The following is a 72,089-nucleotide window of genomic DNA, read 5'->3' on the forward strand; positions in this document are numbered from 1 at the left end:
TTAGGATCACTGATATACTTCATCAACCTGAGCATCATTTGGGTGCATGACTGTAATTAATGAAGTTGATACTCCATGAATGTTGTAGACCTACTTGTTGTATACTTTCTCCTTTAATCCTTTCAACCTGCTTTGATGTCCTTGAAGATAGATCCTTACATGTCTCTTTTGTTTCCCTTCATCTAACTTCAGCACCTTAGCTCTGATACCACGTTGAAGAATCTAGGGCAAGTGGAATTAATGTGATTCTTGTAGACATGATAAAAATTTGTGAAGTACTTTTGCAATTTATCTTAGCTTGATATTCTTCTTATTATTAGTGTGTTTGTTTGCTTCATTAAATTGCTACCAGAACAAAGAGACAAGAACACAACCTCTCCCTCTTGGAGAGGAAACCCCACACAAAATTCTTCTTATAGATATTCTAATTGACAACTACCAAGACCAATACCATGACCCTTGACCTATCAAGCCATTCCAAGACCAAGACACCGATCCTCTTCTTACTAATAAGGTCATCATCATAATTACTACTTTACCAAGATCATTATTGTTGCACCTTGACTGCTCATTTAGATCACCATTGTCCCTTTACTGAGATCATCTTTGTACCTTCATCACGGTCACCATCATAACAATGAGTTCCATATGTATGTATTCATGAGAGATGCACCGAGAAATTTTACATGATCAAGACTTTGTAACTGTCTTTAACATATCCATGGCAGAGACTAAGGTCATGACTGTGTACAGATTATATGTTAATGCATGTCACTATGGGATTATACCAAAACATTTCACTGCAAGATTGAGGCTACTATTGTAGCATCATCAAAGTCCTCTTCATCACAATTAAGCCGAGAATGTAGCAGTATCAAGATAGTATTTTTAGAGTGTAAATATATCAAGACAGTGACTACGGCTAGGGTGTCGAGGCAATGGTATTCATACAAAAAATACACAAGATGCATTATGGACAAACTTTGACATTGCCTTCATGTGGCATACGAAATCCTTCCTGTAACTGCCATCTAAAACTTCAGAGGGATGTGAGTTCTGCTCCTATTCTTTTGCGAAGACCCTAGCCACATATATATAGTTGTCAACCTATGCATTTGATCCGACATGACAGTGTGAACCGTTGTGTCTTGTTATTGAGCTAACATAATTGTACTTGCTAATTCCTTTGTAGGCCACATGACTATTCTTGTTAATTCATTTTGCTTGTTGTCATCTTCAAGGGGATGGTGCTTGTCTTGGAGGGCTTTTATCTAGACACTAGGTTGACTCTTTTACATTACATATAAGCTCAAGAAGAGCATGACATTGACTCTTTGACTTTCCTAGACCTAATAAATGAGAAAGAAACTCATTCTTATAATTCACAAAAAATAATATTTCCTTTCTTGACAAGTACCAAGATCAAAATTACATTTGTAAATTTCAAACCTAGTTACACTTTATTTAACACATAAGTCCATGTAATGATTTCTTCCTCGTCATGTTTTGACCTCATAATACTCCTTTGTTGGTGTTAATCATCATATCCAAGTGTCAGATAAAATTATAGGATAAATACTTCTTGTAATATTCCATCATTCAATCATAATAGATATTTATTCTTCATCGTTCTCCCATAATATAAGGAATTTTAAATAAATAAATACATTAAATTCATTTTATTGATTTTTTTTTAGAAGGATCAGATAACCCATTAAACATGGTTGAAAAATGGACATTATGCATAGAATTTTATTTTTATCCCAATTGAGGACATGCGATGATTACTTATGTGTTATACAATAGTGCGACAAAGAAAGTCCTCCAAAGGAAAAGGAATGTACCTAGGAGGAGAACAAAAGATGAAGCATATTATATTGAATTGATATAAGGCTTAGGAACAACTAGGGAGTATGGATCCAATGGAATTGTAGTCTTCATCAATTGTGAACTTGTGTATAACCAGATGAAAGGCGTGTACCAAGTCAAAAAGGAGAACTTAAAACAACTACATGGAGAAGAAAAAAATATTGCTAGTCAATTTCAATCATTTAGCATAATATATTGTGAAAATGTTAATATGTTGTCTCCTGATCTATTGTATGGGGCAATGCCAATTCAATGTTTTTGTGTGAAAGATGAACTGGTGTCAAGAAGCTCTCTAACAAAATATATTGATGGACATTTTAAGATATCTTTGATATGTGTGTGTTTTTTAGTTATAAATGTGGTGCTTTTAATGACCATGTGTTTCTTTCAATACGATACCAAGTGTGCCCCCACTATGTAAGAACAACTTGGTGAAACATCGGAGCCATTTGGTTCTTTGTCCAAGTAGTTTTCTTAATTATCTGGTTCTCCCATTGAGTTGTATTTGTCCCTGCCTTTGTTTATGAGTTGAAGTCGGCGATAAGGCTTTGGTTGAGAGCGTTTGAGGCAACAGACTGCCATGCTTGCTTTCCTAGAGCACAAAGAATTTTTTTTCCTCTGTTCAGGTGCATACTTATATTTAATCTCAATGGCTGGTTATTTGAATGATTTTTTTCTTCAAACACCCAAGGATAGGAAAATTGCTAAGCAAAAGAGATGGTCTTTTCTGAATAAGTATATGAACAAAGCTTCTGAAGAAAAATTATATGATGAAAAAGTTTTAGTTCGAGAATTTGAGCCACAACCAAATTGGACATTGCCAGAGATAGAAGTAGACAAGTTATATAAGATACTTGCTTTTCAGTTCATAGCCACTCAGTTATTCCACTTTACTTATGTAAATATTCCTATTTCTACTGATCAGAAAGTCTACCAGGTTCCTTTAATTAAAGGAGAAGATATTGAATGGGGTTTGGAACATGGGTTCAAATATATTCATATAAGCATGATTCAGTTCGGGATTAATCTTCTTGTCAGACCAGGATTAAACGATTCTTGCCTAACTTGTGTCCTGGATACCAGAATAAATGATTTTAATGATGCATTGTTGGGAGGTTTTCAGAGTCCTCTTAATAATGGTCCTGTTTGGTCTTCTGTAATTCCCAGATATCAAGTTTCTTTGAATGACCCATATATAAATTAGTTTCTGAATGCCTATATTCAGTTCAATGGTTTCAATGTAACCCCACAAACTTTAATCGCTCAGCTTCATTCTTCTATTTGTCTTCGATTTGTATCCAGCACAATGCCTCCACTCAATCCAAAATTGTGTTCAAGAGCTTTGAAAGAGGGAGTAATAGTTGGTCCCAGTAATATTGTGCCCTTACAGATAGGATTTGCAGAATGCACTCTACCTAATGAATGGAATAGTACTTACATTCCATTATCACAAAAATATCCTCAACTGCAAACATCAAAAGAACCTAGAAAATTGTCTATTGTCAAACATTCGGATGGTTCTTCTGGTCTCAAATTCACAAGCCCCCATCTTGTCAGATATATGACTATCTTAGATAGATCTTCATTTTTAGGAAGCAAACGCAGTACAAAAGCAGTAATACCTCCTCCAGTTATACCCTTATCAGTTCCAGTTCCACCATCATATTCTGTTCCCAAAAGAAACCTATGTCCCATAAATCTGATGACTGCTAATTCTGTGTATCGGGTAAATCTTCAAGTTTCCAACTAGAAGATCAAAAGCTTTAGTCTTCCCATAGCTCAATATGATCTGATAGCAAAGATTAATGAAAGATATTTAGAGTTTGCAAACTCTAGAAAAACTTTCAAGAATGGTACTCTAAAGTTAGATTTCCAATGGATACAGATGAAAAACATGTCAGATACGGATTAGAGTGAAACAGAGAAAATGCATAATTATACAAACTATCAGATTGTTTGTATGTTGCAAAACATAGATGACATAGGCAAAGATGTGCTAGAAATTAAGGAACATATAAAGAAAATGCACAGTGGTTATAATGAATGTTTGGGAATACAGAATGAGCATACACAGAAATTGAATGATATCAATTCCAACATGGGATTATTTCGAGGTCCCTTGGACATTTAAGAGATGCATTACCTCAGCCTACTTCTCCACCTCATTATAGAGAAGTAGATCTTTCAAGTTCAAAATTGAAGTTTTCTTCCAGTTCAGATGAACTAAAAGATGGTCTTAGAAGTATTTTGTTCAAAAGCATTGGTAACATAGATAATGCTAAGATTGAGAAAGTACAAAAAGGAATAATGTTAGCCAAAGAAAAAATATAATTGATGAAAGATATGCTAACCACTTTTCCTACTGTTGAAAGCCTGAGATTGTTAAAGGGTTATGTCAGTCTTAAAACCCTTGTAGAAAATGACCAACCATATGCTCCACAAATTTTGGCCATGTCCGGTGTTACCTCTCATACTAGCAGAACTCCTAGAGAACCCACTCAAGGAGATACTAGTTCTAAAAGAGATAGGGGTGATACATTTACATTCACACATAAAGGAATGAAAGGTGACAACGATACTTTTTCACATGAAGCATCTATAGATAGTCCTTTCTCTAGATATATAGACAATTTGGAAAGTGTCCCTGCCAAATTTGAAAACCCATGAGCTAAAGGATTTGGCAATACACTTTTGGTAAATATTGATTGCATGGAAAGTGACGAAGTTATAACAATTCTGCATAATGTCCATGCCTGGGCACTGCAGCGAAAAGCTGAAACTAAAGCATCATGGTCTGATATAGTCACACAAATTGTTTGGTCTTTTACTAGTATTTTAAAAAAATGGTGGGATAAGTTGTCTGAAGAAGAAATGAACAATATCATTGAACATCCAATAGATCCCCTGAAAGCTATATGTGATGCCTTAACACATGAATTTGTGGGGGTAGTACCAGCAAATTCAGTACACCATGGTCAACTCTTTTTATCTCAAAGATTGTGTAACATAGATTATCTGCATGATTATTATTATGTTATGAAAAAACTTCTATATCAAGAAGCAGATCCTCACAATGTTGCTTACTTGAGGTATTACATAGCTTCAATGCCAAGAAAAATTCCAGATTTGATTAGTCAGTTATTGAGACCAACAAAGTAAAATTGAGAATTCCTCATTTGCTGCAGTACATCGGATGATAGTTTCTATTTTGCAATTTCTTTTCCAATTCGATGAAAACTAGCTAGATGAAGAGTGTAGAGCTTTTTCTTCTTCCAAGTGATAAGTAAAAACTTGCAATCTCTCTCAATGATCTCTTGATATTCATAAAATTCACATAAGAAATGAGTTTACAAGAAAACTTGCAAATCAAATCAATCACTCTTAAGATGCAAATTTAAAAGCACCAAAAGAACATTCAAAAGCATGAAATTGTGGCTTTGAAAGAAAAAAATGTGAACCATGGCTTATCAAACGAGACAAAAAATAAGGTCGCACACAACACAAAAATAATTTCAATTTGTAACTTAATGTAGGTAGCCAACAAACTACACCTACAATGATTTACAAGGGAAAACAATCCCAAATCCCAAACAAGGGATCATGAAATAAAATGCCACACAACTTCATTTCTTTACAATATTCCAAATCAGAAGAACACAAATATTACCCAGGAATATTAGATCAAGTTCACAATGTCATCTTAATGATCAAGATATTTATCACCAAACTAGGAAACCAAAGGAAAACATCTCACACAAACTAGCACAAGGTACAAGATGCAAATAGATTTATTGAAAGAAAGAAAGTTTAGATCATATCTAGTTCATATCTAATCCTCCAAGAACAAAATAAGATATATCCAAGCCTCAGATAACAAAAAACATGCAAATCTGAGCAAAACGCCAAGATATGAAGGCATATGCTCCCACAAAAGGGGCATGTTGTATACTAGTTGCATCTAGGAACACAAGCAGGGAGCAACCACATGCTTTAGGCACCTTGTAATCCATTAGTTGGGAGTGATAAAGTTGTAAAGTCAAGATTTTAAGATAAAGAGACTCAGATTTGAGCCTTAGGCTATGGATCTGGGCTAAAACAGACCCGAAGGAGCTCGCAATTTGCAAACAACTACTAATAAACCAATAAAAACAAGAGATATAAATAGAGGGAATTAGGGGAATTTTGAGGTCTAAAATGGGCCTCATGAGGAAAATAATAAGATATTACTGAAAATAATAAAATAAGAGTTATGAATTTTTAAAGAAAAATAAAGAAAACTACTTTTTTATTGTATTTTTGACATATCATCAAATATGTTTACTCAAATGTCAAGTTTAGACACTCGTTGGATGCATAATTAAATTCTACATCCAACGAGTAACCACTCTACATACTTGTGAGTAAAAACACATTGAAAAAAATTAAAATGCATGAAAAAACATATGTCTTTTCGTGTATTTTCTTTTTTGTTTGATATGGATACACTCAAAAGTATGCATAGTGGGAACTTGTTAGACATGGAATTTAATTATGCATCTAACAAGTGTCCACAGTCAGAATTTGAGTAAACCTATAAGGATATAAGTTGAAAATATAAATAAAAAGAGAATAGTTTTCTTCTTTTCCCTCCAAAATATTCACCCTTGGAGATGACATCATAATATTCAATCCTATTGGTTCTTTTAAAATCAATTTTGTTAGCACATTTTTTGTTTTCATGAGGCTCATTTTTTACCTCAAAATTCCCCTAATGATAATTTGAAAACTAGGGATTTCTCCCCATTGGAGTCATCAATCATGGTTGTTTGATTTATGCTTGGAACAAAGGAACCATTGGTCCACAGATCCCACCTTAGGATTTGCTATAAAGTAGGAAAGACAAATGGAATCAATCCTATATATAATAAAAAACAATCCTTTACACAAAATGGAAATGCATGAAGTAGTGACATACCTTACATCCTACGCATGTTGATAAAGATCATAGATTTGTTACAACATTTGGAAGATTTTCTCCTAACGTGAGTCCCTGGTATAACTTTTTGATCCCAACATCTACACATATCGAGAACTAATCAAAGATAATTCTTTTCCCTTTTCCAAAAAGGAAAATTAGATTAAAAACTAGATCTAATGATATCAAAAGATGACATGATCTCACAAACATGAAAATGTAAAGAGGGAAATTGACTTTACATTCATATAAAAGAACATTACGATCAATATGTATACCTTCCAGTGTTGAAAGGTATACATAAAATGGGCCCATTCGTGAAGTGACTGGGGGCCTAGTCTACTAGTATTTCTACATCATTGTGTTCTCTCACTATGTTCTCCTCTTCCTTCATACCTAAGAGAGTATCATTATAAAGGCCTTTCCTATATCTAGGAGGATATATCTAAACACTTAGGACCACTAAAAATTAGGGAAAATCCAATTATTGACCGCAAGCCATCATATGCCAATCCATGTCGAGTTGATCCTCTTGGGAAGAAAATTATCTAGAAACTCTAGGCTCAGACACTCCTAGAGTTAAGGCAAGTTGTATACTATATAGGCTACATATTGGCAAGGGAAAAATGATATAAATGTAGACAATTAACATGGGAGTGATGTATTGCCTATTTTGGCACATTCAACGATGATAAAGGTTGCAGTCAAGCCAAAAATTGAACAAAGTTGAGTTGAGACTCCTACTAAAACGAAGTGAGGAAAAATTTTATGACACTGCATTGATGTTTTGTCATATTTTCTATATATATATATATATATTTCAACTCCAAATTGAAATCAGGAAAAAATTAAATATCTCTTATATTGAAAATTACACCTCTCAACATAATAATTAAAATTAATTATTGATTTGTTAGGTTGGAAATCACACAAATTAACCATTACATAAATTGGCATATAAAAGGAAACATGTAAACTTTAACTATTTTATATTAACAATTAAACCAATTGATCTGCAAAATCATGTTTGAATTGCCCCTACATAGTTAATGATATGCAAAATCACGTTTGAATTGCCCCTACATAGCTCGCGATTTATTACTACTTTAATTTAAATAATCATACAAATATCAATTTTCAAATATATCACAAGTATCTCAAATATCAATTTTCAGATATATTAAACATCATGTTTAAATGGTCATTATAATAAAAAATAATAAACATAAAATTAACTATCAATTTTATTAAACATCATAAAATATCATTACACATCATTACACAAGAAAGTCTAACATACGATGAACTCCTCCCTCCATATACGATTTTTTTAGACGTATGTTTATTTAACTATATTATTTTTTAAATATGTTAAAATAGAACATTATGCAATGTTAAATAATAATATTATTAAAATTATATATATATATATATATATATATATATAATGGGTTATTGTTATTATAATAAAACAAACCACTAAAATCTATAACTCCAAACACATTCTAAAATGAAAACATAAAAACAATTGAATGATGAAATATGATAATAGCAACGACCAACTTGTATCACGGAAATCTCTTGCACATATGTTTCTAATACGGAAACATTTTTTCACACAATTCAATACTTTATTTCCCTTCGAAAATTGATAGAGAAAACCGATCAAATATTTACATTTTCAAACAAGTTCATATCAATCCTAACATAACGTTCAAGGATTTTCTCGCAACTACACACATATTAAATTTATAATTATTTCATTTTGTCTTATTTATCGATGATGCAGAGCTCCAAGCAAATTGATGAAGTTAGGTTGGTTCTACCATTGCCAATGGATAAGCTTCATTTAGAATCTGCAATCCCACATACCTGCATGCACCACAATGCAATAATGGTTTCCATTAAAAATATGAATAAATAGGCAACCAATTGAAACATTAAAATTATTATAATTACCTTCCAAGCATTAGAGTGGTGGCCTGTGGGTTTGTTCCAGGACCATCTTCGAATGTTGAGCCATCCACAAACTTGAGACGATCAACCCCAATCACCTGATATTGCCGGTTAACCACAAACCCAACATGAGATCCTCCATGGAAATGCCACATTGTGTTCAACGTCTGATTCACGAACTGAGTCACGGCTGCATCGTCATCGGTGTTGTTTGGCAACGACGGCCCAATGAAGCGAAATTGAGGCGAGCTGGTCGAACCATTAGCTGCTGGATATGTAAAGTTCTGCAGAGACGCGGTCTTGAGGATTTTGGCTATCACCCTCATGCCATCCACGGATCTCTGCACGTCCTCTGGGTGCGAATAATAGTTGAATCGAACAGACGGATTGTCTCGAGGATCCTTGGTGCGTAGCCGAAGCTCTCCCCTCGATAATGGAAACACCAGTTTCTCAAATATGTTGCCACTATATTGCACGCTGCCATTAGCCGGCTGGACGAAACTGCTGGAAAAGATGTAATTTTGAGAGCCCTTTAGAATACCCACTGCCTGTATGCTGGAGAGATTGAGGGGTATAGGGAATCGCACGGTTACGTTTGCACGGGTTTGTCTTGAATCCCTTGACCTACTGCAGGTAAATTTAGAACTAAAGGAATATTAAATTCTTTAAGCTGGGCCGATTCTGCTCAAGAGGAGCAGCTGGGAGCTGCCTATGGCTCCTGCCGAGAGGATTACCTCACTACAACGTGATGATTGTTTGACAAAAACTTGATGATACTGACCCTTTTCGTCAGTGAATTCTACTCAAGGGCTTTCGGCTTTCCCGCATGTTTTCATAATCAAAATAGTCAATCTACACTTAAAATCCATGATATAAATCTAGTTGTCTAGTAAATAATGACTGGGTAATTAAATAACATATTGACCAAAAAAGTTGCGAAATTCTACAGTGTATGTTTGGCAGCTTACAACGCGTATGTTGGGCGGCTTCCAACTTGTATGTTTTGCATTTCCACGTTGGGAGCCAAGGTGAAAGAAAGTTTCGACTGCGCGACGACGCTCAGTAGGCCTTCTATGCGATCGACGAACACGACTTGAACTGAAGCTTCATCTTTCGTGAATGTAAATGTACCTCCCGATTCTTCGAGATGGCGTCTGGTTTCAATTTCAAATTTCAAATAGTTTAGAATATATGAATGGCGGGGTTCAAGCTCGTGTTTGGTGCGTTTCCAAATTCAAATGAGCGTACACCCTGGTAGTGGCGTGTCTTGGTGGGAGTCAAGGTGGAGGCAGCTGACCGACCCGAAATCCCTCGGGAGGAGCTGCCAGAAATCGCAATAATCATATGCCATGGTATGTATGATAATCTCTGCAATGTCACATCGCCGTGTATTAAATGCTGAATATTGCTTACCCATGATCATGCCCATGCGTGATGATCCACGGATGCAAAGGTGTAGGTAAGGTTGACCATGCAGAAAACAAAGAAAACAAAGGTACTTTTAAGGGTATTAAATATCCTATAAGCTGGTAAATATGATTTTTTTGTTGTATATGCGGACTGTTGAATAAATAATTAGCTAAAAATTAATAGTAAGCATATACAACACAGCTCATTTAATGAGTATTGGAAAATTAGTAAGCTAGTTATTTTTGGAGTTGTTTAATGAGGCAAAGGAATTGTTTGGACGGTCAAAAGTGTTTGGAATTAGGGTAAAAAAATTTCAAAACATTGCTTGAATCATGTTTTTGATGGTGGAAATGGATTCAGCACCATCAAAAACATTTATGACACCTAAAATTTTGAAGTTTAACAACTATAACTTGGATTTACAAAAATTGTTGCCAGATTTTCTCTAAATATACCCAAAATTTCCATAACTTTCCAGGCAATTCCTCTGACTAATTAAACCCTCATATAGCATTCAATGTTGGGTAGAAAAGGTCGACATTGCGGTAGCACGGATTTATAGAACACATACCGCACGGATTTATAGAACACATACTCTTAGCCCCAGCTTGATCCTAAGTAAAAGCCAATAGGCTAGTCCACTAGCGACAATTCGAACATCCAAGTTTCATCATATGGCTACCTGCTATTACCGTAAAAGCAACATCGTCACAACGACGTTTTCTGAACACTAACCGCAACTTCCTACCTTTTTCAAACAATGATTTCTTGCTCGAAGTGCAATTTTTGGGGAACCTAGGAAACCTCGGGGTCGTGGATCGGAATTGATGAATGCCACTTTAAGACGGAATGATTCAGTTTGCGTTTATTGAAGCCGTGACGGGATTGTGGGCGTGGATCCCATCATAGAAAATTTCGCTAGGGGAAATAATGCCAACTGTCAGTTTGAGGATAGGAAGAGTATCGAAAATAATACTGGCAGGTTTGTGGTTGCTATTGAGAACGATAGACGAACATAGCACGCGATTAGCTGTATCACCGCCATAATTATGTAATTGTCTCAACCCGCTCGTCAGATTCCCTTCTAGAACATGACAGACTAGCGTTTTCTTCCCTATAATTTTCCATTCTTCCATGAAATGCTTGTGGGAATTATTGAATATTCACCAGCTTTCGAAATTCAATTTCATAATTATTGGAGACGTCATCAAAACTCACTTATTCACGGAATGTTCGGTACCGTTCCTGCTGGCTTTCCTTCTTAGCGTTCAACTTAACAACAATATGAAGCTGAGACTGCTTCCTATCCCTTTTGTGCTCTGCTCCGCTTAGTTGTCCATTTCCTTATAAATTTCATTGAAGACCCATATGATCTCATCTATATTAACTTTAACCTGATCACAAATCAATATTACTGTTTCTATATCCAAAGTTATCAAGCCTTGCAAGTTAATGGTGTTCATAGGAAGTCAAGAAGACAAAGCTTATCGCTATACCAACCATCTCAGAAATCAGGGACTTAACCAATAGCACAGCTCTAGGCATTATGTCTCGGGGTCCATGGAAGATTGTGTAGTTGTAGTAGCGGCCATTTTTCTACTATCTTCTATAAATTAGATATGATGAAACAAACCAGCGAGCTGTAAGATAGGACTTGAATCATCACAAGAACCTTTCATATTGAACATGCACCCCTTGAGCATATACTAGACCTTTTAGAAGTATGCAATATATGTATAGGTCTTTTTGTAGAAAATACATGGATGTTCATACATGATTGATATATATCTCTTCTCCACTGACTCTAGGAATCGAATTTTACATCAATATGAACTTTACATCCAATGGCCCATACATGACTGAAGTTGACAATACTTGCACCATGGGTCGCTTCTTGATCAATGCATCAAAGAGTGGACAATGATGATGCATATCTATGATCAATACATGAAATCTATCAACAAATAGAAGTTACTATAACACATGACCATAATCAACATATGTGGGGTTCTCCTTTATGCATGATCCATTGAAGACATTCATCATATGATATAACATTGATTACTTTTTGTAAACAAGTGACTCATCGACAACATATGTGAATTCAAAGAACACATAAGTAGAATAGGATTGATCAACAACATATTGAATATCAACCAAAATCAATCATGACATAGTGACAACAACACATATATGTTCCAATAGCAATAAATGCATCAAAGAACCAATGTAAGAAGATTAATCACAACAAAAATAATCATGAGTTATCATAGATCATATCATCAATATACAATAAACCATAATGCCAACAATGAGTTGTTGGAATGATAAGAGATTCTCCTCCTAAACATGTGCCAACTCTTTGTCATGAATCATGATCACAAATGCATCATTAGTAGCATAAATTACCATAAAAAGTATAGCACATGAAGTCATCATCAAAGTGAAGTAACACCTAGAGATCATGCACTACTAATCCAATGGACCTGATTGTCATTAAGTTATTATTTTCTCCATATGAACTTATGTAGTCCTTTCATAAATAAGCATCAAATATAATATACTACAATGGAGACTATCTTCCCTTACATTGAATCTGAGAGGAGGAACTTGACTTCTTATTCCTGCTTGGATTTTTCTATAGAAATTATAATTTTTCCACATTTCTAAATCGTTTTGCTATACATTTGCTAGTGTCTTCTTCTATAATTTTGCATCCAAATGATGTAAATGCAATTACTTGACTTTTATCAGCTATTATTCTTGCACTTAGAATGTGCTTCTTTATCCCTTCAACCAATAATACATTAGCTGCTTCTCTATTCTTAACATCAAAATCAACATTATCCTTTCCTAGCATCTTTGCATGTGAACTATTTCAAAGAATAACCTTACCATTCTTGTTTTTTAGAGAGATAAATTTGCTCTTATTTCCATATATGTGATGAGATAATCTATTTTCTATGTACCATTGATCTAATTTTTCAAATGCACACTAGAAAGAACACACCTTACTTGTTCATCTTCCTTTAGTTTTCATTATGGTGCATGTGTTGTCGTTGATGGAAACTCACTAGTAACAAAATTCACAAGTCATTTCAGAGGTGACAGTATGAAAGCAACATAATACCAGAATGAATAGAGATGTGACAGAATGTATGAAAGTTCAGAAGATTTAGTTCAAAGAAGCAATAAAGTTGGAAGTTCAAAAACTATATGCATGTTCTGTTTAGTCAAGTCGCATATGCACACGAGATCAGTGAAGAAAAGTAGCGTATCACTTTTGTACCATGGTATTCTAAATATCAGGGGTCCTTACCATGGTATTGGCCCATAGTAATGGGCACGACAACGGATATTGATCCTGTCAAAGATTACCACCAACACTAATGTTGTTTTGACTCATGGTATTAGATGAGGGCTAAACTATATAAAGAAGTGAAGATCAAAGGGCTAAGTGTGCAAGTGAAAGAGTTTTTGATGAATACTTCAATCTAAAGTATATTTTCATTGTAAGGGCCATAATTGTCACATTGATATGAAATAATTATGCACCGATGAATAAAATGATGGATGAGGATCATGAGACCTGAAATGACTATTCATTGTCAAAATTTGAAGATCTATATGTCAGTTGGTTTCAAGAAAAGTGTGTATACATGCGGGTTCACTTCTGCAAAGTCACGTATATAAGGTAAGGAGTTTCTGTTCATAAATGACTAATCAATCTGATGAGTTCTTCTGTTTCTCTGCTATCTGTCAATGATGTCCTCATGTTGATCTAGGTTGAGTGATAATGTCTGAAGTAGATCTGTTTGAATGATGAAGTTGAATTTGGATATTAATTGATTAATGAATGTTAAGATTACTTGTTGATTGTGATTGAAGATCAGAGACTATTCTGTGATTGGTTCAGAGTGTTGCAGTAGTTCTGTGTGTGATTCGGTGTTCATTTCAGAAATTTCAGTGGTCAAATTTTCAGTTTTCAGTATACTAAGATCTATACGCGGGTTTCTCTCCAGAAAATCACATATACAGGCAGGTTTCCTTAAGTGAAGTAGCCTATACATTTAGAAAATGAATGATTAGGGTTGCAGTTGATTCTATATGTTGATGCGGCATTCTGAGTTTAGTTCTATGTACTGGTTACAATGATTTGACTGTTCTAGTTGATTGGTTAAGTTTTGATTATGTATCAGTTGTTTGGGTTTCAATGATTCTCTGATTCTGTGTGTTAGAGATTGATGGTTGTTTTACAGTGATGATTGAGCATGAGTGTTGCTATTGGATCCAATCTGAAAATTTGATGAAACTTGGAGGGTTGGAGCCTTCAGTCAAGAAGTCAAAGCTTCATGCCAGTAGTAGTTGGTGATCAAATCAGGAATTGCCGCTAACTTCCAGTAAGAGCTGGAGAATGAGTGAAGGTTGTAGATTTCAACAGGTGGGGTTCTTGTGTATTGGTATGAGTCTACACTAGTACAAGAATGTAAGTCATTTTTTATATTAATAAATTTTAAAGATTGAGACGACAATAGCGGTGGTTTTCTCCCACATTGGATTTCCACCTTAAATCCTGGTGTTCATGTTTGTTTGCTTATGTGTGATACTTTATTCTATTCTTACTGCACATGTTTACCTCTTATCCAATGCCTGATAAATCTCTTATATTCTAGTTCAAAGTCTAACACATAAAGAATTGGTTGTCTTACAAAGTTTTCTGGGAATACGCTAGTTTCTTTTACAAAAGTCATGTATATATGCTAGTTGGGTTCAATCAAGTTGCGTATACATTTTTTAAAAGAAAATTTGTTATTGTGATTTTTTAAAATATTGATTCACCTCCCTCCCCCCTCTCAGTATTTTTCCCAACATCTTTTTCTTAATATAAGGAGACTTGCTCATGGTTCCATCTTTTTTAGGTCTTTTGATAACAATATTATTGTGTGGTTGCATGCTTTGAAGGGAACTTATTTGTTGTCTGTATGAATTCATTGTCTTGTTCCTGCATTCTTTTACTACATGTCCAAACTTATTACATGTATAAAACCTTACATGAGGGTGATAACATGGAGGTGGGTTACACTTTTTGGAGAAACGAGGACGCATTTTGGTGAACAAAAGATGCTCGATCGAACAATTTTAAGCACACGATAGAGCAATATTTAAGCGCTTAATGGATTTGTTGAAGCATTTAGAAATAACTTGATTGAGGGTTTAATCAAACCCATGATTGAGCTCCTGTGTAACCCTAAGTTAGGAGCTTAATTGAGCCTTAAAGCTGGAAAGTTTAAAATTTATGTAACTATCAATAATGACATGTAAACTTTAAAATTGTAAGTATTTGATATTTTAAAAAAAAAAATTACTAGTTACATTTCAATAGGTAATTAACAATGGTGTGGATTAATTTCTCATTACATTTATAGCGTTTTGGTGTGTATAGATTTGAAAAAGGATTATATCCTTCTTGCAATTGAAATTGTAATATTATTATATTTATAATTAACTTCAAAACTAGTTTTTTAATATGATTTAAATTTAAGTATGGGGGTTTACGCAGTGCATTATATTAGATATCATTTTTGGGATTCATTTCACTAGTTTCAATCCCACTTCTTCACCCCTGTGAGCATCACCCGATGCAATGAGTGCTAAGTGAACTATTCAAAAATCATGAGAAATTAGTCAGTTGCGACTACCTCTCATGGAAATGGTCATATGTGAATGACTTACTTAACGCAATTGAATCTCAAAAATGATATCTAATGATTTAAATTTTTAATATTATATTTTAAGTAATAAATTTACTAAACATAATAAAATTTATCAATTTTACTTTAATAAATATTATAATTATGGTTAGTTTTGATATTGTCTCTCTTTACACTAACATCCCCATTAAGGAGGCTATTGATGTTATCAATAACATAACAGATCTTGATACTGCAATGCTTGTAGAAATTTGGCTTATGCCAACCTTCTTTAGTTTCAAAGGAAAATTCTATGAGCAAACGTGTGGGGTGGAAATGGGTTCCCCCCTCTCTCTAGTGATTCCTAACCTCTTTATGGAATATTTCAAAGCAAGAGCTTTAGCTTCGGCTAGATTTAAGCCAAAAAATTGGAAAAGATTCGTTGATGATACCTTCAACCTATGGCCCCATGGGCAGGAAAAATTGGCATCCTTTTTCGAGCATCTCAATAATCAATCTGATTCCATTAAACTTCCCATGTAATGTGAGGTTAATGGAAGCTTTCACTTCCTTGATGTGCTTATCTCAATGAAAGATAATGATTTTTCTCGCACTAGGTTTTTCGTAAGGAAACCCACACAAAACAATATATTCATTCTAAATCTTGTCACTTTCCAGCCCAAAAATTAGGCGTTCTCAACAATTTAGCTACTAGAGATTTAAGGGTTTCTAATGAAGAACATTTGGAGGTTGAGAAAACCCATCTCTTTAATGTCTTCAAGAAGAATGGTTATAATAAGTTATAGGGTTTTGGGGCCTTTTCAAAATCTAGTCAGAGTCCTAGATCTAAGAAGGAGGTTGAGGTGGCCTCTAGTATCCAGCTTCCTTTTATCCAGGGGACGACTGACAAGATTGCTAGGATCTTGAAGAAGCATAAGATTGGATCCACCTTTAGACCTTTGAAAACCATTTCTGGCTCTTTAAGATCCGTCAAGGACCCGATTGATCCCAAAAGCATGAAGGGTGTTTATTTAATTCCATTTTCTTGTGGAACCCCCTACATTGGAGAGATTGGTAGTTCCATTTATCAAAGGATTGAGGATCAGCAGCAGATCTTAGGCACTGTAGGACTCACTCCTCTGCTCTAGCAGAACATGTTGAATTAAAAAAACACCATATTTTCTTAGAGGATTCTAAGGTCCTCGCGAGGGTTGATCATTTCCATCTCCGAAAATTAAGAGAAGCCATTGAGATTAAGAAGAGAAGTAAGACTCTTAATAGGGATGATGGATGAAAGTTAAGCAGCTCATGTGTACCTTCTCTTTGTTCTTAAACCCCCCTGGGTTTCTCTCTCCTCCTTTGGTATTTCTCCTTTCTCGATTGGCATGTGTCTGATTCTATGTTTTCTTTTATTGTAATTGTTTTGGATTTTATTTTGAATTTTGATTTTATGAATAATAATATTATTATATTATTAGATAGATATAATTTTATTAGTTTATTATTATTATTATTATCAAAATTTCGCTTCCTATTACATAGATATTTCTTTTAGTAAATCATTATTTATAATTAATATAATTTGAATTAATATGATATTTGAATCCTAGGAATTATATATATATATATATATATATATATAATAACTTCTGGAGTTTGAAAATTAAATATAAAATTCAAAAATAACTAACAATTAAATTGTTTTTATCTCTTAATGGACCTTTGCATTTATTTTTCTTTTTGAACGTTGGAAATTTACCATTGCATCTCTGGTATAAATTAATGGTCTGTTGATCTTGCTCATCATCCTTGTCTTGATGATGAACCTAGATAAAGGTTCGAAATGTGTTGACCCTAAAATGGTTATGTAATTTCTCTGGAAAATCTTAGCTTATATCATGAATCACAGAAGCATCCAATCTGAGATAATAAATTGATTAAACATAATAAAATTTCAATTTGATTTTAATACATATTATAGTTTTTTACATGGATAAGTGTAACTGAAAAATGTGAATTTGATGATTCTAGAAATGTATATTTTATAAAATTCACTGAAGAGTTAATTAACATGATACATGATTCCCTCGGTTGGAATCATATCTATTAAAATCAAACTTATATATATATGTGTGTGTGGGGGGGGTGGGGGTAGCATCCACTTGCTCAGGAAAGGAAACGAGTGTAATAATAATTAATAATTAACATAGTTGTAATAGTTGTAAGTCATAATTAATATAGTTGTAATTGATGCAATGGTATTTTTGGTTATAAATATACCTCAACATGTAAAATGTGATTGCACTCAATTATGTCCTTAGTCTACACAAATGCGAAGTATATATAGAAATTTTACTCGTGACTTAGGTTTGCAATATATATTTTTAAAATAATAAAAACATAAGGAAGTCATAAATTTTAAAACATTATTATAATAATTTGAATTTGAGTAATTTAGATTTAAATGTATGTGTGAAATCATTTTTAAAATAATAATATTATAAATTTTTTAAATAATGAATCCATATAGGTAGGGAGAATTTTAATAAGAGAGGAATAACCTGTTTATAGAGTTTATTTAACCCAACATTTCGGACTTCCAAGTGAGTCCATCCTCAGGGGATACACCAATTGTTTAAGAGGAGATTAATGATGTATCATAGAGCTAAAATTATGTATGTATATAGTTTCTGGAAATGATCAATATGAAATGATTTAGTCGGCCATGGTTATTTGATAATTGGGTAGAGTTATATTTTATATTTAATTGTTTATTAATTTATTAATTGAAAATGGTTTAGATTATTAGTTGATTTAATTAAAGATGGAGATTCCATTATTAGAAATATTTTATTTGGATTTATTATTTCAGTCCAATGTGATGAATTGATTTTAATATGAAATTAGGGTATGATTAGTTATTGGGGTTGTCTTGAAATATGAATTTTTATTAATGTTTCATTTATTCATTTGACTTATTTAATATCATGGGGGAAATCACTGATAAAGAAAAGGTGGACCTTCTGAAGCTTTGCTTAAAATCCTCATACTTTAGTTTTAAAGGAAATATATATGAGCAAACCCATGGACTAGCCATGGGCTCTCCTCTATCCCCCATAATTGCAAAGATCTATATGGAAAACTTTGAATGGAAAGCCATCAATTCCTTTCCTTACACCCCTGAAGAATGGAAAAGGTTTATAGACGATATATTCACCAAATGGAGTCACAGGAAGGAAAAGCTTTACCTATTTCTCAATCACTTAAATAGTCTCTCTAATCATATAAAATTCACTATTGAAATAGAAACAAACAATCAAATTCCCTTTTTGGATATCCTTCTATCTAAAAAAGAAGGAAAACTTGGTTTCCAAGGCTTTAGAAAGAAAACTCACATAGAGAGATATTTGCACACTAATTCCCATCACCACCCTAAAAATAAAATTGGTATCATAAAAACCTTAACCACTAGGGCTGCTAGAATATCTCACCCTGACCATCTAAATTTTGAACTTAACCATCTTCACAATGTTCTTGAAGAAAATGGTTACAATAAGAACACCATTAATAAATCCATGCACCAATTACTAAGAAAGAATAACATTTACAACAAAGATAAAGAACAACAATCTACAACTCCTAAAATGTCCCTTCCTTATATAAAAGGCACCACTCACAAAATTTCAAAAATTCTTAATAAACATAATATTAATGTAGTTTTCACTCCCCCTAACACCATCAAACAATTATTTGACTCTGTCAAAGACAATAAACCCTAACTAAAAAATGTGCTTATATTATACCTTGTTCATGCAGGAAATAATATATAGGTGAAACATGCAAATCTTTTAACATTAGAAACAAAGAGCACACCATTGACTTAAAAAGAGAAAGGACCTCAAAATCTGCCATAGCAGAACATTTTCACTCTTCCCAATACTACATTTGCATAGAAGAAGCTAGGCCAATTAAAAAATAAGGCCATTATCTTAAAAGAAAAATCAAAGAAGCCATTGAAATAGAAAAGAGAAAAAACAACTAAAATCAGGACGATGGATTAAAACTTAGAAATACTTGGAAACCATTAATAGAGATCATAAAAAACCAATAATTAACTATTGATATTTAGTTACTTTAGAATTAATCTCATAACTTATTTATTCCCAATAAATTAATCTCCAATTTTAATGTATTTACACTTAATCAAAATATAAAATAAAATTTTATTAAAAATCTTAATCCAAATTTATAGAGACAATCCTAGACGGTAATTCATTTAATTTTACAATTAATAATAATAATAATAATATAAATAAACATAATACATCTAAAAACAATTCAAAATAATGAAGCTTAAAATTGACCTACTATTTAGATTTAATAATTAAAATTATATAACTTCATATGAAATCCATTAAAATAAAATTAAAAGATTGTAATTAAGAATCAATACATTAACTAAGCCAAATGAAAAAAAATGAAACATTAATAAAAATTCATATTTCAAAACAACCCTAATAACTATTCAAACCGTATTCTCATATTAATAAAAAAGGATTACAAGCTAAATATAAAAAAATATATATAATCCAAATTTATAGAGACAATATTAGAGGGTAATTCATTTAATTTTTCAATAAAAAGAATTAATAATAAAATAAATAAACATAATATACCTAAAAACAATTCAAAATAATTGAAGTTTATAAATTTACATACCATTTAGATATTAATAATTAAAACTATATAGCTTCATAAGAAATCCATTAAAATAAAATTATAAGATTGTAATTAAGAATCAATATATTAAATAACTAAAATGAATAAATGAAATGTTAATAAAAATTCATATTTCAAGACAACCCTAATAACTAATCATATCCTAATTTCATATTAAATTCAATTCATCACATTTGACTGAAATAATAAATCAAAATAAAATATTTCTAATAATAGAATCTCCATCTTTAATTAAATCAACCAATAATCTAAACCATTTACAATTAAAAAATTAATAAACAACTAAATATAAAATATAATTCTACCCAATTATCAAATAACCCTAGCCGACTAAATCATTTCATATTGATCCTTTCCAAAAACTATATACATACATAAGTTTAGCTCTATGATACATCATTAATCTCCTCTTAAACAATTGGCGTATCCCCTGAGGATGGACTCACTTGGAAGTCCAAAACATTGGGTTAAATAAATTTTATAAACAAGTTATTCATCTAATAGAGTTAAGGCTTCTGTGATCCATATCAGTTTTAGAGAAGATTCTTCGGCGAAAATCACATGGAATCTCAATTGTCGACGCGTTTCGAACCAACTAGTGTGGTTCATCGTCAGGACAAGTTGAAGAAACAGAACCAGTCTAGCAAGATAAATAGTCCAAGCAGAGACTCCAACGGCTACAAAAGGTTGTAGCCGTTGGAGTCTCTGCTTGGACTATTTATCTTGCTAGACTGGTTCTATTTCTTCAACTTGTCCTGACGATGAACCACAGTAGTTGGTTCGAAACGCGTCGACAAATGAGATTCCATGTGATTTTCGCCGAAGAATCTTCTCTAAAAGTTATTCATCTCTTATTAAAATTATAAAATTTAATTTAATTTAGTTTGTTCTTTATTTATTATAATTTATTTTATTTTTATTGAAAATTTCTACATAAAAAAATTATACAATGATTAAGTATAAAAATATGTTATATTTAAAATCAAAACAATAAACAAATTATCGTTTTTAAGAATTTCAAAATTGAAAAAGCAACGTTAAAATATTTTATAGAAAGTTATCTATGTATTATTATAATTATTTTCTTGGTAAAATAAAATAAAATTCAGAAAATTAGAGCTTGGAGTATATTTGAGTATTTATAACAAATATTTTTGGAATAAATAAATTTTATAATTCGCTTAAAGAAAAGTATTGAGAGACTTCATTTTTTTTTTTAGATAGTTATGATAGCTCGATCGAGCCTTTGTTTAACCCAATCAAGGGTTTCTTAAACCCTTGATCAATCTATTTGAAATTTGAATTTCAAACACTCAATCGAGTTGTTGAGGCCCTAAAAAAACAGAGTTTTAGCTCCTCATATTTCTGTGCAACACCATTTTGTACCCTAGCAGACTTAGGGAAAAAATTATCCTTAGCTGGCAGAGTTGATCATGTTAGATTCATGAAGGAATCGTCTATCCAATGGCATATGAATTTGACATTTTCAAATTCTCATCATATTTTTCATGTAATTTATTTTAAACATAATGTTTGAATTTTTTTAACAATTTTAAAGAGGTTGAATAAAATATCAATATCATAAAATATACACTACAAAAATATTTAAAAAAATATCATTATCTCCATTTACAAGTCCTCTTCAAAATGGTACACTTTGTTCTTCAATTTATTTAAGTAGTTGAAAAAAAACTTACTTGAACACATGTATCTGCAAAATGCAATTAAAATATTACTTCACCAACTTAGAAAAATAATAAAAAATATAATTTTGCATAAAAAATAAATTTTCAATATGAAAAAATTATTTGTCTCCATGTAGATTATTGTCATATATAAATATTTTTAAAATTACACATTTTAGACTAAGTTATGCTACGTGAAGACACACATACCTCTTAAGATGCGTGAAAAATTGCAAGGACAAGCATTTTATTCAACGGAAAATTGAAATATTATACAACACTAAATATTTTTGCAAAAAAGTATCATTAGGACAACATCATAATTCTTCACATTTTTTATTTTTACTCTTAATCAAAATTGACAATGTTTAAATGAATTTGTAGGGCTTCAATTCGATAAAAGAGGAAAAAATTGAAATTTCATCACCACATTTGGCCCAAAAGTGTAACCCATCTTCATGCTTTCACCCATGACCGGAGAAGGGGGCAAGAAAATCATGATATGCTTTCTTCATATTTCCCTTATTGCAATCAATAACTTTGTGACCAGATACATTTCATGTAAAACAATGCTGCTTAAATAATTTTGAGTACCTTGGAACCAATGATCTTCCTATGGAGAGACTATTTGCTTGAGGTATCAATAGTTTGCTTCCGGAATTGGCTGAAATGTGTCCAAAGTTGTGATAGATAAAACATTTAATCTCATTGACCGAAGGAGACAATGTATTGTTATTTCTATTATCTAAAGCAAATGATTTCCTTTGAAAATTCACTTTCCTTGATTGTTGATTTAGTTGACTTCTTAAGCTTTACCAGGATTTTTAGAGTTTCCTTTGTTAACCTGAAATTGCTTACACAAGATTGTGAGCTAGATTCTCCCTTAACAGTTTAATGAAAACAAATGCTTGATTTGATGGAGGAGGATCTTTGGCTATTAAGAAAATTTCCAATATCTTGGCACTACCATGGAATTTCAAATGTTTGTCCTTTTATGCTAATTTACCTTTTAGAATGCTTACCTCAGCCTCTAATATTTGACACTGATCTTCATTTTCGATATACTGCTTCCTCATTCCTTCTTCAATATTTCTTCCTTCTTTCAATTGTGTTCTTAATTAGATAATCTATTCTTTAATCCCATTCTCTTGTTCTTCAAATATTTGAAACTGCTCCTCATTTCATTTGTTTAAATTATCAAGGTCTGATCTTAGGGAGATGATCTTAGTGCCAAGACCTTCAAAAATTTGTTTCCTTTCTTTAAGTTGTTCTGTTATTGATTCATGATTATCCCTCTTTACATATTGCTTCAACTTATTCTCAAGATTGTTAATCCTTTTCAAAGTAGAACCAAGTTTTGTTCTAAGTGTAAATGCTCCCCTTAACCTATCTTCTTCTGAATCAGTAACTGCATCAAATATAATAAAGGATTTTTCATGATCACTTTTATCTTCTGATAGAACACATCTTCCTTTAGATTAATTTAATATTTAAAAACAAGATTACTTGTTAGTTTACCTGATGAACAAACTTACTTTTCTACTAGCTTTCCTTTTCCTTCACGAATAACATGTAGATTATCACATACCTCCTTTGCAGTTTCATAGTGGATAATTCTCTCTAATACTGAATTAGGTACGTTGCAAAATATTTCATTTAATGCTTGACTATTCTTCTAGACTTCTTGTCCTGATGGTGGAGTTTTAGTATAACCATTACAGACTAAATTCCAAACATTAGATCTAAGGAACATTATCTCATACTTCATCTTTTCTTTCCAATAATGATAACTAGCATCATCAAGTACAAGCATACCTTTATTATCCATACTTCCAAAATTTCCTTGTTCTGCTACTGATTTTCCTCAATTAATGATAGAAAATATTGCCACGGCATCAGATACATCACTGCCACAACTTTCCTAACTTGTCTTCTTCCTTTGTGTGGCCTTCCTCTTGTGTTTCCTTCCCATTGTACCTGATCTTCTATCAAGCAATTATGAATTACTAGAGAGACTTTCTTTGATGCTAATTGTTAGAAATACTTAGGGGGGGGGGGGGGGGGGGTGTTAATCAATATTTCTTCGCCAATTTAAATTTACATAATTAATGCTTTCAAGCTTATATTGTACCTTAATTTCATTAACAAGATATTGTGTTATAAACTATGAAAAACATTAAATATAAAATCCTGTAAGCCATAAGAATGCAAGACACATCAACACATGGATTTTTAGATGGAAACCCAATGTCAGAGAAAACCATAATTTTTGTCATCTATATATTCTTTCTTATTATGAAGAAAACATTTTACATCTTGTACTAGCAAATGCTCTTACCAGTACATAGGTTCCTACCAGCAGGAGGCTACAACGTCCACAAATTCTCCAGTTCCGACTAAAAGGAAGATACTACTCCCTAATAAGCTTACCAGCTTGTACTGGAAGGAAGCTCCTACTCCCTCACTAAAAGCTACAATCTGTACCTCTGTGGACTATTTTGAAAAATATTTCACCTTGCAACCACCTATCTCAATCAACAATCAAAACCTGTAGGCCACCTTTTATCAAATTTTCAAACTAGACCCACACCCAACAATATGCTCAAACCAAACACTAATCAAGCTGAATAACTAAATACCAATATCCCAATCATTGAATCATTGAATCATTGAATACTAATTACACCTCTACAATCATACCAACACTTTAAATATCACAAAAAATGCACTATCAAAAGTTAAATCCTTTTCTCAACAAAACTAATAGAAGTCAAGAAAACACTCATCTATCATCAAGTCATTTAACATTCAACAATACTAAAAATTTCACCAACTTCTATTTGCAATAAAAATTTGACTGAAGAAACACTTCATAACCAATATTAATATAAAACCCTAGTATCCAATCTTAAAATCAAGCTCACTAGACATGCAAGTTGATCAAGACATTTTAGCAACAATAAAAGACACATTCACTGTCATAATGAAGCAATTCCAATTTTTCCATGTTCAAGTCAATACTCATCCGTACTCGTCATCAAGCCATAAGAACTCTTCGTTCATCATCACTCTTAATGCTAAGACAAATACCAAGCAGAATCATCAATTCTTCTATCTAGACACATAACTACAACATCATCTTGAAGTATTCAATTTGACAAACAATATCAATATCCATGTTATGCCATACCATGCTCAAGAACAAATAACCACGAGGAACCTTCTTATAATCAATAGAAATCCAAAATCATGCTAATAAACATTGTCAAACTCTAAACTCAAGCCCATCTATTTCAATAAGACATATAATATCATTGTTAAGTCTATAGACAACAACAAAATGAATACACCATAAGAAATTCTTTGAGTAAAACATGAGTTTTGTTCACTAATCATGGATCTTTGCATCAAGTGACTACAACCAACATATTCATTAATTTAGGTGGATGTTGCCGGCCACCCTCCTATTCAACTTGTACCCACACCACTGTCGCTTTCAGTTTTTCAGTTTCCTTAATTGTAGCACAACTTACTATTTTTGGTAGATTTTTGGGTCCTGAACTTCTGGAGCTGCTTTCAGGCCCTAAATGACTTTTCTTGGAAACTCAGGGCCAACATGGAATATAAATTGATGTTGGCTACTCGGAAGTTGTATTCCTTTTATATATATTTCTAATGAGGTATTTTGTGCATCAAATGGAGATCGTATGCCAATGTTACGACCTCGGGAAGTTGGTGTACCAATTTACACAAACGGTGACCTAGAGTTTTGGTGCTTCATCTCCTAGGGGTATATTTTTGGATGTTTAGGATTTTCCATTGTTCCTTAATAATAAATAGGCCTCTGAGCCTCATTGGAACACAATTTAGAGAATGTAGCTACCACATCTCTTCTTAGAGATAAGTTACCATCGCCCAAGCTAGTCTTATTTCCATTCTGTTTGTAGGCATATTTCAGTATTTGATATTAATGAAATGAAGTGTTATTTTTTTTTCATCTCTGTATTTATGATTTGTATCTATATTTTTTTGCATTCCTATTTAAGTTCGGATGAGTGGTATCAGAGCGACATACTCTTTCTCTTTTTTCTTTGCATGTCCCAAAAAAGGTCAGGATATAAGGAGTTATGGCTCTAACTGGTCAAACCTTTGCAAGAATAGCCTTTCAAATCCCGATGGCCTCCCATGGAAGAAGAGAATAAACATGAGGTGGCATGAGACCCTTTCAAAATGTTGCTCGAAGAAGCCCCCGAGCCACAAAGGAAAGCGATGATGGACAACTTTACCCAAATCCTTCAGCGGCCACCCAAGGGCGACACATCTCCTTCCAACAACTACTTTGGAAGCGCCACACCTTTTAAGGTACAAGTTAACTTTGACATCCCCATATTTGAGGGTCAGTTGGATGTGGATGTCATATAGAAATGGTTAAATCTACTAGAAGGATATTTTTATGTTCATGATTTTCCAACCGGGAAAATATTACTTTTGCACTTCTAAAGTGCCCCCCACATTAAGGATTGGTAGGAAACATACTATGAGAGAAGGAAAAAATTACACCCTCACTATTTTTAGCCGCACCGACTTGGAATTCATTTTGGGACACCATCAAGGAGCAGTACTACCCTATCAGGAGCTATGAGGATAAATACATAAAGTGGACCATGCTACGGCAGGGAAGGGACCAAGACATGCCAGAGTTTACAAATGTTTTGGATACCCTTCAAACGAAGTTGGGTATCAAGGATTCTAAGATACATTTGGTACTCAAGTACTGTGACTGCCTACACACTTACATCCAAGATGAGATGGAGTTCTTTTGCATCTCCTTGCTTGACACAGCGTACCAATACACTGTCAAGATTGAGCAGAATTTAAATAGAAAAAATGAGACTTTGGATTTGTGAATCTGAAGTAAGGGAATGGCACCCCTAAACCATAGAGAAAAGGGAAAATCCAAGGCGGGGCGACCCAGGATAACCCGCCGAAGCTGCAATGAAATAACAACACCACTAAGACAAGGAAGGACACGGGAAAGTGGTGTGAGTTCTATAAGAGATCCACTCACAACATAAGTGAGTGTCGGGCCAAACAATCATTGATGGCCAAGTTGAAGGTTTTCGAGTCAGACACATGTTCCAACTTTGAGTCAGAACTAGACAAGGGGAATGAAAAAGGAAGAAAATCATTGACGTAGATCCTAATGCCACTGTGGCCACCACAAAGATCCAAAAAATTGAGCCTGAAGATCCAGAGGAGGGGGAACACCTATTCCACTCACACGTGGGTGAAGGGCTCTCCACTCCAGTTCATTTTCAACAATGAGAGCTAAAAGAACCTCATTTCAGCATAGGTCATGAAGCAGATGGTTCTACCGACTACAACACATCCACAATCGTACACCATTGGGTGGCTTCACCAAGGAAGAGATCTCTGCATCAGCTAACAGTTTCACCTTCCCTACAACATCAAGTCCTTCACGAATGAGGTACTGTGTGATGTATTATTAGGACAACCATACTTGTGGAAGAAACATGATGTATATGGGTTTAGACCCCACTATATTATTATTTCTTTGGGTGGTAAGTTATATAGGATACCAGAGGTAGCCCCCCCTACCGCCATCTCTTTGAACTCTGCTAAGAAATGTAGTATGATCATCTACCAGACTGGGAAATTGTTTTTCTTTCTGATTCACTCTCAAAGTAAGGGGAAGATCCTAGCCACATCCATGGTACTCGGGAAGGGTTCCTCCATGTAGTAGAGTATCTGGATACAGTCGTGGAAGAATACAAGGACATCTTCTCCTCACTCACAGGAGTACCCTTGCACTATCAGGTCAAGCATTCGATCGATATGACTCCTGGAGCACCTCTACCAACAAGCTGATATATTGTGACTCCATTATGGAAAATGAAGAGATCAACTAGAAAATCTAGGAGTTGCTACAAAAAGGACACATTCGACGAAGTTCCTTGCTTTGTGGGAGCCTAATTGTACTTGTACAGAAGAAGGATGGGAATTGGAGGTTCTGCATTGATTATCGGGCACTAAACAAAATCACTGTCATGAAATGGTATCCAATCCCATGGATTGATGACCTTTTGGACCAACTCAAGGGGGCAAGTATTTCAACAAGATCGATTTGAAGTCTAGCTATACCCAGGTTCCAATAAATCCCACAGATGTATGGATGACCGCCTTCAAATCAAAGCAAGGCCTTTTTGAATGGTTGGTTATGCCCTTAGGGTTGACAAACACCCCTGCTAATTTTATGAGGCTAATGGATGACAGCTTGTGGTCCTTCACCAACTCATTCGTGGTGTTTTATTTGGATTACATTCTCATCTTTAGCAAGAGTTGGGAAGAACACTTGCAAGTTTGACAGGTCCTTCAAACCCTTCAGCAGCACAAACTATGTGCCAACATGGTGAAATGCATCTTTGGCATGAGCCGAGTGCAATATTTGGGCTACATCATAGATGAGCGTGGCGTGCATGTAGATTTGACTAAGATCTAAATCATTTGAGATTGGCTAGCCCCAACCACTCTAATGCAGCTTCATATATTTTTGGGCCTTGCAAATATTTATCAGAGGTTCATGTTGGGATTCTCCCATATCACTTGGACTTTGAGTCAGATTACTAAGGGAGGGGCGAAAGCAAAGTTTTCTTGGTCCGCGTCCCAATAGAAGGCGTTCGTTGAGTTGAAGCCCCAACTTTGGTCTACGCCAATACTCACACTATTGGACCTACAACAACCATTTGAAATCGAGACAGATGCCTCAGACTATGCTATTGGTGCAGTTCATTCGAAGTACAGGCATCTAATCGCCTAAATAGTGAGACACTTTTTGAAACAATTTGAAAGTACCCCACCTATGATAAAGAGATGTATTCCATCGTGAAGGCTTGTCGATAATGGAAGCATTACATTCTGGGGAAGGAGATGGTCATCCACACCGATCACGACCTCTTTAGTTTATACAGACGCAAGGGAGGTTGCAAAATGATCGCCATTAGAAGAGGTGTACATATCTACAAAAATTCCACTTGAACATTAAATACAAAAAGCACAACACAAATAATGTTGCAGACTGCCTCAGCCAACCTCCAATTGCAACACTAACTACTGTTGTAAACTCTTGTGGCCATGAGACATTTGGATGGGTGCAACTATACAAAAATGATCCAGAGTTCGCCTTCACATACTAGATGCTAGTATATGGAAATAAAGTTCCTGATTTCCACCTCTATGATGCATTATTATGATACCTGGGCCACCTTTGTGTTCCTTCGAGAGAGCGTGCCAAGATGAATTGGGAGGCACACTACGATCGGGTCATATGACACTTTGGTGTGGAGAAAACTATGGTTGTACTACAAAATTACTTTTATTGGCCCAAACTTCGACTGGATGTTGGGAAATATATCAGAACCTCCACTACCTGTGTCATTGCCAGGCCAACCATCAAGAAGCAAGGCCTATACACTCCTCTGCCTACTCCCAGCCAGCCTTGGGAATCCATCTCCATGGAATATATATCTGTAATACCTTGTACCAAGCATGGTAATGAATTTGTATTTGTGTTCATGGACATATTTCTAAGATGGTTATATTGGCGGCCTGCAAGAAGAGTATCACAGCAGAGGAAACTGCCAAACCGTTCCTTGAATGGGTATGGGTACATTCTAGGATCCCACACACCATTATATCTGATTAGGAAAGCAAGTTCCTAAGCAAATTCTGGTCAAGCCTCTGGACACTATTGGACACCAATCTCACCAAGTCAAGTGCCTTCCATCCCTAAATTGATGGCCAAACAGAGGTCGTCAATAGGATGATGGTGCACATACTCCTCATTTGAAACTCCAAGCATCCACAAACCTAGGATGAGAGTCTTCCCTATGTGAAACATAATTATAATAGGGCTCTCCATAGCTCGATTGGTCGCATTCCCTTTCAAGTGGGTATGGGATTTAAACCATTGTGTTTGATTGATGTTTTCATGCCTCATGCGACTACACAAACAAAATCCACACATCTATTGTCTGAGGTTGATAAAGCGACAAGATTTATTGAATGAATCCAACACATCTGCTAGTAGGTTCATGACATCTTGGAGAAGTCAAATGCCAAGTACAAGCAATGACATGATCAACATCGTGTGCCACAAAAATTTTAGGTAGGCGAGAAAGTTTGGTTGCATTTCCAGAAATAATGCCTTACTAGAGACCATCAGAAGCTCATACCACTCCAATATGGTCTTTACACCATTACCAAGGTTGTGGGAGATAATGATTTTTAGCTCAACATTCACTAATTCCTTGGCTCACACTCGGTGTTCCACTTGGACCACCTTCGACCATACTTCCCACCATTACTGGACACATCAGACATTAAATAACAACTCACACCAAAAAAGTTAAACCCAGACTGCATGGAACAAGCCACAACTAATTGAATTATGGGAACATAGGTCAAGAACACTCACTAGTAGAATATCCAACTATATCAGGTTATCAAAGCTGGCCAACTCCTGCACCAAGGCAAGTGGCTCACAAGGGACCAAGTTTAATAGAAGTTTCCCCATCTCATGGAGGCACTCAATGCAATGGGGACCATTGCTTCCTCAGGGGGGAGGACTGATTCAGGTGGATGTTGTTGGTCACCTACCTATTCCATTCAGACCCCAACCATTGTCTCTTTTAGTTTTTCAGTTTCCTTAATTGTATCACAGTTTACTACTTTTGGTAGTTTTTCGGGTCCTGAACATTCAGAGTTGTTTTGAGGCCCTAAACGACTTTTTTTGGGAAAAATTGGGCCAACATAACACCTCGATCGATGTTGGCCACTCGGAAGTTGTAGTCCTTGAATATATATTTCTAATGAGGTATTTTTCATGTCAAATGAAGATCATATGCCAATGTTACAACCCCGGGAGTTTGATGTACCAATTTACCCAAATGGGGCCCATAATTTTGGCACTTCATCTCCTAGGGTTAGGATTTTGGATGTTTAGGGTTTTCCATTGTTACTCAATAATAAATAGGCCTCCGAGCCTTATTGGAACACATTTTAGAGGCATGTCGCTGCCACATCTCTTCTCAGAGATAAGCTACCATCACCTGAGCTAGTCTTATTTCCATTCTGCTTGTAAGCATATTTCAGTATTTGATATTAATGAAATAAAGTGTTATTTCTACCACATCTCTGTATTTATGGTTATATTTGTAATTTGTTATGTTCCTGTTTAAGTACATATCATTCATACTAGTCATTGTTAAACAAACAAGGGAAAATCAAAAGGTCTCACTATCATTGTGGTTTATGAAGGTTAGAAAAAGAGTCACAAAATTGATTTCTGCATACAAATTTTTTTTTCAACTATGCAAGGAATCATGCATAAAAAATATTAATCTTAGTCATACATACAACCTATTGATTCCTAACAGTAGTGAGACAAGATCAACAATATATGGAGATCATTCTCTCAAAACCCCCATGAGAGTCACTGCAAAGATGATCTCAATATCCATGAAATTAGTACATAAGCAGCCAAATTCTACAATGAAAACGAGTAGCATAATACGCTAAGTCATATAAATCTTTGATATACCATGAAGCTTCAACAAGAAACCTTCTGCCACAAACTTCTCTCCGAAGCAATGACAAATGACTCATAATATTGCCATAAACTCAATGCAATTATTGGCATATTATAAAGAACCCTTGCATGACAAACATATCAATAATAGAATTTTGCTACACTTTTCTAGTAATGTCTCTCTGCATAAGACATTAAGGTACTTGGCGAATGTAATCTTGTCATGTGAACCTTCAACAACTTGGAAAATCAAGCTATAAAGGACAAATCATTCGAGGCATGCACACTGATTCTTACATACATACATTTGCATGTCATCAAGACATTCTCTACACACTACAAACCCCTGCAAACATAAGGCAAATCATGGCATCCACATTCTTTCCTCTGAAACATATATATCCAAGTCAATCACTAGTACAAAATGGCTAATTAATTACTAAAAAACGACTAAAATTTGCATAGAAATGACCATTTTTTCAGTCAGTGACCAATAATCGCTAATTTACAGTATCTTATAACACGACCAAATTTTCGTTGTATTTAGCTTAACCATTAGTTGGTTGTCTCAATTTTATCGTCTAGTACTATATTTAGTCATAAATTTGGTCATTAATTTAGTCATTGATTTAGTCATTAATTGTCACAATTAATAACCAAGTATATAAACAAATATACTAGTACATGATCACCTGAGAAAACAGATTAATGGCCAAAGAAATATGAACAAAATGTTGGTTGCATTATAAGATAATATAAATTAGCTACTAATAGTCATATATATGAAAATTTTAGTCATCGTTTCAAACCAATTAATGAGAAAAGAAATATGACTAAATTTTAGTCATGTTATAAGATACAATAAATTAGCTACTAATAGTTGTATATATGTAAAATTTATTTATTATTTGTAATCACAATTTTATCATTTATAGTAATCATTTTTTTTGGTAGTTTCATATTCATTATATAAACGATTGATTTAGTAGTTTATATTCATTTAATTTACTTTCATTAATAATCATTATAAATGACTAATTTAGTTGTTGTATATTCATTTTATTTGTGCTCATTATTAATAAATATAAACTACTTATTTAATAGTTTTAGATTGATTTATATTTTCAATGTTAATCAACATAAATTAATTAATAGTGCAACTAAATTAAAAATATTACATACAATATGCATCTTCATCTAATATGAAAATGCAAAGTTCATATGTTAATTACAATACTAAATAATATCAAGTACAACTATAAATAATTTCAACCACATAAGCTATATTATACGAAATGTCAAGTATTACAATATGAGTTTCCAACTTAATATTGGTTGGAATACAATTTACACATGAAATATTGTTTCATCACTTCAAAACATTATCATTGTGTTGCCAAGGAATTGAAGGTGAATTCACCAACTCTAAGGACTTGACTACCAATCTGTATGGGTGTGTCTCATGAAGGGTATTGGCTTTATCACTAGATTGGTTCTCTTCTCTCTCTCTCTTTCTACATTTGTTGCTATAGTGTTATTATTCTCCTCTTTCTTAAATTCTTGCTTCTTACCATTTGTAACAACCCAGGATAAAAGTTCATGTAATAAACTTAATAAATGAAAAATAAGACCAAGGTCATGGAACAAGTATTTCAAGTTGAATGTTGGGCAAAACATCCTAGTAGGTTGCATATAGATCTTTGAATTGTGTACTGAATGCAACAATGAATACAAACTTTGAAGGCAACATTCTATCACTAATATCTACACATTCTAATCTCAAATCATCATTATTCAAGCAATATATTTAACCACTGCAAGTGTTATTAACTGACCAAGATAATATCGTTGTTTAAAGTTAATAAGATCTCTACAAACACTAATCATTGTCATAGCATTAAAATAATTCTTGCATATCACAAACTAGTGAAATATGACAACCTCTCACTAGATCTAGACAAATCAATCAAAATCTTCACCTCTTTTGTCTGTGCAGAACCCTTCCTATAGTCACAACAAAAAGGATATCACACACTGTACATGATAAATTAATACAATGATTTATACATACTTATGTTGTTAAAACTTCTCACTAATCCCTCTCTAACTAATAATCTTTGCAACCAATACAAATAAGTCAGATACAAAAACAATATATGCACTTATTTAGAACCAAATCTCACACATTATAAATCTTCTTCAATTTCCCTTCTTTATGCCTGCAACAAACAAATTAGTTAATATATAATCATGCTAGATTACCTTCGTGCACTCTGGTGCAGACATGTGCGAAACAAAACACAAGCGACTCAAGAAATGCACACATTTTTCTCTAGCTCGGCCCTCTTTTTATAGCCATATGATCTCCCCAATACTACAAGAAAAAACAAGGGCATTTGTTGTTTCTAATATTGGCCATGTTAATTTAACCTTGGGTGCATAAATTCCATGGGAATTTTTTTTTTTTGCTCGTGCTTTTTAATTTTCATCACCTAAGGGCACAACCATTACGATGAAACTGGATCCTAGAGGCTATAGCCACACTATTAATATAGGCTTCCTAACGACAAAGAGCATATAACCACAGTATTGAGGTATAATTCCCAACAACTGTGGCTTAATGTAGGCCAAAACAGCTCCTCTCAGTCTAGAACTTTAACACCCTTCTTTGTCTTGTTTTACAACACTTGTTTTTAGTGTCTGCAACATCCTAGCAGACCTATGTAGGCCTTATAAAAATCTATACCTCTTCCTACAATCTGAACTCTTCTTGCACTACAACTGTGATCATGTAATAAAACATGCACAAGTTTACACATCAATCCTTCACTCATACATGACGATATAATCCAATGGTTGCACCGAGGGATCCAAGTCAATATTTAGGTTGGCATCAAGACCAACACATTAGTCATAATGTCAACATAAACATATTAATATGTATATATTGTTCATTCAATTATATATAAGCATAAATTTCAATTAATAATATTATATTTAAAAATATTTATATAATATATAAATCATAAATTCATTTTCATAACATAATAATATTTGTTATGGAAAAATTTAGTTATAAATCTCATTATTGGTTGTGATATTGTTAGGTATTAAGATTTTCAAGATATTCATTGATCTATTTTGAAAAATATATTCATGTAAATTTAAGATCACAATCTTATAGAGGGAATCATTTTTATCTTGGAATTCTTGGTTTAATGAGAATGTTGTAGTCGCTACAAAAACACCCAATTTTTTTGGGTACATTCAAAAATTTTGGGTTCCCCTATGCTTTCCTAAGGCCTTAAGGGTATTTATCACGTTTTGAATTGGTCAATCTCCCTATGACCCTTTTCAATCAAACCTTGTTGATGCACCCACTCACGTGATCCCACGATGAATAATGCATTCATTTGTCATGTTTCATGTCATGTATCAACCTTATAATTGCATTAGGGTTTTGGGAGGTTTATTGCTTCAATGTTGTATCAAGAGTGTCTTATGGCTTTAAAGTTTATCCTTCTTTAATATGTGTTGCAATTAGTGGGGGTACCAAGCATCAACGGAAAAGACTTCATTTTCGCTTTCGTGTCTTTGACTACATTAGGGTTTGGAGAGAATCCTTGAAATTATCAAATAAAGGTCCCCTTCATCTTTTAACCTAATCCATATGCCTCTAGGTGAACATCCTCATCAATTTACATCACACTTGCATGGCATCATGATAAGGATCATTTCATAGCATATCACCTACAACCATTAAGCTTGTTCATGTGCTTGAATGCCACAATTTTTTTATGAAATAATAACTCTTCAAAATGCCACCAAGTGCATGACATGTCACAGTGTCAAAATACATTGGTCACATTAGCATGTTCCTTCAAGCTTCCATGCACTTGCTTGATCCTTGTTACACTTTCTAGATTTTATTTTCAAACATTATTATGTAGCATCATTTAACTAACCCATTTATACATTTTGATATGCAGGGAAAATAAAAGGGAGCACATTTGATAATTTGAGACCAAATGTCAAAGCCATTAACATTAGATAACACACTTAAGTTTTCTATTAATCATTTAACTGGGTCAGTGCATATATGAGAAACCATGATCAATATTATGTAAGTGGTGTTGCCCTAATTTTAACGATGACAAGGGCGATGTATGGAAATGGTTTCAATCCTTTGATATGATTACGTGCTAGAAGAACCACACATAGATGCATGAAATTTTTATGCTATCAACACAACGCACATAGGGGAAATTAAAAAACATTTCACTCGTTTTTTTTCCAACCTCTTGGTAGTAACACATATTATAAAAATATGGTATGGAACGTATATTTTTCTATACTAAAGAGCATAGGATTTTCCCTATGCTACATGGAAAGATTACACTAGAATTTCCTATTAAAAATACCTTACGGTTATGCAAGGCCATAATAAAATAGCCTACCATAATATATAAATTCATGTAAAGGTGTTAAACATTAATGGTATTAGAAGCACTTATAACAAAGGCATCACATTATGGTATGATCGAATCCCTTAAAGGTTGCTTTGAAAGCCAACAAAAATGTGTTGGAAAGGATATACAATGGTAGTGATTAGGAGCCATCAACACATTTAGTAAAAAAACTAGTGCAATGGTGTGAGTGGCAGATGGAGGGTACTGTGTGCAAGGTTAAAAGTTTCTGAGATGATCAGCCATGAAGAACATTCTATCCTATATCTCAAAAGACATGATGGCACCTCAGGGAGATGAAAAGGCCCAAAGCATGTGAGTCAACAATAATGACCATATCAAGGACAACTATAGGTATTGAGGTGTTTGACAGTTAATAGCATACTTACAACAATGAGAGCTCAATCACGCAGACAAAAAATCCATTAGAATAGTTACGTTGGTCACATGGAATATACATGCAAAAGGGAACACCAATATAACCATCGCAAAAAACTGACAATACATCCCTGACATACTGCATGTTGAGACACAACAAGAAAAAGGAAAGCTGAGTCACTATTATGAGCTCAGATAAAATGGAGAACCCTATTATTTAGTCTTGTTGGAAAAATTTGGTAACATTGTTAGACTTATGATGGGATTCTTCATGCAACTATTGAAATCACTAGAAACAAAATATTTGTTGTACAAAATAGTTTATGTGTGACAATGTCATGGAGGAGTTCCATCAGATAGTACCCAAGAGTCAAACAAAGCAGAAAAAATTGGGAATTTTGATATGCTTCCACTAAGAAGATGAAGAAGGCACTAGTTAAATCGAAGAAAGTGATGAAAATGACTTTCCACCCTCTGTGAAGACAATCTGAAAATAGCTGATGGATATGATATGTCATTGGATGACTTATCAGCCAATGAAAGAAAATATTTATTATGAGTTATAGCATTAGTTGAAGCCTTCTGCACATACAATCTCACTTTCCAGTCAAGGATGTCAACTTATTCAGTCACTGGACATATCAAATGATCGAATGTCAAGGGTTCTTAGTCCAGGAGTTGCAAATTTGGGTGAGAATGACCTGAGTGATATACCAGCTGGTCCGGAGAATCCCTTATCTTCAGTAGGGCAATTGACTAAATCGGATCCATCACCCTTACTGGCTGTTCATATGGTTGACGTGATATACAGTTACTGCTTTACTCTTCGGTTCTTTAATGGAGACTGGAAAAGTGATCCCCTGGATGCAGCAATGGTTTGTTTAAGTTTGTCTGCAGTATTAAGTCAGGTAGCTTTGCCAGAGACTGTTAGTGAAGCTTTGTCAAAGTGTTTAGAGACATCATGTTCCGCAAGCTTCAAACATGCTGGTGGATTGAGATTTGGGATTTGCCTTTTTGATGATGTGCATGCTCTTCTAAGGCTAGGTAGGGCAACCCTTGTATGCGCACTTAAGGAATTATAGAGGTTACTCGAGGTAGTTGTAAATGATCGAAAAGGAAATTGCCAACATAGGTTAGATAGAACGCGATGCAATGCATAGTAATGAGAAGGGAATTTAGAAAAGGTTGCATTAATCCCTTAAAGTCACAAAGGCACAAGACTGCATCTGAAAAATTTGACAGTTCATGCGATCAAGATTATCATGTGACTATGTGAACTCTTCTTAGGTCTATAAGTCACAAAGCAATAGTTGCAAAACTTAATGATCATTGTGACCTCGCCTTTGTTGCAACCTTGTTACCCCTCTCATTTTTCAACCTACCTTGACTCATAGAAATTGTGACCTATATAGCCCATATGGAATGTGACACATTCTATTGATACATAATGTGCCCTACAGTGTAACCTGAAATTCAACCATCCTTACATCATAGGTCACATAATTGAGTTGGTTTGAAAATTACGACCCCACTCTCAACTGCAATTGCAACTAGAAAATTCAATGATGTCGTAGGTCATTGCTAAGTCATCGCTTTCCCAAATGCGACCTCCCATAACCCTTGGACCTATGAATTATTCTTACACTTGAATTTGTGATTCACAACCAATATGATATGGAAAAAAGGCGACGATAATAGCTCCCATGTGCCAAAGGAAACTAAAATGAGGGACTTTCCCATGTTCCTTATTTAAGCAGCAACTAAAGCTTAAACACCATATAATGAATACCATTTATTTTCCTTAATTAATTTTTTTTCTTTACATAGATTTGGTTGTGGAGTGCAAAGATGCACAAAATAATTGTGGGGAAAAGTTGTATGTAAAAGAAGATAAAGCTTTATGCATGAAGACAATTCAAAGGGATGATGAAAAATTTAAAGGGTAGATTAAATGTTGTTAGGATGGTGCAATGACCAGAGACACAACTAATATAACCATAGACAAATATTCTATGACAAAAATATACATGGTTTCTTCCATACATTTTTGTGACAAAAAAACAAACATATGAAGGCTTGAGCATATCATACGATGCACAAGAAAAGGAACATATTACAAGAATAGAAAGGAAATGTAATATAAAAATAGCACAATGACACGTGCTTTGGAAGCATGTAAGGTGGGTGTTGTAAATAAACAAATCCTAGTACATTGCAAAGGATTTTGAGCCATGTATTGAAGAATCTACACATGTTCAATGTGAAGTTGATAAAGCCATCAAGTTTATTTAACGCATTTAGCACATCCAATAGCAGGTTCATGATATATTGGATAAAGCCAATACTAGGTGCAAACAATGTCATGATCAACATCAGGTATGGCATAAGTTTTAAGTGGAAGAGAAGGTTTGGCTACATTTGTAAAGAAACTCCTTACTGGAGCCCATTGGAAGCTTTCACCACTCTAATGGGAGCCTTACATCATCACCAGGGCTGAGGGTGAAAATTATTTTGAGCTAAGTATCCCACCATTCCTTATCCTGCACCCAGTATTCAATGTGGACCTCCTTCAAGCATACTTTCCACCATTGTTTGACACATAAGACATTGTCTAGCAACTAACATTAACAGAGCTCAACCAAGATTACATTGAACAAGAGACAATTGATCAAACCATGGAAACACATATTAACAACACTCACCAATAGAGGATCTAATTGTATAATATTATTAAATCTAGCTAGGTCCTACACTAAGGAAAGTGGCTTACTAGGGACCAAGTTGAACAAAAGTTTCCCCATCTCATGGAGGCACTCAACAAAATGGGGAGCATTGCTTCCTAAGGGAGAAGGATTGATAAAAGTGGATATTTTGGCCATCCAAATATTCCACTTGGAATCCCAACACTATTTCCTCTCAATTTCCTATTTTTCACACAGTTTCCTATTTCAACAATTTTCTATTTTTGGTATTTTTTCGAGTCTTAAACTTTTGGAGTCATTTTGAGGCCATAAATGGATTTTTTTGGGGGAACTGGAACACGTGAGCACCATATTATGTTTGCAGTTGAATTTTTTTTTATCCTTGAATAGACCTTTCTAACAAGATATCATTCGTGCGAAACGAAGATTCTATGTCAAAGTTACAACCCCAAGAAGTTGATGTTCCAACTAACCCCATCGGGGCCCAGAATATTTTGGCACTTCATCTCCTAGAGTTCGGATTTTGGATGTTTAAGGTTTTTCATTATTTCTTAATGAAAACAACTTCAAAGATTCATTGTAACATAATTCACAACGTGTGTAGTTGTCACATCTCTTCTCAGAGATAAGCTACTACCACTCGAGCTAGTTTGCTTTCATTTTTCATGTAGATAGTATTTAGTATTTTCCATTTATTAATTAAGTTCAATTTTGTTTTATCTTTGTGTTTTTGGTTTGAATACATATTTCATTTCTTTCCTTCAAAAGTATGGATCACATCTTCTATCGATGGGCCCTTCCAACAGATTAAGTACTCAATAATTTGACTCCTCAACTTCCTTTCTCTTATATCTAGGATTTCCTCTAGAATGAGGAAAAATTTCCCCTCCTCATCTAATGGTGGAAGTTCTTATGTTTCCTTTAATTACTTCCCCAGTACATTTTTGAGGTAAGATACATGGAGTACATTAGGAATCTTACTTCCCTCCAGTAGCTCCAATTCATAAGCCACTTATCCAATTTTATGCATCATCATATAAGGTCCATAAAATCGAGGCTTTAATTTCTCAGATTCACTCTTCTTCATGGAGGATTCCTATATGGTTGAAACCTCATGAAGACAAGGTTCCCTTGCTAGAAATTTCACTCCACCCTATGGCAAACTATGTATATATTTTTCTCATTTTGGGCCATTCACAAGTTCTCTTTAAGGATTCTAAGAATATCTTGATTTCCCCACTACCAATCCATTCCATTTCTTGCCATGATATCTCCTAATGTCATATCAATAAATGAGGGAGCATCATATCCATATAGATACTTGAAAGGAGCATTCTAATGGACATATGGTAAGTAGTGTTATAAAATTACTCTTTGAAGTGCGACCATTTGATCCATGTCTTTTGTTGATCAACCACATAGTTCCTCAAATAATATTCCACCCATCTGTTAATGATATCTATCTATCCATTTGTTTATTGATGGTAACTAGTAATCAAGTTCAATTATGTGTTGACCAATCTAAATAGTTCCTACCAAAATGTGCTAAGGAATATGCTATCTCGATCACTGAATGCTATCTCGATCATTGACAATATGCTTGGGAACCTCATGCAATCTAAAGGCCTATCGAAGAAAACACTATGTTGTGTTATTGCGTAGTTGGAAGATATGGCCATGAATTGTGCAAATTTGGTTATCACAAAGATATATTATTTTTCTTGCACCTTCATAAGCCCTATAGTAAAATCCATCGAAATGTTTTCCCATTCCTATTCTAGGATTGCTAGCAGTTGCAAAAATCCTAATGGATGGGTTTGTTCTAATGGAAAGTAGTGCCTTCTATCACATGTCTCATAATGTCCTCCTTGAGGCCTTTACGCATGAATATTCCTCTTTTCTTCCTATGTCTTGAAAAATCCTTGGGGACCTACTAAGGGTGAGTTATGGATTACCTTCATAATCCTCTCTTCCAGTTGTAACTTAGGTAAAAGGAAAATCCACCCTTTATAAAAGGTAACATCATTGATGACCATGTATCTATCATCCTGTATCAAACTATCATTGGCTGACATGAAAATATATTCTTCAACTAATCCACTAATAGGAGTGTTTTCGAGTCACTACTAACCTCCATGAGTAAACAGATTATTGGTTTCCTAGTGAGAGCATTGGCCAATATGTTCTTCTTCCCTTTAACATATTCAATGTTGAAATAATATGCTTGAATTTTGCTAAACCATTTCCATTGCCTATCGTTCAACATCTGTTGTTCTAGGAAATATCTCAAGTTGTTGTGGTATATTTTGATCATGAAACTTCATCTTACTAGGTATTTCCTGAACTTTTCCAACACATGCATAATCACAAGCATTCCCTTATCATAGATAGAATATATTTTTTTCCAGCTTTCATGTTTTTTTTGGCTTCCAAAGGCTATTGGTTGGTTCTCCAATGTCAACACAACCCCTATGCCTTCTCTTGACACATCATGCTCTAGCATAAAAGGTTTTGAGAAATAAGGAAGAGCCAAGATGGTACAAGTACTCATTATATCTTTACACTTCTCAAAAGTGTGTTGTGCTTCCTTTGACCATCTGAATTCCCCATTTTTGGTCAAGTCTGTTAAAGATGCCTCCATATGTGAGTAACACATAACAAAGTGCCAGTAATAATTGGATATGCCCATGAATCCATGCAACTTGTTAATATTCTTAGGTGTTTTCCAATAGAGAATAGTTTGTGTCTTCTCTTGGTGCATATGTACCCTTTTATCATTGATAATGTGCCCAAAGTATAAAATCTCGGTCATCCAAAACGCAAACTTGAATTCTTTTGTAAAAACAGACTACTATAATATGCACAACACCTCCTTCAAAGGTTATAAATTCTCTTGCCATGTCCCGCTATAGATGAGGAGATAGTTAAAAATACCGATAAGGATTTCCATATTTGCTTCCTCAAAATAAGGTTCGCGCACTATTGTAAGGTAGAAAAGTTGTTGCTAAGCCCAAAAGGGATGACAAGGAACTCAAAGTGCCCATAGCAGCATCTAAAGAAAATTTTGTGTATTTCCTGCTCATGTGCCTTGACTTGATGGTAACTTGATTGTAGATCAATTTTTCAAAGATAGGCTACTTTGTTTAATTCATCCAACAACTCATCAATCCTAGATATTGGGTATTGACCTGTGATAGTCTTCTTATTTAGGGCTCTATAGTCGATTCACATCCTCTGTGTCCCATTGTCTTTCTTGTCTAATACTACAGAGGATGTGAAAGCGTTAGAGCTTGGCCTTATATGATCCATGTCCAAAAACTCCTTAGTGGTCTTCTGAATTTATTTCTTGTACCATTTGGGATGCTTGTATGGAGTTTTGATGACTAGATTAGCCCCTTCTTCCAGTCCTATTGTATGATCAAATCCCCTGTCCAATGGTCTTACTAGCCATATCTCTCCAAACACCTTATGATGCCTACTTAAAAATGCTTGAATATATGTTGGGTATTGCTTCCCGTTATCTAGAATTTTCTACTTCATCAAATACATTTCAAACCCATGCTATGCCCCATGCCAGGTTGTGGCAAGATTATACCTTCCATCCCTTTAGTTATGACCACTTCATCAAGAATTGTTGGTCATCCCTCTCAATAGTACCCACTATCCATTTGGTGAAACAAAATCCATCTCCATAGTGTGATAGTTATTCCAATGCTTTCTAATGGAAACGAGCCAATATAATCCCAACATCACGTTAATATTAGCGATTTCCACCATGTAGAAGTCATTAGTTAGGGTTTAATTCAACATTCTTAAGTCCATTTGAGGGACCCTTCTTAAACATGCCATTCTCCGTCGTCCAGCTACCTCCATATCAAATCCTTTGAATTCTTCAATGGGTAAGCACATCTTGGATACCAATGCTACATCTAAAAAATTATGTGTAGATCCACCATAAATAGGACATTAACCATTTCCATTGTAGTACTCCTCTAACTTAGAAGGTATTATATTTGGGAACAAAAGAGAGCTTGGCTAGGGTGTCACCTTCTGTCTCCATATATGGAGGCTCTCCATCATTGTTTTTATGCTCTTCATGAGTTGCTACATGTTCTTTCTCTTATTCACTATCTAATATTACTTCTATGAGGTGGAAATATCCCTTCCCCATGCACCTATTCCCAAGAGCCCATGGTTCATTAAAACTGTAGCAAATTTTCTTCCTCCTTAATTTGTCTGTTGTCACTTATACCCTATATTTTTCCTACCATGGATTATTTTCCTTTTTCTTCTAGGGAGGGATGATTTTGGTTGATATTCTTTTCGACACTTCATATTCCATATCCTTAGATGTCGATATAGGATCTTGAAGTGTGATGGGATTAACTAGTCCTTCTAAGAACAACATCACCATTTTATGCTGGGGTGTATCAACCACCACTACTGCTATCGGTGAAGTTCTGTGATACAACTTCCTGGAGTCCCTACTTGCCAAATTTGTGCTATATCCATGGAATGTAGCTATGGGTTATTGTTATTGAGCCTATGAATTAGCCTCTTTGTGAACTCCATGTAGGAGGTGATGTTGGAATGCCCTAGGGTGGCCAATCCGTGGTACCACAATTTGTGCACCTCACCTTTCAAGTGTAAGATGGCATACTAGATAAGATCATACTCTCTCAACGAGTTAAGCTAAATAGTATGTATCTAGTTTCTTAACCCAAGCTCGAGTTGTACCACTAGATGCTCCATCGAAAGTCAGAATACTTATCTTTCTCACTTTTGGGGAGATATCATTATTTTTCCTTGTCAATTGTTATCTTTGAATCTATTCCAATATTTTACAGTGTAATAATCTTGGAGTGACATGGCTGCATGAAAATCTTCTTCCATGACTTCATATTCGTTTAGATAGTCTAAAACCTCTTAATCTCTCTTCTGTTGGTTCCATGCTTGTTCCTCCAAGAATTGTAGCAAAAAAGGCCTGATTGTACTCTTGTTTATTGGTGGGGTAACTAGGTTAGATGTATTGTTGGCTTTAGCATAATAATTATTGGATCTTCCAAGGAATTCCATTTTTGCACCTCCCGCACCATTGGTAAGACAATTTCCTTGAACACTAGTCATAGATTTAGTGAGAGCTTTCATTTTCTGGACCATCTCTTATTTCCCTTTAGCCAAATAATTTAGGGCATGCTCGATACTTTCCCAGCGTGGATTCTCACAATCTCCCACTTCTCCTTCTTCTTCTTTTGATCCTAGGTAAGAGGTTTCTCTTCCTTTCTTCTTCCTTCGGAAGTCTCAAATTTTGTGTCTCATAGTGTCATTAACTTTGGAAACCCTTCAAGTTGGTAGGATGAATAACTTTGATACCATTATAATATCCCTTTTATTTATCTAATTAAATTTTTTAAAAATGACTACAGAAATTACACCATCAATTTTATTGCAGATATAAATAAAGATGCATCACGGAATTGTAGATAAGAAATTATTCTAGAAACCCTAATAATTTAATTAATAACTTCAGATATACATTAAAAATTTGAGGATAAACTTGGAATATACCCTTTGTCCCTAACGCTTTGAATTTTTCAATTTGACTGCTCCACAAGATAGTGATTTGGCCTGCCTATTTGGTCAATTCAGTCCTCCTATAAATTAACTCCCCGATCCTTTACAATTGTGATGAGTTTTCCCTCCATTATATGCAATTTGACCTCCCTCCTTTAGTGATTCGACCTTCCCAATTGACAATAATTTGGCCCCTATTTGCAACTCGAACTCAACCTCTTTAACTAACCAATTCATCATGCTCTTAGGAAGTGGAGTTAGCCTCCCTGGATCAACAATTTGACCTCCTTCTCAATATGGAAATTCAACTTCCTTAAGTGAGCAATTCAACCGCCTCTTAGGACTGATATTTCGGCCTCTCTGAGTAGGAAATTCAACCCCCTCTTGCAACTACAAATTTGACCTCCTTGCGAGAATAATTCAACTTCCTCCAAATTTTGGAAATTCAGCCTCCTTGAATAATCAATTCATCCTCTTCTCCAAATGATTAGTCTCTTGATTAACTAGGATGATAGTGCAACCGTTGAAACAAATTCCCACGAACTAGAATATATGTTTCAACACCAAAAGTAAAGATATTCGACGATTTATCCTCCCACAATAATTATTGGAACCTTTTCTCAATTCACAAATAAAATCTCACATATCTCCTAGAGTCTCCTCTTCTTTTATAACTTATCCTTCTCTAAAATACATGAGTGGAATTATAATTTCATGGTTCATTTATTTTTCTAAAATAACTTTACCACATTTTATTTAATTATCAAGATAAAGTCTACTAATTAACCTCTTGAACCGTTAACCCTCCTTGTTGCCAATAACCTATAAGAATCGTGAAAAAATATGAGTTCAACTCTCTCCACTATTATAGATTGGAAATGAACATTACATTCTAATGTTAAGTATAACTTAAAAGTGCTTGGATGTTTGGCTAAAATTATTAAGGAAATTAAAAAAACACCCATAATTACAATCCTATAATTTTTCTCGCTCTCAAAAATAAAGTTTAGCGAATTCATAATAAATATGTATGTAATTTAGTTTAGAACGTTTAGTTAATTCATGCCAACGATCTACTGAATAGAACATATAATTCATGTATCCTAATCATTCATTGAATTGGCGTTTCTTGGCGAGGAAGCCTGAGCAATTGACAAAAATAGATAAATAAAAAATCTGCATCTAATTTTTTCTTATTAATTTAGTGTAAAATGTCTTTGCCAAATTGTACAGTTAAGTGATCGACGATTTCAATCAATTACCTCACAAAATTAATTAATTTTGTTTGTAGAAATTTAGTAAAAATGGCTGACCTGTTATTTAAAAAAAAGGGACAATTCGTCGGCCCATTTCCATCAATTTCCTCACAAAATTTAGCGAAGATTGCTTTGCCCCATTTGGCGTAATGACGAAAATGGAAACGGACAAATCGTTAAGAGTCTGTTATCTGTAGATCAGGTTATGAATCGGCGCGTTTCTTAAAAACTTATTATGGAAGCCACGTAAAACTTCACAGGGAAGCTAACGTCAAGACCACGGCAATGGCCGGCGTCGTACTTGTGGTTCACGACCATCTAGGCGATTTTGTGGCGTAAGTAGACAACGTCCTTTCGGAAATTATGAATACGTAGTTACATTGTCATACCGTCCCTCACGTAGCATTCAATGCTTAGGTAGATATGAGCGGTAGCACGGATTTATAGCGCACATACTCTTGCGGCTTTGCCCACGGCTGAACCTAAAGTCAAAGCCAATAAGCTAGTCCACTAGCGACAGTTTGAACATCCAAGTTCCGTCTAGAGGAGGATATGACTCCCTGCTATTACCTTAAAACCAACTTCGTCACAACGGCGTTTTCTGAACGCTAACTGGAACTCCCTAACTTCGTCACACAACGATTTCTTCCTCGAAGCGCAATTTTTAGGAAACCCAGGAAACGTCGGGGTCGCGGAGCGGAATTGATAAATGCTACTGTAAGACGGGACGATTCAGTTTCCGTTTATTCAAGCCGTGACGGGATTGTGGGTGTAGACTCCATCATAGCAAATATCGCTAGGACGAACAATGCCAACAGTTTGAGGACAGGCAGAATACCGGAAACAATACCAGCAGGCTTGTGGTTGTTATAACGATGGCCGAACACAGCACGCAATTAGCTGTATCGCCGCCATAATTATTAGTGTGTCACTCGTCCGTTAGATTCCTTCTAGAAAACGACAGAGTAGGTTTTTCTTCCGTATAATTGTCCATTCTTCCTGAAACGCTTGTGGGAATTATTGAATATTCACAATTCGAAGTTCAATTTCATAATTACTGAAGACGTCATCCTGAAAGAAAACTCACTTATTCACGGAATGTTCGGAACTGTTCGTGCTGGCTTTCCTTCTCAGCGTTTAACTTAACAACAATTTGAGGTTGACACTTCTTCCTACCCCTTTCGCGCTCTACTCCGCCTAGTTGTCCATTCCCCTATAAATGCCATTCAAAACCCATATGATCTCATCTATATTAACTTTAACTTGATCACGAATCAGGATTACTGCTTCTATATCCAAAGTTATCAGGCCTCGCAAGTTAATGGCGTTCACAGGCAGTCAAGATGACAAAGCTCATCGCTATGCCAGCCATCTCAGAAATCAGGGACTTGGCCAAAAGCACGGCTCTAGGCATTATCTCTCGGCGTCCATGGGAATTCGAGTAGTTATAGTAGTGGTGATTTTTCTAGTATCTTCTTCGTCTGCTGCAAGATCTTCATCCCGGCCTTTGCTCAAGGGCGAAAACCGCATAGCCACAGGTGATGATTTCGATGAGAATTACTATATCTCCTGGGGTAGCCAACTCGTAAAATTTCTGGACAACAATCGGTCTGTGCAACTCCTTATGGACCAATCTTCCGGTATTATTTTATCTACACGTACCAAAATTACATTAGCACTCTCTTATTATTAGCAGTTGCGTCCTAAATAATGTTAATTAATTCATAGGCTGATCACATTGATTGCCTTGCAGGTTCAGGCTTCGCTTCGAAGAGCACATACTTGTTCGGATATTTCAGTACACGAATCAAATTGATGCAAGGCGATTCATCCGGGACAGTGACTACATTCTATGTGAGTAGAGTTACTTTGGTCATTATGCTTCTGTTATTTCTTATGATTGATCATCTGTATCGGCTGTATTCTGCTCTTACTAATTTATTTGGATATTTCAGCTTTCGACCCAACAAAGCTCTAATCACGACGAGGTGGACTTTGAGTTTCTGGGAAACAAACCCGGAAAACCTTATTACCTCCAAACTAATGTTTTCGTCAATGGCGTTGGCAACCGGGAGAGCCGAATCAGGCTTTGGTTTGATCCCACTTCAGACTTCCACACCTATTCCCTTCTCTGGAACCGCCACCACATCCTGTACGTTCCATCTTTCTGGCCGCCTCTAGTTATGTGCTACTATTCCTTGAACTATAATACCAGTGCTACTTTATTATTCCTCGCGTAATCTTGCTCTCATGGTACGCAGGTTCATGGTGGCTGGAGTTGTCGTGAGAGTCTTCAAAAACTCTGAGAAGAATCTGGGAATCCCTTTTCCGTCATCGAAACCTATGCAAGTTCTTGCGAGTCTTTGGAATGGTGAAAACTGGGCCACAGATGGAGGACGTACAAAGATAAACTGGAAGCAGTCCCCTTTCATAGCCACTTTCAAAAGCTTAGCTATTGAAGGTCACAAGTGCCAGGGAAATTTGGAGTCCCCTTCTTTTTGTTCGTTCTCTCCATCTTCAGAGTGGTGGGAGAATTCGGGCAGCAGAGGATTGAGCGCAGAGCAAATGAAGCAGCTGAAATGGGTGAGGAAAAATTACATGAGTTATGACTATTGCACGGACAACACCAGATATCCTAAACCTCCGCCGGAATGTGCACTGAATTCAATTTGAAAGGCACAGAGTAGTAATATACTTAACGGCGACTGTAAGAACGGTCGCCAGATAGAAATTGTTTGGTCATATGCATGCGATGTACATGATACTCATTCTTAATACAATGATTTCGATGGTTAATTAACATTATTGTCGGATTGCATCACTTTTTGACGTAACACAGAGCAAAGATAACCAATTGAAAATGAACAAGTGAAACAACAGTACCCATGGTTATTCAAAATCTAACCTTTTCATTATCAAAATGCAGCTCTTTTACATGTATGTAAAGTGTATGCATATGTGGTTATATTGAAAAAGAAAATTAAGTGATCGATGGGATGGCTAATTATTTTTTATTTTTAATTAATTAGAATGATTGACATTGTTAATTTCTAAAACAAATGTCATACAGTGACCATGGCTTTTTATTTGCATATGATGCAGAGATAGAAAAGGTTAATGCTAGCATTTGGACTGTATGGTGCAAAGGAAAGGTGGTAAGGAAATGACACAAGAAACAATAGTATAGAAGAAAGAAGTCTAAATAATATGTAATTTTGTTTTCTTATTGGTGTTTCTTTTCTATCATATGTTATGTTTTAGGGAGATTCCAATTAGAATATGTTCAAAGTGAAGGTAATTTTCAAAGTGAAAGATTTATGAAAATGTTCTTAATGAGATTTATGAAAATGCTCTTCATTAAGATTTTGGAACTTTTATAAGTAAATGATTTAAATCAAACATTTCATAACAAAGTAATCTCATATCACGCCTTAACTCACAATTCAATCGTTAATAGTTTTTTTTCAGTACAAATTGGTCTAATTTTATGAGGAAAGCTTAATAGAAAGACTTTAGTGATAAGAGGAACATTAATAAACTCCCTCATCATTTGTTACATGATGTTGTTAATTTAGTTACTTGTTTCTTTTTATCCTTATTTCACTCGTGTAAAATGTCCAAACTATAAAATAATGGTATTATTTGTTGTCTCTTTGGACTATTGTATTTTATCTAACTCAATCATTTCCATAGCCTCAACTAGGTGCCCATCATACTCTTTCCATAGTGACTCAATGTCTTTAAATGCATTTCATAAATTTGGTATAATAAATGTTGGTGGAAAACCAATATATTTCACTTTGTAGAAATGAGTGTACATTGCTTGGGGTAAAATTGTATTTCTCTTACCATGTGATGATGTCATCTAAATATTGAATCTTTCTAGCCACTTATGAAATTATTCATTCTAAATGTTCTTTGACCATGGTGCTATTGACCTCATAATCCTTGTTAGTGAGAATATCATTTAAGAAGTCAATGATAAGTGGCACAATTGGTTCTTCACAATTCTAAAATTCTCCATTCTAATTGTTATTTGACCATGATAATATTGTCATCATAATTATAATCATTGTTCTTGAGAATATCATTTAAGAAGTCAATGATAAGTGGCACAATTGGTTCCTCAAGTGTGAAAGTAAAGGACAAATTCATTCACATTATGTTTGAAAACTTTATACTAAGAGTCTCGATTCATGAAATTTTGTATCCTCTCCTTTTGTTGTTTTAATTTGTGTCATCTCAAAAAAATGTTTCTCCAATAACCTATGTTATTACTATCTTAGGAGTGACATTGCAATTAGGTTTTCTTGTTTGACCTTAATCACAACTAAGTTTGTAGTTTCAATTGTAAATTTCATGCCTCGATTCCATTTTTATTATAGAAGGCAAAGATCCCTAAAAGCTATAGATGAATCCTCATCATGAAAGCTAGGAGGTAGTTGATTAATCATCTATTCATCCAAGGTTGTTGTTGGTAGCTTCACCAGTGATGCCTAAGCCTCATGTTAATACATTAATACTTTACATGGGAAACGTGTGGGTAATTTTGTTTAACGTCGATGTATACTGACCTTGAATGATACTATATTAAGCCTACATGATGGTGCAAAATTTAGCATGCTTGAAATCACTAGAGAACATTTAAAACTAATCTACCTCCTATTCATATGTATATATAAATCCATATATGTTTGCTCCTCTCAGATTGATTTAGTTCTGGGTGAGGGAATCCACAAGGGCAAACATTCATGGCCAGAAGATTTTCAAAGGCAAAACAATATCCACTAGGTAAAATCTTTCTTCCTAGAATCTAAGCAGAAAGTTTGGATATAACTAATTAGGGAGGATCAATTAAAATTAGAGTTAGTTAAATGGAGGTTGTATTGAAATTAAATCACTTTTTCAAAGCTATATATGAGATCCAATGTAGATTTTGAAATATTGAGTACAATTTTCTTATATATAGTTATCATAATCTTTTATGCTATTGCAATTGTAAAGATGGAATTGAAAGAAAAACAACAATCCTCATAAATTCATAAGCTACTTCAGTCATAGAGACGAATTTTGGAAAAAATAACAGTCCTGATAAACTCGTATGTTACAACAAACACAACCACCATTGTGAAGATGGAATGAAGAGAAAAGAACAATTCTCATAAACTCGCATCCTACAACAATTCTGAATATAGAATCTAGTGAAAAACAACCATCCTCGTAAAATATTGCATTACAACTGCGGAGATGGAATTTAGATAAAGCAAATATCCCCCTCTAACATAAGGGTGTGTTGCTTGTAACGAGAAGATATGGATCAAGATTTCAGCTCTTAAGATTTTGAATAATTTCATATGGAAATGGAGAAAATTGTTAAGCGTATGGTGGACCCCAAACTTTTTCAATGATTAAAATCAATACTCTAATCTCTTTTCATTTGAAACTTTCACATATAACACATATTTTTATGAATAAACTCATGATGGTTAAATTTCCATAGTATTGTGAAATCTGCAATCCCCTCATAGTTAAAAATCTAAATATGAAAATGAAAATGAGCTATCCAAAAAAATATTAAGCACAAATATAGAATTAAAGTAGCAAACAAAACAATGAAATTTCCTCATATAAGATGCATTTTTATGAAAATGCTCATCTTCGTCAAATATTTTGAAATCTGCAACTCAACCATAACTAACCATTTAAAACATGAAAAAAAATAAACAATCCAACAATTTAAGTAGCCAACAAAACCAACTTTCACATGACTTTCAACTCACCATATCATCGAAAAATTAATAATCCTGGCAGCTATATTTCTTTGAAGAATCCAACATAGAAATTTACAGAGGCCAAGTAGGCCAAGTAGAATTGTTCCTCTGATGAGTTCTTCCACAAAGTCCTCTATTCAAAAATTCCATCACACCAAGTAATTGAAAGTTTCTCCCTCTTATCTTATGTTCCCAGTTTCAAAATTAAGCTCCTTAAGAGTGATTGTATATGTTGAACTTGGACAGGAGAGTTGTTGTTTGTCACAGATGGTGCAAATACACAATAGCTAAATCATTCTTCATGTTCTAGGACTTGCATTCTTGGTTTTATTTTTATGGTCTATTATTGGTAAATATTAATTGTTTCATCATAACTACCCAAAATTAAAAAATATGTAATAATTAAATTACATCCTTGTATTTTCTTTTCGTTACCGTGCGATTTTATTCACTCTTCACATTTCTTTGTAAACTATTTTTTTGTATAGTCATGCAATGGCTAACAAAAAGTTGATAAACGAAGCCCACAAAACCCCAAGGAATCTGTATTCAATCTACATCCCAATTACAGTATTCATATACATGAAAGACGTTTTTACTTGTTTGTAAATCTAAATTCCATTTTTTAGATATCATGATTTAAATTTATGCTCGGGAACTATTTGTTTTGGCCCAAATTCCTTTAATTATTTAATATTAGAGGCATTTTGCCCAAATTCCAATATGATTTATCTTTATATGTTCAAATCAATATGTGAAAGTTTATACACGGAATAAATGTTAGCATGAAAATAGGTCTTATGAGCATTGAGAAAGCTCTTCCTTGTTCCTCGGGCTGGTGATATGTTTTTATACGATCGCGAACTTCATCGTTGGTGTGGCTTTCTTGATCTTCGTGATCAACGTCATGGACATAGACGTTCTGATCGCCTCTGTTTTCCATTGCTGCAGGCGAAGCTATTGATCTTGTTCTACCACTTAAATTGTGTTGTCCATGGTTATATGGATCCTCCTGACTCATCATCACTACAATAATAGTGTAATTCAGTGATCTCCTTCTCCTTCCCAATGAAATATTGATAGTTACACTAAATTTCTCCAATACCCCCAAAAAGGCCAATAAAATTATAGGGGAATCCAAGTTGCAATTCCACTGCAATAAGTTTTAATGGCGATCTTTATAAGTTACAAAGCTTTTTTGCCACAAATCTGTGCCATCGAGAGCACAAGGAGAGGTTAGAAATCATAGGTTTCTCATCATGATAGGTGTATTAGACGAATGGATAAAAAACTAAAGAGAAAACGACACGACCCGTTCTTTTCCTCACACCAATGGCGTGGAGGCCGCGATACTCTGTGATTCCTATGAACTCTTTGGTGTCGTCAAATACAAAAAGTCGAAATATAAACACTGCGTATCCATTCATTCACGCAGCATGCCACCCAAATGAAAACCCAGTCAGTCAAATCAACACACACAAAACAACAGAGAGTAAAAATTCTGAATGAATTGGGTAGGTACCTGTAATGGGTTGTAGGGAGAGGGGATATCGGAGCCGTACAGGTCCCAAGCCCCAGTGGTGTTGCTGATGTCCTCCAGATCGAAGTAAATTTTCTTCTCCCCATACTTGGCCACAACCACGCCCCCGACCCTCTTTCTGCAAAATCAATCAAGAATTGTGTTGTATCGTACTACAAAGAAAAAAGAATGGGTTGCGGGCAATGAAGAATTACCTCTTGGAAGTTGAGGGCGTGCACAGGAGACACAGGTGCCATTGCTGCTGTAGAGAACATGAACATGGGTATCAATGAATTAGTAACTTTTTTCTATGATTGAAAGGTTGAATTTTTCTTAATTATCTAACACAGAATATTATGGCTCGCAATGAAGACACTTGGGCAAGAGAAGTTGATTTCAAAGAGGAACAATGCGTAAAAATATTTAGAGTAAAATGTATATCTACATGTATATATAATGAAAAAATGGTAAAAAGTTACAGTAGTTATATTAGGTTACTGAAAGTTATTTTGTAAATAAAAAATATTAAATATTAAGGTTTTTGGTCTTTAATGATGGACAGAGTTATAAAAAATTGGAGACAAATTTTACATTTTTCTATTCCTTAATCTCCAACAACAATACTGAAATATTATTATTTCTAAAATCTAGATATTAGTTTAAAGTCCTATCATATAAAATTTTGTTGGTAGAATAATATAACTAGCAATTGCACCAGATGTTGCAAAGGAAACGCCATAAGGCATAAATTCGAGAAGATAAATAAAAATCACTTATATTATGCCAAATTTATCCAACATAGATTGCCTCTCAATCTTCAAAGATGCTCTTTCAAGTTCCAATAGAAAATATTTGATCAAAAATATGTTGTTTTTCAATATTGAACTGTCTCACTGATCAAAAGCTTACATTATATAGGAATATGAGGAGTTATCAATCAACCTCTATTGAAAGTTTCTAAATCATTACCTCATTTTCATCATTAAATGAATTTACATCCCCAGAGATGAAATACTTAATATTATTTACTAATTATTTCATCTTCGGAGTAATATATTATTTACTAATTATTTCATCTTCAGAGTAATATTATAATACTGGATTTTCTAAAAGAATGAGATTCAACAATTAAAGAATTGAAGTATACTTAATATTATTTACTAATTATTTCATCTTGAGAGTAATATTATAACACTGGATTTTCTAAAAGAATGAGATTCAACAATTAAAGAATTGAAGTTTCTTTCATAATTCGGTAAAAATTAAAGAACACATATAATACTACTAATAAAGTCACTGTATGAGATTTCCACAAAACTGCATAAATAGATTAATAATCCACAATGTCTCATTATTCTTCTTAATTTTATTTTGCTAAAAGAATGAGATTCAACAATTAAAGAATTGAAGTTTCTTTCATAATTCGATAAAAACTAAAGAACATATATAATACTACTAATAAAGTTAAAAACATATATAATACTACTAATAAAGTTATTGCATGAGATTTCCACAAAACGACTTAGATAGATTAATAATCCACAATGTCTCATTATTCTTCTTAATTTTATTTTGTTAAAAGAATGAGATTCAACAATCAAAGAATTGAAGTTTCTTTCATAATTCCGTAAAAACTAAAGAACATATATAATACTACTAATAAAGTTATTGCATGCGATTTCCACAACACTGCATAGATAGATTAATAATCCACAATGTCTCATTATTCTTCTTAATTTTATTTTTAATTTTCTAAACTAACCAATGATAATATTATATGAAATTGGGAAATAATAAGCATCTATATACTTTCATAGAACCACGACATATTTGAAGAATTAAAATATTTGATTTGCTCATGGGAGACATACATCGCAGTAGTTGAGCAAAAGTGGCTTTACATTGGTTGAAAGTATAATAGAACATAATTTACTAGATAACAGGAATAACCTTCAAATATAATAAATAAATAAATAATTTTAAAAGAAAACAAAGTTCTACAAAATTATTATCAAATTTAATAAATAAATAAATAATTTACTATATAATTAGGTCAATGGTAAATTTTATATCAAAGAAGCTTTATAGAATCCAATATTGAGCACTAGTCGGGAAAATCAATATACACAGGCAATAATAAATATGTTGAAATGTGGCAACAAGAATATTCCAATTTAATTTGTCCTTGAATTAAATTGTGAACTAAAATCTAATTTGGTCTTAACGACTACTTGGAAATAAGTGATTAATTCATTTTGAGTTGATTAGTTGGAGAAATTCAAGTTAGAAGCCTTTCTGAAGTCATGCAAGAGTTATCCCTTAAATTAAGGAGATAAGATTGAGTTATATTTGAGATGTGAATAGTTAACTCACTTTATTGAGTTAAGTCTAGTTAAATTAGTTCCAAACTATTTGAAGAACTAATAGAGAGTTAACAGACAGTTGATGCATGCATGCACTCAACTAGTGTACTCTTGTTAACTGAAGATTCCCTCATGAGAAACTCATGCGTTTCTATTATGAGAAAGACTCATTTGAGAGTAAAGTCTAGGATAGTGTACTATCAATTGCATGTGTTTTCTTATAAAGAAAACTCATGCATGCAGAAGGAATCGTTCCTTGAGGATTGCGCAGTTCTGACAGTGTGTGGATCAGAAGTGTTCCACTTGGTGAGGTGAGAATCATCCCAGAGGAACAGTGCAAGGAAATAGGAGCTTGGAGGGTAGAGATGAAGGCTTGAGAGAAGACAAGATTGCCTATGAGAATCTGTGAGGATTGTACTGAGAGCTGACTAGATGTGAGAGCTAAGGGTTTGTATAATCTCTATGTATTTCCACCTTGTATGATAATACAGATAGTGGGGTTTTTAGCTGAGGCTTTCCCCAAAGTGTTTTCATGTGTATTGTGCATTGATTCTTCTTCTTCTGGTTATATTGTTCAGCTCGATCTTTAAGTTCCCGAAAATAGTATAAGTAAGTTATAGTATTCTGCTTTGATTTATATTGCATTATCGGGTTAACCTGCACCATATTTTCTACATGGTGTCGAAGCTGAATTTGTAGAAATTTTCTACATGGTATCAAAGTGAGATTTTTAGAGAATTTCTACATGGTATCGGAGCTGGAGTTGTAGAAATTTTCTAGATAGTAATGAAGTTATGAACAACATACTAAGAAGAGAATTCGAAGTTTGAAGTTCAAGGTTGCAGGTGCAAATCGAATTCATATCATACTTCAAGGTTGGTCAATGGTGTTCTATGGCTTGAGACTCGAGTATGCCTTGGAAGGTAGCTTGAATTACATAGCATGGAAAGATAGAATGGAGGTTGTATTAGAAGACAATGGCTTGAAGGATTTCATTGATCGAGAAATCCTAAAGCCAGCTTCAACTAATGCACAAGAGTTGGCTGAGTGGAAGAAGTGTGTGGCGAAGGCGAGACAGATCATCCTTGAGGGAGTTTGAGACCATATTGTCTCGAGTCTCCATGGGAAGGATACTCCATTTTCAATGTGGAAGACATTGAAGGACCTTTACCAGAACAGTAGCGACCAGAGGAAATTGGCGCTCAAGTATAAGCTTCGAAGAATCAAGATGGAGAAGGGCGATACTATTTCCACATATCTGAATAAGCTCACCACCTGTAGAGATGAGCTTGGCAATGTGGGAATAACTATTGCCGATGATGATATGCTGAACCTTGCTCTCCTTGGCCTTCCAAAGAGTTGGAATAGCTACCAGGACTCTGTGAATGGAAGGGAGAAACTGTCGGATTGGGAATGATTGTGGTCAGATCTGATGCATGAGGAGATCAGGAGGAGCACACGAGATGGTTCTTCATCCAAGGATGATGATGAAGAAAATATGGCCTTAGCAAGTAAGGCAAGGAAAGGGAATGGGAAGGCGTCCCATTCCAAATCGAATTCTTCTCATGGAGGGAAGAAGGGTGACATGTCTAAAGTAAGATGCTTTAATTGTCACGAGATGGGACATTATGTGACTAATTGCCAATCAAATAAATCCAAGAAGGGATCCTAGGAAGGATCGGAAGGTGAGGCATTAGCTTCTCAGCTCGAAATGGACTTCACCCCCATCGCATGCATTGTGTCATCGATGATGGGTTGTGTTTGGTATCTTGATAGTGGAGCCTCATTCCACATGACCGGTGATAAAAGTTTATTCAGTACCTTGGAGGAGAAATACCTCAAGATGCGCATAGAGATGGGTGATGATAGAAGGTATAGTGTTTCAGGAGTGGGCACGATTGCTTTTCAAAGGGAGCATGGAGCTCCTATTACCTTAACAAATGTGAAGTATGTGCGTGGACTAAAGAAGAACTTGGTATCGTTCGCGATGTTGGAGGACAAAGGCTACGATGTTGTCTTCAGTAAATGAAAGGTGTTCCTAAGACACATAGCCACGGGTCAGACCAAGAGGATAGGGATTCGGGTGAAGAATCTTTATAAACTAGAGGTAGATGATTGTGCAGCATTGAGTACAAAAGGAGAATCGGTGCAAAGCCAAGACATTGGCGATTTGTGGCATAGACAGTTGGGCTATTTGCATGATGGGGCTTTGAAGATAATGCAGTAGATATCTACAGGACTTCCCAAAGGTAAACTTGAGCAAGTTGACACATGCAAAGGTTGTACGTTAAGAAAGTACATCAAGTCTTCCTTTCATGATCGAGACAATCGAACAAAGGCTATCTTAGAGTGAGTTCATACATGATGTGTGTGGACCATTCTTGATGACATCCATAGCAAAGCAAAGGTATTATTTGATTTTCATTGATGACTATTCTCGTAAATGTTGGATTTATTTCATGCAGAAGAAGGACCAAACTTTCACAAAGTTTTGTGAGTTCAAAGCTTTGGTCAAGAAAGAGTCACGGAAGAAGATCAAGGCCTTGAGAAGCAACAACCATGGAGAATATGTCTCTCAATAGTTTAAGGACTTCTGTACAGCAGAAGGAGTTAAATGAGAGTTGACAACACCTCATAACCCATAGCAGAATGGGGTGGCCGAGAGGAAGAACATAACTATTGTAGGGGCAGCAGGGGCAATGCTGCATGACCAAGGCCTACCACTTCACTTGTGGGCTAAGGCATGCAACGCAGTGGTCTATTTGTAGAATAGAAGGCTGCATCGCATACTTGGGATGATGAAACCAGAGGAAGCCTTCTCCGGTAAGAGACCAGATGTGGGTCATTTCAAGATCTTTGGCTCATCGGTATATTTCCATGTGACAAAGGATGCACGGAAGAAGATTGAGTTGATAATAGAGTTGGGGATATTTGTGGGGTATACTGATACACCTCACAACTATCGGGTGTACTTGCCTACGAGTCGAAGGACAGTGGTTCACAGAGATCTCAAGTTTGATGAGCAGAAGGCCATGCGAGTTTCCCTTGAGAGGGAGCTCCAACTACAGGTTGTGGAGGAACTGTTGGTTCCTAAGGAGGAGGAGCCTCAGACTTATGCGGAGCAGCCACATGCAGAGGTTCCAGGAGTGGAGACATCCACTCAAGCACAGTCTTCCAAAGATGGATGGCAGCGCACAAGAGAAGCTAACAGATTGTTGAAGGATGCAAGAGAGAATGTGGGAGAACCATTTTCTTAGTGCAGACAGAAGAGGTCACCTGAGAGGTACACTGGATACATGGCCCTTGCTGGGGAATGTGTTGAGACCGAGCCATCTTCCTTTGAAGAAGCAGTGCAGTAGCCAATTTGGGTTGATGCTATGGTGGAGGAGTATGACTCCATGGTTTGTAATAGTGTTTGGGGCATGGTTCCAAGACCGGAGAACAAGTTAGTTGTGAGTTCCCGTTGGCTTTACAAGGTAAAACAAGCTTCTGATGATGGGAGGATCATGTTGCTGCATTATATTTCGATAGAGGAGAAAGATGCTGACATTTTGACAAAGGTATTGTCAAAGTGTAAATTCGAGTTCCATAGAGACAGGATCGGGGTGGCTGATAATCCCTTTGCTGTTGAGAGGGAGTGTTGAAATGTGGCAACGTGAATATTCTAATTTAATTTGTCCTTGAATTAAATTGTGAATTTAGTCTTAACAACTACTTGGAAATAATTGATTAAGTCATTTTGAATTAATTAATTGGAGAAATTGAAGTTAGAAGTCTTTCTGAAGTCATGCAAGAGTTATCCCTTAAATTAAGGAGATAAGCCTTAAATTAAGGAGATAAGATTGAGTTATATTTGAGTTGTAATTAGTTAACTTAGCTTACTAAGTTAAGTCCAGTTAAATTAGTTCCAAACTGTTTGAGGAACAAATAGAGAGTTAACAGTGAGTTGATGCATACACGCACTCAACTAGTGTACTCTAGTTAACTGAAGATTCCCTCATCGAAAACTCATGCATGTCTATTATGAGAAATACCCAGTTGAGATTAAAGTAAAGGACAATGTACTATCAGTTGCATGTGTTTTCTTATAAAGAAAACTTGTGGATGCAGAAGGAATCATTCCTTGAGGATTGTGCACTTCTGACAGTGTGTGAGATCAGAAGTGTACCACTTGGTGAGGTGAGAATCATCCCAGAGGAACAACGCAAGGAAATAGGAGCTTGGAGGGCAGAGAGGAAGGCTTGAGAGAAGCCAAGATTGCTTGTGAGCATCTGTGAGGATTGTATTGAGAGCTGGCTAGCTGTGAGAGCTAAAGATTTGTATAATCTCTATGTATTTCCACCTTGTATGATAATATAGATAGTGGGGTTTTTAGCTGAGGCTTTCCCCAAAGTATTTTCATGTGTATTGTGCATTGATTCTTATTCTTCTGGTTATATTATTGAACTCGATCTTTAAGCTTCTGCAAATTGATAGTAGAAGTAGGTTATAGTATTCTGCTTTGATTTATATTGCATTATCGGGTTAACCTGCACCAAGTTTTCTACAAAATATACTATGCGATCAACAAAAGCTACTTGACATGAAATTGAAATGACTCTAAAACTGAGTCATTGATTCTATTCAACTATTTTCCAAGCCACAAGGGTGGAGACAAATGTTATAAATGCCAAAAATTATGAATGTACAATTATTTGAGAAAACTGAATTAATTAATTGGCTCGGTGGATGTGAGTGACACCCACACTAAATTCAATACTGATTTAGTGGACACGAGGATCATCCTGCCATGAGTTAGTCGATCGACTTTTCTTGGAAGCTTCACCATTAAAGTCATTTTAGCATACTTTGGATGGCCCAAATTCTTGGGAAACAAAACCGAGTTAGTCGGTTATTCTTAGTCCATATTATCTCACAGACAAACAAAAAATTATGGCTTCGTGAAGTGGAATCTTGAAGATTCTTTGTTATGGACCTACTTCGTATATCAGGGGATATTATGAATGAATGGTAGCAAGTAAGTTACCAACCCACTCCGAGGGCTTAACATCTTGGCTTCAACATGGAGTTGTTGTTGTCAACTCTGAATCCTGCATGCAAGAGTCAAAGCCTGAAGTTTTTGCCATCAATGGCAAGTATTTTATTAAATTGATGCAAAGAACAAATTTAACTGACATTCAGTGAATTCACTGAAACTTGGGCTTTATTTTTACAGACAAACAAGTAGATTGTATAGAAGTAGTAGCTGAGACATTAAAACCTTCAAAAAAAGGCAGCAGTTCATATGTTTTTTAATATTCATTGCATCAAATTCTATGTCACAAATCTTAATCAAAAGCTATCTAGTGTGACTAAAGCTATCCATCTAGCAAGGAAACCTTAAATCGAGAAATAAAAATTCACGTCAAGCCCAACGATGTTGATATGTTTTCAAGAAATATGTTACATTCAAGTGACACCAACAAAAAAATGGAGTTCAACAAAAAAACATTTTCTTTACAGAACACAATCAAAAGATGCTGATCTTTTTTCAAGAAGCACATTACATTCAAGCGGCACCACCAAGAAAATGGAGTTCAACAAAAAAAAAATACACGCATTGTATTCCAGCAACTCCTGCAAATAAATGAATTTCAACACAAAAAGAAACACATCACATTCAACTGGCTCAGCATGTATGTGGAGATTCGTAAAAGTTTCCCAAAATAATAGATTCAAACTTGTCTGGTCATCAAAAGCATTCATATAACCCAAATCTTTATTTTTTTGCACGACGCTGGGGTAACAACTCAATTGCAAGCTTCTCACAGATAATACATTATAGAGTCCACACACAACTTATTCTTTTACATCATTCGGATCTACAACACCTTTCTTAGCATTTTCCTGACTAAATTGAAAAGGCACAGAAAAAAATTGAAACACTAAGAGTCATCTTGTAAGCCCAGTTTAAAACAGAAGTTGTTACATGGAGAAATGAGCGTAATAAAAAACTAAAAAGGAGAACCAGAAATCATTGTAGAGCGCATTAAACAGAAGCTTACCAAACTATCAATTAAAACATTAAAATATTGAAGACTTCATTTAAAATAAAACTACCAGTTAAAATAACTCATTTTAACATTCTACCCTCACCAGCCAACCGATTTCCCGCATCTTGATTATTTCTCCAGCTTTTCAATGAAACGACATTTTATAGAATCTTTCACGATTTGCAAATGATTCCCACTTGTTAAATTATAGTATTTTTTGTTTATTAACTAGACCTTGCAAGTAGGAGCATAACTAGCATTTGCACCAGATGTTGCAAAGGAAACGCCGTAAGGCATAAAGTGTGGAAGAATAACGACATGTGAATAGAAATTGTTGAAAACAAGGGTGGATGACAACGAGATATAGTTGCAATTATTAGCTGTGTATTCTGAATATAGTTTTTTTGTAAATAATAGTAGTGTCATGCAGAGATTATCCATTATCTATGGAGTAGTTGTTGTTTATGTGAACATGTTTTGATTTTTTTTTGAGACAAAATATTGTATAAGATATGATATTTTTCTTCAGGGATGTAATTTTTCCATATGCGACCTAGTCATGGCATTGCTTTTTGATATATGGGGGAATTGAGGATTAATCATAATTTGATCTTCAGTGATGATTTTTTAAGATTCTATAGAGAAATACTATTAGATTTTAATGGAAGAGGTTAAAAAAGCAATATGACATTGTGAACAACATCATGGTTGTCATTCCATATTTGAAAATGCATCAAAACTTGTTGGAGTCAAGAATTAAAAGTTTTATGCAATTTTGTTTATGTGCATCCTGTATTTTTTATCATATGTTATGTTTTTCTTTATTGAATAATTGAAATATAATTGGACCAATAATTGAAATATAATTTGAATTCAATTATAAAATTTCAAACCCAATAATTAAAATATAATTAGACTTCAATTACACTCAAGAAAACACTATGTTAGGACTCAACCTACACAAATTAGCTACCTCCATTGTGTAAATTTGAATTTTACTCAAATGAGGTAGGATCAAAACTCAAATATGTAACAAAGCATCAGAAATCATAATCAACGAAATGACATGGAAAACCCAAAAAAATATAATCTAATCTATAATCACTCAGGTATGGTGGTAGGTAGCTTAATCGCTACACAACTTAATCTTCTTGAAAACTTAGTATAAAGACCTAGTAATGTGTTGTGTGAACTTTTGTGCAAATTGGCCATCAAAAATTTCATGAACATTGAAAACAAACATAGGTAAATAAAAAAATAGGTTGCAAAAGCCCTATTTAAGTGTGTGTATTGTTACCAATGTTTCTACACCACACACTTTTAGAAACATATTTATGAAATTAAATTGAATTGGCAAACCAAAAGTATATTGTAGAACATCTTACATTGTTGCTTCCTACAATTGTTCAACCATGAGGTCTCAAATTGAGATATGAATATATCATTCAACTATTATGGATGGTTCTGACCAGTGATTATGTATCAATAATCCATTAAGAATGCAAGCATAGAGCATTAATACAAACAATTAGCGCAACCACATGCCAAACAGAAATATATTTCATAGTTTATGTAAAATTATTTGTATGAAAATAAAAAAGAAATAAATCCAAGTCACACAGGCTTAAATTTAGAAATTTATATAAAAATTTAACATAAGAGATTATAATTAATAATTTATAACAAAATTTAATATATAGATATTATAATTGTATTATATTTTTTTACATTATTCAAGAACTTACTAATAATTATAATAATATAAAATTTTCTCAAAATTACAATCATTGAATCTTATATTCTTTACATAAAATTTATAAAATTACTAACAAATACAATTCTGACAATATACTTTCCTAATAATTTTTTTTTTTTTTTTCCATTTTTCAAGTATTCTACATATCATCTATTAATCATAATAATATCTATGTGTCTGAAAATCAAAATCACAATCTTTCAATTTCATATTTGTTCCCAAGAATTTATAATTTATAATATTATTAGTAAATAAGATTGTGGCCATGTACTATTCTTGTATGGAAGTTGGCGTATTGAAAGCAGGTAATAAGAATAAGAAAGCTACAGATTAAACTTAAATTAAACTGTGTAAACATGGTTACGATCATAAAATTAATGTTTTGAAGTCAATTTTAAAATGGTCACATTATTATCTAAGTTGAAATTGCAACAAAATGGTCAAATTATTATCGAAGTTGAAATTATATGTTCTACTTTATTTTCCATTCTCGAATGAATTCTCCAACTATTGATATTTTTCCTCAAAACTAAAGAATATATTGAGTAGTGACACCAAAATGCAGTACATATAGATAAGTAAGAGATAAATATGTATTAATATTTATTTAGGAAGAAAAGCGCTATAAAAATAATATAAAACCCTAACCATTATATATATATATATAGAGGTAAGCAAGAAAAAATATGCATTCTTATTTATAGGAAGAAAAATCATTTCTTTATTACTGTTAATACATTACACCTAACAAACTCTAAAACCTAATATAAAAACATAGATATATTTATATGGAAAGGAACATAAATCATTTCCCTATTGCGGTTAACAATATCCAAATAATGTTATTTAAAATTCTAAAATAATCTCCAAATAGTGTTATTTAAAATTCTATAGGCCTATGATAGAACAAGGTCACTCTCACCACTTTTTTTATTTTAACATAGTACACAATGGTAGTTATAGTATCATGCTATTGTATATAGATGCCATGTTTTTTCAAGCACATAACATGTAGGATTAAAAAACAATTAGCTAATCATTTGCAATGAATATGAGAATAACAAAAGATAGGAAAAATATTGAATTAACATTGTCTACAATGGTGAGTACATAAAGAAGGTATTGGAAAGATTTAAAACATAGGATGCAATGCTAGTTAGTACATGTTTCGAAAGCTATTTCAGATTGAATAAGGAGATGTGTGCAAGACATAAGAGGAGATACACTCCATGTCCAAATTTCTACACATTTACATGTTGATCTATAAGGTGTGCACAAGGTAAGATATTTCACATGAGTTGAACAGTCCATGTAAAGAGAATTAGTAGACAATAAAGTGGAGTCTCATGTATTTGAGAGATATGAATACTTGACTTTATCTTCTTGAGTTTCAAATATTTTTTTGTATATGAGTATTTAGACATGGTATGCAATATATAGTATCGTAAGATAAGGATGTGGTTTTACTAGAAATTACAAAAGGAAATAAATAAATTTCTGCATGAGTTAGGAAATAAGAAATAAAATGGTAGGTTGTATAGTGACAATGAGAGTTCAATTTATCTTGTAAGTAAATGAGCCTTCCATTATAAAAAAAAAAAATGAAAAAGATACATACTACCTAAAATATTGTAGACATGTTAACAAAGGGAGTAACTTCGGGGCAATTGTTGCCATTCCCTCCAACCATGATGGCCAAGATGGAAAAATTTCTAGGTCCAAATTTGAAGCATAGTATATTAGGTGCACTGTCTATGGAATTGCTTTTATTAGTGTTCAATAGGATAAGATATTTTTGGTTGTGAAACTTGATTATCCTACCTTTTTCTCAAACTTAAAGAGTAAAGGATAACTATCCCAAGTCAATTAAAAAGAAATCTTATGTTAAATCTATTTGTGTAAACAATTAGTGTTGTTAAATTAAATGTATTTTTTATTAAATAAGTGGTATTTATAAAACTTCATGTAATTAAACCTTTAAAAATCATATTTCATTATGAAAGAGTCATTAGAAAAACAAAAAACATAATTATTAATATGGATTGGAAGAAACTCACGAGAAATCATGTTATTGCAAAAGTGATTAATGACTTCATAATCTTTACAAATCGAAATGATAAAAAAAGCACATACGAAGACCGGGTAGCATAACAAAAATGTGAGCTTCACTAATATGTAAGCTCTAGTCATTCCATTCAAATTGCACTGATTATACGAGAAAAGTGTGACTCGGCCTAACTCGTTCAAAAACATAAATAAACATGATTCAAATTAAAACAATTAAAAATATTTTCTTAAGAAGTATAAGATATTTAGACCATTAATTCCACCATAAGAGTTCAAATTCCATTGTTAGTTTCGAAATTTACCTTGAAAAAATATAAAGTTTATGATCCAAAAGCTGTATGATTGGAATTCTATATGATCGGAATCGTATACTACTATCATAATGGAACATATTGATTGTCACAATTACATGGAGATAGACCAGGCATACTTGCAAATTATATTATATGAAGTCTCAGCTACCCTGAATAATTACATTTCAATAATAACATTAATATTTTAAGGATGAATCTTTGTGAAACCTAGTGTTTTTTTCCCTTCCAGCTTTACCAGGATGCTCTATCTCAAAGGATTCCTCTCATCAAAGCAAATTTTGAGTCAAAGCAAAAGGCAATTTAGCAAAAGTCAAAAACGTTTGAATCCCAAGATAACTCCACCTTACCACTCAGTGATAGCACTTACCATCTTATTGCTCAGTGCCATTCCTTACCACTGCTTGGGAGTTTCATTCGTTCGATTGGCTCTCCATTTGAGACTAAGAATGAGATACATATGGTAGGAAGACGAGGCTAGGGAGGGGACTTTAACATTTCCAAATAAAATTCATACGCCAATCAAAAGAAAAAGTGGAAACAGTTCCAACAGTATTAACTTTGCTAAGGATAATCAAAAGGCAATAGAGACATAATTTACCTTGCAAAAATATAAAGTTTATGATCCAAACGCTGTATGATTGGATTTCTATATGATCGGAATGCATTGCATTGACATAAGAAAACTTCTGCATGGACTGTTGCAGACCCTAAAGGAGGGAAATTCAAGCATATGAAATCCACACCATGGGAATGGAGGATATACTTCATGAATTTCTTCATAGAGGAACTGGTTGTGTGACCTGACAACATTACAACAACAACATTGCCATATTACTTTTCATCTTCAAACTTGCTTGTACATGTGGTCAGTCCAAACTATAGGAAGTAATTGGTTTGGAGTATTCAAATTTGTTGCCTTAAGTACATAATCTCTTCCCAAATGTTATTTTCAAATGGGATTTTTTTAAAGAACTCTAGTATCATTAAAAAATTATTTGATGATACGACTTCTTCAGTTCATTTCATGAAAATTTCTTTTCTGTAGCTATTCCCTTACCCTTTTCATGTCTGGGCAATGCTTATGGTCACATGCTTAAAACCGTAGACCATTAATTCCACCATAAGAGTTCAAATTCCATTGTTAGTTTCGGAATTTACCTTGGAAAAATATAATGCTTATGATCCAAACGCTGTATGATTGGAATTCTATACGATCGGAATCGTATACTACTATCATAATGGAACATATTGATCGTCACAATTAGATGGATCACATCCTTGAATGAAAAGCCTTTGAAGATGAAGGCACTCCAATGCCCACTGCTCCATGCAAGGGCAGTAACAAAAAGAGAGTAGTGTCCTCCCATATATTGCAGTTTCAATATACGAAGGTCATCAAGATGTTTACTGCCAGGAAAAATGCACTGCTGATCTACTGGAATCCACTGAATGAGCTCCAAGTAATCAACAAACCACATATTAACCTTGTGAGTCCATCAGTGTCGGATGTTTTGGGCACTGTATTCAACAAGAGGAGAGGAAACAGTTCCAACAGTATTAACTTTGCTAAGGATAATCAAAAGGCAATAGAGACATAATTTACCTTGCAAAAATATAAAGTTTACGATCCAAACGCTGTATGATTGGATTTCTATATGATCGGAATGCATTGCATTGACATAAGAAAACCTCTGCATGGACTGTTGCAGACCCTAAAGGAGGGAAATTCAAGCATATGAAATCCACACCATGGGAATGGCGGATATACTTCATGAATTTCTTCATAGAGGAACTGGTTGTGTGACCTGACAACATTACAACAACAACATTGCCATATTACTTTTCATCTTCAAACTTGCTTGTACATGTGGTCAGTCCAAACTATAGGAAGTAATTGGTTTGGAGTATTCAAATTTGTTGCCTTAAGTACAGAATCTCTTCCTAAATGTTATTTTCAAATGGGATTTTTTTAAAGAACTCTAGTATCATTAAAAAATTATTTGATGATACGACTTCTTCAGTTCATTTCATGAAAATTTCTTTTCTATAGCTATTCCCTTACCCTTTTCATGTCTGGGCAATGCTTATGGTCACATGCTTAAAACCGTAGACCATTAATTCCACCATAAGAGTTCAAATTCCATTGTTAGTTTCGGAATTTACCTTGGAAAAATATAATGTTTATGATCCAAACACTGTATGATTGGAATTCTATATGATCGGAATCGTATACTACTATCATAATGGAACATATTGATCGTCACAATTAGATGGATCACATCCTTGAATGAAAAGCCTTTGAAGATGAAGGCACTCCAATGCCCACTGCTCCATGCAAGGGCAGTAACAAAAAGAGAGTAGTGTCCTCCCATATATTGCAGTTTCAATATACGAAGGTCATCAAGATGTTTACTGCCAAGAAAAATGCACTGCTGATCTACTGGAATCCACTGAATGAGCTCCAAGTAATCAACAGACCACATATTAACCTTGTGAGTCCATCAGTGTCGGATGTTTTGGGCACTGTATTCAATAAGAGGAGAGGATATGTGAGCTGTGCCATCTACAAATGGTAAGGAAAATTTCATCTTCGGGGAACCATCTAGCATGAGATCTAGGGCAGATATTTTTGCCCATTTTGCAAGTGAAGAGCATCCATTTCCACTTTCATCTAATATCCTAATCACTGGCGTCTGGTTGTTTACACATATCATACACGATGAGGTGAGAGTCGAGACCAGGTATAACTTCTCCCTCTAGGGCCAGTGAAGTCATTCCCATGAGGTTTTAGGAGAACCTATTCTCGTCATGGACCAAATTGGTATTCTAATCTATGCTAACCCTATATCATGAGGCTCTTTCCTTCAGACTCAAGTATTGGGAGTCTCTACTTATAGCTCCCATGCTCCTCCCAAGTCACCTGTCCAAGGCCTCTCAACCCTGGGTTCTCTCCAAACAACATCTTCAAATAATGCATTAGTACCTACTTAGGTACCAACATGTGGCAACAAATACTTATTCCTCCTTGCTCTCTACCTCCTCATCTCACATCTAATACTTACACTTTATTTTCTTTCTTTCCTTGATGTATTACTTTTATTTCATGTATTTCTTTTATTACACTAGGATGTTCCTAAAACTTAGTATCATTGTTTTACTTCCTAATCCCATTGAACTATCTTTCTGATCATATGCTAGACAATAAAATTATCTTATCTCATCTTAAAGAGAGTTCTAGATTGATGGTAAACACTACTAAGGAAATATTGATCCTTACTATACACAATTGATCACCCATTGACCTATCTTTTTGGTCAATTTTTGGACATTTGTAAAATTCTCTTATCTTAAAGAGAGCTCTAGATGATAAAAGTTACTGAAGAAATGTTGACCCTTAGGATACACAATTGACCTCAATAAGAAATAATAATTTATTTAAAAAATCCTAACATGACGAACTTGAAGGTAATTTCTGTCACAAAAATCATCCCATTTTAAGTACTATTGCAGGCATGACTGAATAGCAAAACCCTAATATGGATATCAATCACTGCAATAGTAACATACCTCAGTTTTCCTACATAAGCATTGGTTCCTTGGGACAGATCATCAGCGTCAAGAGAGATTGTGTATTCAGTACTAGTTGGATTCCTGAACCTCCTTGGAGCCAATAGAAATTTCCCATTTTCCATGAACGCTGCAAATCAAGTTGTGGATGAGCTTGATAATGAGATCAGTAAAAAATATAAAGAGGTAGAGGAAAAGATAAAATAACATGAAACATATAACAAATAAGATTGCAAAAGCTACAGAAAAACATGGCATGCAAATTGAATGGAAAATGAACAATACAACTCTACTCAATTAGCATAATTAGAGGACTATAAAACTAGATGATATTGCTCAGAGAATTTCTTAAACATGGCCAAAAATGAGACATGTGGGAGCAATTTAAGATTTAGTCTGCAAATTAGAAGGGTTACAGTGTTCAAAAAGGTGTCTACTGATTCTGATTTTGAAAATTACACATTTTGCTTTCAGTGGTCAAACATCTTTCATTTATGTCATCAATCCTCTTCCTTCGATGGAGGTTGATTTCAATAGAATGTTCACATGAATTGAATCTACCTTGCCTTTCCAAGACTCCACTAAGTTTCTGAGTAAATTATAAATTACAATAGGTCACATACATAAAACTGAAGCAACAATTTCTTATTAAAATAAGTAAATTGTATCGAACATGAAAAACTAATTCCAAAAATTAAATTAACACAATTTTCAATGCATGAGACATTCTTGTATCATATCAAGTCAATTATTGCATCTTACCAATAATCATTAGAAGTATAGTTGTCTTAAATTAAAGGGGCTTTTTAATCTAATTGCCCTCTTGGCTTCAAATATTTACTTCAAAGAAAATGGCAACCCCTTTGGTTTGAATCTGGACATTTGAATTTGTGGTGGCTGCAGAGTCTTCATTTATGGCCACATTTCAGTAAATGTTTCCACCTTGAGAGTAATCTAAAATTTCACTGGAACTTGAAGTGTAATATGTCAATGGTTGTTGGATGTTCAAGGTACAGTCTGTAGATGTTTGAATTAACTAAAATATTACACAATTACCGCAGTAGATGGTTCAGAATTCCATGCCTTTTCTTGGTATTGGAATCACGAATATATTTACTTCAAAGAAAATGGCAACCCCTTTGGTTTGAATCTGGACATTTGAATTTGTGGTGGTTGCAGAGTCTTCATTTATGGCCACATTTCAGTAAATGTTGCCACCTTTAGAGTAATCTAAAATTTCACTGGAACTTGAAGTGTAATATGTCAATGGTTGCTGGATGTTCAAGGTACAGTCTGTAGATGTTTGAATTAACTAAAATATTACACAATTACCGCAGTAGATGGTTCAGAATTCCATACCTTTTCTTGGTATTGGAATCACTAATGCTTATTTAGCAACTTAAACATTTTTTTATTACAAGAGTCATCTGTCATGATTGCATTTATAAAAATTAGTTAAAAATGGAACTCTTATTATCATATTATGTTTATTATTGTGCTTATGAAGTATTATGTCCATTGACTTGAAAGAGTTAAACAAAGAATTTAATCCCCTCACTTCGATAAGGACTGAAGTGCTTTGTATGGTCGAAATAGGAATTTGTACTTAAATAAAGTATTTGCAAAAATGACTAACCAAATGTAAAAAAAAACTAAAATCACCAATAAAAGCCAAACAAATCATGAGCATCCATTCAATTAATTTTTCAACAATCTGTGCCCCCGCACCGCACCTCACCCCTTGATCAAATGAAATATAGCAAAAAAAGATCACAAATGCATAATCCAATCAATTTGGTACAAAATGTATCTCTTCAAATGTAGCTTCCATGGATTCCTAACTTATTCAAACGCTGTACAAAATATAACAAAATATAACTGGAGCTCAGACAACCAAAAGCTTTTTGGTCAGAACAATTTACTTCAAGGTGAATCTCAGCTAACTGTACACAGTCCGTACAGCCCACGTTTCGTGTTCACAAGGAAGTATAAAGAAAAGAAGTCAATAATGGACAATATAAGGTCAACAACTCTTGTTAATAAACACCAACTACAATGTGAGTATTGACAGAATAATAGAAAACCAATACTGTACTTAGTGAAAAATAAACATATAGAACAGGTTATTTTCAGGCTCTCACTCAATGTGTTAAAAGGCACAAATGCAAATTACATACTGCTCCAAAGATCAAGTCAAACGAAATATCCAATGAAATTGCACAGATCTTCAAACTTAAAATAGGTTTTCATCAAAAAGAGAATAAACAATAAAGTAGGTTTTCATCAAAAAGAGAATAAACAATAAAGTTTGTAGCCTTTCAGCTTCAAACTTATCAAGCATCATGGTTGATGACAGATTCGAAATTCAAATTAGTGATGGATGCATACTTGGTGTAAGCCCGAGATACAAGTA

The 72,089-nt window shown here is 34.2% G+C and overlaps 1 protein-coding gene across 1 annotated transcript; it reads left to right on the forward strand.

Annotated features, from left to right (window-relative positions):
• The first annotated feature begins 37,408 nt into the window (after nucleotides 1-37,408).
• Nucleotides 37,409-48,960, forward strand: LOC149151733 (putative xyloglucan endotransglucosylase/hydrolase protein 5). The gene is made up of 7 exons (XM_089443246.1): nucleotides 37,409-37,681; nucleotides 45,791-45,804; nucleotides 47,589-47,621; nucleotides 47,665-47,927; nucleotides 48,041-48,141; nucleotides 48,243-48,439; nucleotides 48,549-48,960. The coding sequence occupies exons 1-7, from the start codon at nucleotides 37,409-37,411 to the stop codon at nucleotides 48,958-48,960; spliced, it is 1,293 nt and encodes a 430-aa protein (XP_089299372.1).
• The last annotated feature ends 23,129 nt before the right edge of the window (nucleotides 48,961-72,089 follow it).

The sequence above is a fragment of the Pinus tabuliformis genome, chromosome 9 (assembly GCF_031772625.1).
Source record: "Pinus tabuliformis cultivar Carrire ecotype Pingquan chromosome 9, CPIR1, whole genome shotgun sequence".
Classification (NCBI taxonomy): Eukaryota; Viridiplantae; Streptophyta; class Pinopsida; order Pinales; family Pinaceae; genus Pinus; species Pinus tabuliformis.

Coding starts and splice junctions, on each gene's coding strand:
- LOC149151733 (XM_089443246.1), top strand. CDS start 37,409: ATGTCAAGGGTTCTTAGTCCAGGAGTTGCAAATTTGGGTGAGAATGAC. Junction 47,622..47,664: donor CAAGTTAATGGCGTTCACAG/GCAGTCAAGATG, acceptor CAGCCATCTCAG/AAATCAGGGACTTGGCCAAA. Junction 47,928..48,040: donor CCTTATGGACCAATCTTCCG/GTATTATTTTAT, acceptor ATTGCCTTGCAG/GTTCAGGCTTCGCTTCGAAG.